The sequence below is a fragment of the Osmerus mordax genome, chromosome 25, assembly GCF_038355195.1.
Source record: "Osmerus mordax isolate fOsmMor3 chromosome 25, fOsmMor3.pri, whole genome shotgun sequence".
Lineage (NCBI taxonomy): Eukaryota > Metazoa > Chordata > Actinopteri > Osmeriformes > Osmeridae > Osmerus > Osmerus mordax.
In genome coordinates, this window is record NC_090074.1 from 6,651,181 (window position 1) to 6,723,269 (window position 72,089).

The 72,089-nt window shown below is 45.8% G+C and overlaps 2 long non-coding RNA genes across 2 annotated transcripts; both read right to left on the minus strand.

Annotated features, from left to right (window-relative positions):
* Positions 1–29,292: 29,292 nt before the first annotated feature.
* LOC136933774 (uncharacterized) lies at positions 29,293–30,353 on the minus strand. The gene is made up of 3 exons (XR_010874837.1): positions 29,958–30,353; positions 29,735–29,794; positions 29,293–29,654 (listed from the first exon to the last, which is right to left on the minus strand). It is a non-coding gene; the product is annotated as an uncharacterized lncRNA (long non-coding RNA).
* Positions 30,354–35,809: 5,456 nt separating this feature from the next.
* On the minus strand, positions 35,810–36,611 carry LOC136933802 (uncharacterized). Its single transcript, XR_010874840.1, has 3 exons — positions 36,475–36,611; positions 36,252–36,311; positions 35,810–36,171 (listed from the first exon to the last, which is right to left on the minus strand). It is a non-coding gene; the product is annotated as an uncharacterized lncRNA (long non-coding RNA).
* Between the last annotated feature and the right edge of the window lie 35,478 nt (positions 36,612–72,089).

The window sequence follows — 72,089 nt, forward strand, 5'->3', positions numbered from 1 at the left end:
TTTTCATGAACAGATTGACAACGTTTAGGCTGTGGCAATGAAGTTCAGGTTAGTAGTTAGATAGACTTTTGATTTAAGTAAGGGGAGTGCCGAACATTTTCTGTCGCCGTTTGACTTCCTAAACAGCTGTGTACTGTAGCTATATGTTTTTGTAGTGTGTCTCGCGTAAGCTACAGCGTTGCAGTGAGCTACACTGGTTTGAAACCACAGGTAATGGTAATTTCACCAACAAATCGTTTTCTAATGTCAGAATAAATCCTACAACGAAAATGTATATGTGAGGAATGTTTATTTTAACGATTGAAAACAGATAACGCTACATCATAGACCACTGTAGTATGTGTTGCCCGGGAAACACAGGCTAATGTCATGATGCTAATACTTCAGTGAAATAGTAGACTACTGTTTCCGAAAGTAGATGTACTTCCTTAATAATATCAGCTTATATTGTACATTACACATCACAATTGTGTGTCATATCACAAAGTAAAATGAGTAAATAGTTATCACCCTGGCCTCTTTTCTTGTGGCGTTTCTGCAGCTGCCTTGCAGTAAAGCTATAGTTAGCCTAGCTATCCCCCAAGTTAACAGATGTGAAACGAATGTTCTGGCAAAGGTAGTCACGCGTGTTTTCGTGACGTTAGTGACGCAGTGACGTTAGTAACGTCAGTGACTGTGGCTAGCAAATTAGCCACCGTTAGCTTCACTTTTCGCCACAAAAACTTAACTTAAGCTTAAACCATGCAACGGAACGTAAATTCCAATAGAAGCAACTCAATCGCTACCAAGACGAAACTTTTGACACCTACGTTGTCTATGTAGGCCAAGTATTTACTGAGTTTTAGGGGGGCAAAAATAAAAAATAAATAAAAAAATAACTAGAGAGGGTACAATTTCTGGGGAAATTGTAGGGTTTGCTTGCTTGCGTCGGTTGCACAGGGGTCCGTTTTTGAATGACATTTTTACAACTGATATTTCTGTATATGTTATATAAAAATGCATACTTATTATTTATAAAGATTACATAGATTTAAAAGCATATTTTTTTTGCTGCTCATTTACAACTGAAAATACGAGTGAAGTGTAGAATGAAATAGATGTCTTCTCATTTCCCCTGCAAGAGGCAGCCTCATCGTTGAATCAAAACGAATAAATTTGGCAGGTGTAAAAATTGACCTAATCTCTGACTTAAACGTCCTTTTAAGTTTTTCCCTTCTCGTGATATTTTCAAGCATTTAGCCTACTCATATTGCATTCATTCATGAATAAAGAACCCCCTTTGAAGATTATTCTAAGACGTTACCGGCAGTAGAAGATTGAATCGCGATTCAAACAGTACCATCTGCTAACTGAAAATATGCCCCCCAAAACGTAAATAAGCTTGACATTTATTTAGTGGAAAATCGCTCATTCATAAAAAGCTCACTGGTAGCGACCATTGTCAGTAACAACGCAAAATGCAATATAGCCCTGTGTGGAGAAGCTGCCCCGGTAAATTGTACTACTACGGTACAGTACTAGACTACTGCTGTGTTCGTCTTGGTAGCGATTGCGTTGGTTGAATTGGATTTAACGTTCCGTTGTACGGTTTAGGCTGAAATTAATTATTTTCATGAACAGATTGACATGGTTTAGGCTGTGGCAATGAAGTTCAGGTTAGTAGTTAGATAGACTTTTGATTTAAGTAAGGGGAGTGCCGAACATGTTCTGTCGCTGTTTGACTTCCTAAACAGCTGTGTAGTGTAGATGTTTTTGTAGTGTGTCTCGCGTAAGCTACAGCGTTGCAGTGAGCTACACTGGTTTGAAACGACAGGTAATGGTAATTTCACCAACAAATCGTTTACTAATGTCAGAATAAATCCTACAACGAAAATGTATTTGTGAGGAATGTTTATTTAACGATTGAAAACAGATGCATCATAGACCACTGTAGTATGTGTTGCCCGGGCAACACAGGCTAATGTCATGATGCTAATACTTCAGTGAAATAGTAGACTACTGTTTCCGAAAGTAGATGTACTTCCTTAATAATACCAGCTTATATTGCACATTACACATCACAATTGTGTGTCATATCACAAAGTAAAATGAGTAAATAGTTATCACCCTGGCCTCTTTTCTTGTGGCGTTTCTGCAGCTGCCTTGCAGTAAAGCTAGCCTAGCTATCCCCCAAGTTAACAGATGCGAAACGAATGTTCTGCCAAGCAAAGGTAGTCACGCGGGTTTTCGTGACGTTAGTGACGTAGTGACGTTAGTAACGTCAGTGACTGTGGCTAGCAAATTAGCCACCGTTAGCTTCACTTTTCGCCACAAAAACTTAACTTCAGCCTAAACCATGCAACGGAACGTAAATTCCAATAGAAGCAACTCAATCGCTACCAAGACGAAACTTTTGACACCTACTTTGTCTATGTAGGCCAAATATTGACTGAGTTTTAGGGGGGCAAAAAGAATAATAAAAATAATAATAATATATATGTGAGAGAACAAAGGTTGTGCCCTTGCCGAAGGCAAAGCACACCCAATAATATATATGTGAGAGAACAAAGGTTGTGCTCTCGCCGAAGGCTTGAGCACACCCAATAATAATATATATGTGAGAGAACAAAGGTTGTGCTCTCGCCGAAGGCTTGAGCACACCCAATAATATATATGTGAGAGAACAAAGGTTGTGCTCTCGCCGAAGGCTTGAGCACACCCAATAATATATATGTGAGAGAACAAAGGTTGTGCTCTCGCCGAAGGCTTGAGCACACCCAATAAATGTTACGCCACCGTCACTCATCCAGTCGTTTGTAGGCTGGGCTAGCGAGCTAGCAGTGGCACAGAACAGTCACGTAATGTGACGAGACTGAATTCAAAAGTATAAAAACACACTAGGGCCACTGACAACATCGGCAACCCTGCAACATGCGTTATTAGTTTAATGTAATCTTTAAATTCAGGCTCGTCACATTAGTAACTTTGTTCTGAACAGAACTGGGTGTGCAGACCCATACGAACAGTTTCTCCTCCATCTTGAAATTGTAAAACCTAGAAATGTTTACCATGAGCAACAGTTGTTACGTTACAAGAAAAAAAAAAAAAATCCGATTGGCCAACCCTAGTGTTTTCACGCTCCTCATTTACATAAAGTTGAGAAAATCCAACTTGCAACGCTCCGCTCCGCTCGCCTTCCCACAATGCCCTACGCGAGCGTCAACGCCTGGTTTCATTGAAAATGAATTGGAAGCCGACGCCCCGCGCCGCCCGCTCCGCTGCAGTGTGAACGCACCGTAACGATTGAGCCAGGAGGGCCAGAGGCAAAGACACGTGAAGACCGAAGAGACACGCCAACATAGATTTCTCAGTTTCCTTAGTACTGTTTTTGAAGGTACCAAAAGGTGCTATTAAAACCCTTCAGCTTACCTTCTCTCTCGCGAGTCTGTCTCAGTACTTCACACTCTCCCTGGGTCATAAACCCACACGTAGATGACCTGACAAATGTCCCCTCCTCTATCTGACCTCCTGTAGTCTCTCAGTCTCAGAGACAAGTTGCCTCTCTCCAGCTCCTGGGTGACCAGACTCACTCTGCCCTCATAGCTCCTCCTCCCTATCACCTGGCCATTCTTATACAGGTTAAGTACGGGTCTGACTTCTAACTGAACCCTGTAAAGGTGTCTGCCTGTCCTCCCTCCATCACATTCTCTCTGCCATCTCCAGACCAGACTACCTCTGTCCATATCAGGGCCTCAGCCTCTGCCTTACTGATAGACACCATCACCTCACCCCCCTCCTCCCTGAGGGCCTGCTTAGCCAGACAGTCTGCACTCTGGAACCCACATCAGTTTTACCCACACCCCCATCCTCCTCACACCATTGTGACCTCGGAGCACCTCATCCAGCAGGTCCTGTCTACTGTGGGATGTGAAGGACTGTACACTCATCAGAACTGCACTATAGTCTGAGCATATAACCACTCCAACCTCCTCCATCCACTGTAAGGCCAGTCAAATCACCAACAGCTCCACTGTAAATACAGCCAGGTGATCTTAGAAGCACTTTCAGACCATGACCTCTCTATCGGGTTTAACAAACGCTGCCCACTAGTGAATATTTGTAGCCATCCATTGTACACAGAAAGCACCCGACTACAGAACATCTCAGCCAAGTCGGCTCCCACCCTGTCCTCATACTGCCCCACTGCACAGTGTTAGGACCTGGGCTTGCACTGTGTCTAGCTTGGTCAGAGCAGAGCTGCTGCAACGTAGCTGCTGCACCCATAATATATTAGTGCTCTAACCAGAACCACATACATCTTCATGGAGGCCCTGGTGGGTCTTCTGTCCACACCTTCCTGGAAACACACATCACTGATCACCTTCTTACACGTGACAACCACTTAGACTCCAGGAACCTGAATGTCTACTCGTTTTCCAAACCATTCCCATACAACATCATGCAGACCTCCTCCCCTACCTTCCTCCTTGTGAAGAACACAGTCTTTACCTTTTCAACTGAGAACTCTGAACCTTGACTAACTAAAACTACGTGTTTGGGGGATATTTAAACAATGGCACCATGAAATATAAAAGAAAACATTAGCAGTGTCATCTTTGAAGTCTAAAACAAACATGATGTCATATGACATGAAACAAGGAAATGTACTCACCTTTCTGGTAAGCTGTGTTGAAGGATAGAGAATAAAAAGTTAAAACATCATCACAACAGAACACATCAGTAAACTATCAGTGTGTGTTGTTGTTAATCAATGATGATGAATAACATGATGATGTCAGTAACACGATGGACAGAGAGTAAGGATATAATGCTGCTCTATGTTAACAGTCATCACCATCAACATGTATCAGTGTTACGGTCTCCTCTCCCTGTCTGCTGTTTCTGTGTGTTTGTTTCAGTTGCAGGATGGCAGGCAGGGGGAGGAGCCATGATCAATGATGGGGAACATCTGTGCTGCACCTATATAAGCTGGACCTCTCCAGGAGATCTCTCTAATTCATCACAACATTGATCATTGTTTGTGGCAACCCTTAATCTTGGTTCACACCTTACACCAACCTACACATGCAAACATTCACAAATCCACTCCATACAGTAGTGATTCCCTTGATTACCACACTAAACATTAATGATTAAGTTCCTTTAGTTTAATAAATACTTTTGATGTCCTCATTCCCACAACTTGTCTGACTCTTTTTCACCTCCCACTAGCATGGTTGTGACATCAGTGTAAGCTATGGAGTGGCATGTTAGTTCAACATATTCTTCACTATTATGTATCACTGCTAAGTGGTGTGAGCCTGTCTGTTCAAACACTGTGGATTTAAACAAGCTGAGAGTATAGAGTGGTTAGAATAGGCAGCATAACGAGATTAGTGTAAAAAAAGAGACTGTGTCATCATAGTTAATGTAGAGATGTTCATGATTATGTTATTTACCTTCAGAACAATGACCCTCCCTGGACCATAAACCTACACATAGATGACCTGACAGATGTCCCCTCCTCTATCTGACCCCCTGTAGTCTCTCAGCCTCAGAGACAAGTTGCCTCTCTCCAGCTCCTGGGTGACCAGACTCACTCTGTCCTCATAGCTCCTCCCCTCTACTCCCCACTTCCTGTTCCCGGGCGTCGCCTCGCCCCCCTCCGTTCCCCTGCCTCCCTCCCTCCCTGCTCCTCTTGCACTGGCTTCGGCTCCTGCCCTCGCCGACCTGCCCTGTCCGCAGCGTTCATCGCCTCCATGGGCTCTCTGCCGGCTCTCTGCCCTGCGCCCGGCCCTGCCCCTGCTTGCTCTGGTCTGGCCCTGCCTCCTCCGGGCTGCGCCCCTCTAACCTTGCCCTGTGCCTTCCCTCATGCAGTTGTCTCTGCTCCGGACATAATGCCCGCCCCGGCTGCTGCCCTTCCCGTCGGGACCCTGCCCACCCCTGCCTCCACCTTCACGCTGGCAACGGCGCCTCCCCCTGCCCGCCCCGAGGCCCCCTCTGCCTCCAGACCTTCCCCCGTGTCTCCCTCCCTCTGGCCAGCCATCCTCCAGGGTGATTACGTGGACCTGGCCGACCTTCTCCTCCCGTCCCAGGTCTCTGCCCCCCCCACCATCGTCGGGTCCTGTGGCCCCGTCCTGCTCCGCCACCCTGAACCCGCCCGGCGACAGGAGCTCACGGCAGCAGAGTTCTCTTACGTGTTCTCCCTGTTCCGGGACGTCGTCTGTTCCTCCTTTCCCGGGCGCCGGGCAGAGCTGGACGACTATCTCTCCCTCATCTTGCAGCTCACCCTACGGTTTGGGGGCTCCGGGTTTTACACGTATCACGTCCGCTTCTCTTCCGAGGCCGCGGGGCGGCTCCAGCAATTCAATGAGGCCACCTACTGGGGCTCGCTGGACAATGAAATCTATTGTGGCGTTTTGGCTGCCCAGTCCGCCCTGCCCTGCTCCCTGTGTGGCGCTCCTTCCCACCCGTCCCTGGAGTGCATGGTCGCGGCCCGCCCGGCCCCTGAGTCTGGCCCCTGGCCCCCCGCCCGACCGCTTTCGCCTCCTCCCGCCCCCCTGCCCCTCCCCACCCCATCACCCCGCAGCCCCTCCTGTCCGGCCCTGCGGGCACCGACTGCCGGGGCCTCCCCATCCTGCTGCAGAAGGGGCGGATGATTCCCCCTCCTCTGGTTTCGGCTGCTACTACAACGGCTGCTGGTTCTTTTCCCCATGACCTTCCAAGTTCCCTTCCTGCCCTTCTCCCTCACTGACCCCCTCATCCGCACTTCACGAGGTCTACCCCATCATCATCATCGCCGCCCTCCTCTGGAGCCATGAATGGTCAAGCCAATCCATCTTCATCCACTCCGATAACACTGCCGTCGTCTCCTGGATCAATAAAGGCCGATCAGACTCCATCACCGCCATGCCCTTCATCCGCCGCCTCACTTGGCTTTCAGTCACACATCAGTTCATAATCAGAGCCGTTCACATCCCTGGTCACCACAACACCATTGCTGACTCCCTCTCCCGTCTCTCCCTCCACAAATTCAGACGCTTGGCCCCAGAGGCGGACCCCCTTCCCACTCCGGTCCCTCCGTTTTCTTGTACAACCTTCCCATGACGGCACCCCTCCACGACCTTCACCTCCACACCCAAGATGCCGTCCTCCAAGGTCTGTCCCCCCGTACACTCTCCACCTACTGGACAGCCTGGAAGTGCTTCAAGTCCTTCCACACTGCTCACCACCTTCCCCTCATTCGACCTCCTTTCCATCACCAGCTTCATCTCCTACGCTCACACGCACCTCTCCATCCGCACTTCCACCATCCACGTGTACCTCAGTTGCATCAACTTCTTTTGAAGTTGCTCGCCGGTTCCCCCTGCACAGCCATCTCCCACAGTCAGACCTCCCTCCTTATGAAAGGCCTTAAGCGCCTAGATACCCGCTCTCCTTCCGCACGGCTCCCCCTCACTGCCGACCTGCTAGCCGCCTGCATACACACACTGCGCACTGGCTACTCCTCCCCTTCCACCGATTCCACCCTAGAGGCCATGTTCCTCCTGGCCTTCAGCTTCCTTAGGTGCTCACAATTGACCTCCTGTAGTCTCTCAGCCTCAGAGACAAGTTGCCTCTCTCCAGCTCCTGGGTGACCAGACTCACTCTGCCCTCATAGCCCCTCCCCTCTATCACCTGGCCATTCTTATACAGGTTAATACACTCCGTTCATCAAACTACAGCTACATCAAAGTTCCCTCTAAACTGATCAGAACATGATTGTATGTGTTAAGGCATCGAAAGAGACCTGACATTCCCCACAAACTAATTAGCATCTGATTTGCTTTGGAATGTGGAGCACTTAAACAAGAAAGGATCTGAGTTATTTTACTGTGGACGGGACTGGCTATGGTGTGACAGTTGAGATCTTGTCAGCATAAGTAGCTATGCCATTTGCTGAAACGGTGTGCCCCAGGAACTTGACTTCTTTCTGTAAGAAATGTAACTTTGAGACCTGTCTCTTGTAGGCGTTCAAGCATTGTGTCCAACTGCTGTACGTGATATCCACCATGATATCATCCAAATACATTAACATTATCTAGACAATTAGATCACTCATGGTAGCTTGCATCAACCTTTAAAAGGTTGCAGGTCCATTACAGACACCCATTATCATCCACAGATGTTCATATAGCTCAAACAGAGTGGTGAATGCTGCTTTAAGCCGGTCCCACTTCTCTACTGCTGCCTGTATACCCGAGGTCTTCATCCTCAAGGGCAAAAACATTTGTATATTTTGCTAAGACTGCACTTAACTCCACCTGCTGATCTTTAGTACTAACAATGTCTAGCCGGTCTAAGATAAACTGAAAGTTATGTGGGTCCTGTACATCCTTTACATCAATGATAACTTGTTCAATACTCACAGAACTACGCTAAAAATTAACTTGACAGGACCGCTATGAATTCTGGTACTCCACTACAGACAAGACACCTAGTCAGGTTCTGGGATGGAGCCACATATCCTCCTGTGACAAATGTGCTACTTGTATGGAAAACCCATGACCCTTTTGCACCTTTGACATGCCACTGGGCCCTCACTGTTACCACGGACGCTGCAGGTATGTATACTTTCTCTTTACCAGATAATCTAATCTAATCTGGATACTCATTGCCCATTGTCTCGACCACTAACTCTAGACACCCCAGATAGGGTATGTCTAAACCGTTGGCTGCTGTTAACTTGAGCCAATCAGATGTAGAGAGCATATCTCCATCTTCCCTGCCCAAAAGAAGAACCATTCTGAAATAATACTTACTTGACTGCCTGTATCCAATAGACAAGACGTTACAACCCCCCCAATCTTGATCTCCACTACATGTTCCCACAGCACGCTCTAATAACTTGTCATGAGATGGGCTGACTTTAGATGAGTCTGAGGTGCACCCCCGAACTGCTCGACTCAACACAACCGGGGGTCTCGTTTCCCTGCACACCAGACACAGTGCTATCTTTTCCGGTTACATTTCCATTTTTGTGGGGCAATTCCTTGTGATATGTCCCTCTGACTGACACTGAAACATATGGGTTTGCCATCCTCTGTGAATTGTGGTTGTGTCTGCAGGTTACTGCTAGTCCTTCTACTAGTGCCTACCTCTGGAGTAACAAGATTCTTTACAGCCTGTGTTAACTCACTCATGGCTTTACCTTGCTCTGCAACGACCCTCAAAACATCCTCCAAAGTAACTGACTTCTGCTCCCAGCCTGTCCACAACATTCACCATCACTCCTCAACTCCTACCATCATCTACAAGAAACCTTCCTAGACCTCACCTCATCTCCCATGTATGTGTTGTGAACTCGGGTTCGCTCTGAACCTTTTGACAACACTAACATACTTTAGTGTACTGTTTACTATCTAACAGATAAAGGTTTTTTTTTAACTTTGTGTTGTAATAATGCAGAAGTTAGAAATTACTCACCCCATTGCTCTGTTTAAAAAATAAATGAAAAAGATCATTAAAACATCAATCATATTACAATATAGTACCAACATGTTATTTACAAATTTGTGAGTCAACAGAATTAACGTTAACGAGCCTATGCAATGAATACATCATTATTATCATAAGCAGATGAACTAAGAGCAACAATAAAATGCTGCTCTGTGATACCGCTGCTTTATGTCAGTCGTCCTACATCAACATACATCAGTGTAATCTATGGAGCTCCTGTGTTCTGTGTTCAGGCTCTTTCATGAAGAGGATGACTGTTCTTCATCTCCACATATAGACTACAGCATTTCATGTTTTACTGAGAGAATATAACATCTCAGAATAATCATCTTCAATCCAGTAAGATAATTAAATGTTGTCATGTGCATTGTTTGTTCAACATATTCTTCACTAATTTGCATCACTACTAAGTGATTTGAGCCTGTCTCTTCCAATACTGTACATCTCTAGAAGTTTAGAGTATAGAGGGGTTAGAATGGGCAGCATAACCAGATAAGTCAGAACACCTCTAAAGCTCTAACTTATACTTACATGTGAAAGTATAATTGTATCTGTACAGACAGAGAGACTGTGTTATCATAGTTCATGTAGAGATGTGCATAATCATGTTCTGTAGCTGTAGAACACTTACCCATGTCCCATAGATACACAGCTTCCTCCTCCTTCTGTCCTCCATAGGTGACCTGACAGATGTACACTCCATCATCTGACCCCTTGTAGTCTCTCAGCCTCAGAGACACGTTGCCTCTCTCCAGCTCCTGGGTGACCAGACCCACTCTGCCCTCGTAGCCCCTCCCCTCTATCACCTGGCCATTCTTATACAGGTAAATACACTCTGTCTCCTTAAACCACCTGATTGTCATGGCAGCAGCGCTGGTCTCAGGAGAGAGGTGACATGAGACGGTAACATCCTCTCCCCTATCAGCCACCACAGCTCTCTGTGGTACCCTGAGTTTAAACTCATCTGTTGGGGAGAAGAGAAACAGTACTGACATCTCTGCAGGTGCATGACAAGTATACAGTCTGCATCTATGAAGTAACAATCACACACAGACTCTATATGCTCTATACACACTCAACCTAGAGAGACATGTAGGAAGAATCTAAACTCACATCACTAGCAAACATGAAGGACAGCATGGATGATAATGTAACCAGTAAGGAGAGGTTATATACAACACAGCAGCATGGATGGTTGTAGAGAGGGTCACACACAACACAGCAGAATGATAGCATACAAACAAACATAATGTTGGTATACTGCATATGTTCATTTAGTATTGAACTTGTTCATTTAATGACTAGAGGGATGTCAGATTGTGAACATGTTTGTACATGTTTGTACATTTATACTTAATGTTTCAATGCAAACAAAGACTACTTGTGTCCACTTACTGTGTTGTCCGGCCTCTGCCATGTGTCCTTCCTGTATAGAGACAGTTACAACACTTGATCATGCTAAAACATTACAAAACATGACCGTTTCATTATTGTTCCATTTGACATGGCAAACCACAAGGACTTTATTCTTCTGACCTTTGAGTCACACAGAAACATGTTTTTGCTGCTGTTTCCTCAATACGGACATGAACACATCAAGATCTTTTCTTACCTTTTCTGAACTTGAATTCCAATACTTTATCAGACAGATGTTTAATATAAATCTCTAGCTGCCTTTAATTCATACCTTTCCATGGTTGTACATATGATCTAAACGTATTTTCTTAATTCGTCTGCTGTACTGTAGAAACACTTTCACTTTCACCTGGTTGAGGAAGAGTTGTGTTTAACCCCTCCTTCATCCCTAGAGGTCAGATGAGGAACTGCAGATGAAACACCAAAGTTACTCTTCAAACATGCAGACATTTCCCTTCTTCTGAGGCTGGCTGGAGGCAGCAGTCAGAAAGTCAGCCCCCTGCAGGAGAGGTTGAGGCCAGCAGAGAGCAGCTCTGTTCTACTGAGGAAGTTCTAGAAGGAGCAAACTCAGGAGGAACATTTACCTTATCATGTTATCAAGATCAGAGGTTATTGGTCAAAGGAAGTTTGAGACTATTATATATTTTACGTGTCAGGTTGTGTGTGCGTGTATGTTTACATAATGTGTATCTATGTGAGTGGATGTGCATGTATGTTTGTGTACATGTGTGTGTGTTGTGGCAACCTGTGGGCCTGCAGTGTTTGTGGGCAAGAAACAGGACAGGGTCTCGTTCTTTAGAACCTCACAGCATTTATAAAACGTAACACGTTTTATACAGACTGCTGTCTGTATAAAACGTCTGTTACTGAATCATGGTATTAATGAAGAAAGTGTTTTGTACGTCTCTTCATTAACGGAGTGACTCAGTTCAGTTGAGTTCTGGATTTTTGTAAGCATTTTCAATCTGCAGATTGGGAGATAAAACCAGACCTCTGACAATAAATGACAACACAACACCAGGCTGAGGTCTCAATCATGTCTCTCTCCGCTCTGAAGGCCGGAGGACCATCTTTTATAGGGCACAAGAAAGTAAACATAAGATAGTGACAATCAGGCAGTAATGGTGTTACAACAGTCACAGAGAAAGAGATTCCCAGCTCATGACCACTCTCAGGGCAGAGAGAGATCATAGGTGGAGCCCGTCGTCATCACAAGGGACGTTTACCCAGTACTTTCTCCTGACCCTGAACATCTATTTAACCTGACAAATAGACACAATCCACTCTCATCAATAGCAAACTCACATGAAAACATATTAAGTACTATTCAATGACTAGTTCTATTGATTAGTGAAGAACATAAGTACACTGGAAATCCAATGTTCCTCCACAGTATCAAGTTCAGAGAGGTGATTGGTCAACAGCAGAGCTGTGAAGTAGAAGCAGAAAGACACCAACATTTGGCTCAGTTGTGCCACACATGACAGAACATTAAATACTGTTGGTAATGGAGGCTGTGATCAAATAATGAACTCTGACAGCGTCCACTACAGTAAGTATACCAGCACCTCTTCTGGTGGTATGCCAACTCCTCTGCTCCATAACGCCTCTTCTCCCCTCTCTTCTATTCTTCTAATCTCCTTCCTCCACACACACACACACACACACACACACACACACACACACACACACACACACTTTCTCCAAGCAGGACGAGTGCTTGATCCCTGACCGAGGACCCATACAGACACGTATGAAATGTTGTGGAGACATCTCCCTTTTATTCTGTAACAACCTTCCCCTCCTGCCTGTCCTGTAGCCCTCTCCTCCTGGCCCTGCTCTTGAACCTGTGTCTCTTTGTCAAACATCTACATAGAGAAATGGACAGAGCGGTACTATTGGTTCATGAAGTCAAGCATGTGATGTTGTGAAGATAGTTTGATCTACATACACACAGGCCTTCCCAAATCGATCACCACGGCTTGAAAACGTGGCCAAGGATCAACAGGGTTAAAGTGGTGCATAACAGAATCCCATCTAAAAACAGGAGAGGAGGGGAGAGGACTAGAAGGGAGGTAAAGGAAAGGAGAGATGGAGAGGAGAGGAGGCATCCTCACAGTATTGAGTGAGCTGCTGCTGCAGAGATAAACCGTCACAGATGCAGTCCCCAAACACACCACCAGGGGGAACACTTCACTGCTGCTCACAGGAATGTAGACCAGCACTGTCCAGAGAGAGATGGGGGGAGATTAGATAGAGGGAGGGACGGATGGCAACAGAGCAAACTCACCCAACATCCCCCTGGCCTCCCCCCAACCTCACCCAACCTCCTCTTAACCTCACCCAGGCTCCCCAACCCCCTGCCTCCCCCCAACCTCATTTAGCCTCCCAGCCTCCCATCACCAGACAGCTGCTGTCTGGTGATGGGAGGCTCCTTGGCTTACCTCTCCTCTGCCAGTATCTCCAGCCTCTCTCATCATGGCCCTGGTCGAGTGACCCAGCTGGGGAGCTCGTTGGAGGCTGATTGGGGAAGGAGCTGGGAGTGCTTGTGCTGGAATGCAGCAGGGCTGCACTGTGAGGTGCCGCAGACTGGGCGCTGACAGCCTGACCGGCCCCGCCCGGCCACAACTCCCTCCCCCAAGCGCCAAGCTGCAGCCCGTAGGAGGCGTTGTGACATGGAGGGGAGCCCCCCAGAGGGAGAGCATCCTGGAGAGCCCATCCACATTACCGTGCTGAGGCCCGGACGGGTGACGGAGCTCAAAAGAGAAATCCTGGAGAGCGAGGAACCATCGAGTGACACGGGTCTTGCTGTCCTTGGCCTTCGCCACTGCAGAGGCGAGTGGTTGGTGACCAAAGTGAAGTGGGGGCCCAGTAATTAGTACCTGAGGTCCTGGACCGCCCACCTGACCTCCAGGGCTTCCCTCTCCACCACGGCGTAGCGACTCTCGGCAGGGGTCATCTTCTTTCTGATGAAGACCACTGGATGCTCCTCTCCCCACGACCTCCTGGGAGAGGACCTCCGAGGCCTGTCTGGAGGATGAAGGGTTGGGAGAAGTCAGGATTCAGCAAGACCGGCTCTCTGGTCAGGACTCTCTTCAGCTCTCAGGAGGCATGGTCGGCCTCAGGAGTCCACAGACCCCCCTCCTGCTAACTGGCGCTAGTATCCAGCCAAGCTGAGGAAGGCACATACCTGAGTCCTGGTGGTGGGTTGTGGGGAAGCCTGTACTGCCTCCACCTTCTACTTTTGGGGCTTTAGTCCGCCTCGTCCATTTTGGTAGCCCAGGTAACGGCTAGCACCCTCCGGAGTCTGCACTGGTGGTCCTCCCAGGTCTCAGTGTGGATGAGCACATCATCAAGGTAGGCAGCAGCATACTCACATCCATGAGGAGCAGCCTCAGAGACACGTTGCCTCTCTCCAGCTCCTGGGTGACCAGACTCACTCTGCCCTCTTAGCCCCTCCCCTCTATCACCTGGCCATTCTTATACAGGTAAATACACTCTGGGCCTCATGTACGCTTTTGCGCCCATTTCAGGCGTATTTGTTTCGCAATTTGCGCGTAAAAGCATGGCGAGGTATGTACAAACATGCCGCACTGAGGTAAAAGCGCAGACTGCCTGTCGCGGGAACTGAAAATGGCAAATTGCGCTTTTCCGTGTCATGCATATGCATTCACGGGAGGGTCAAGGGGAAAGTGGGAGTTTCCCATAAAGAGATGGGAGGGGATGCGTAAAGTGCGCCTAATTATGTATTCCGCGGTATGTACAAAAACCGCCTGTGAAAGCGCACCTCTATTTTGCGGTGAAAAAACGCCTGATAAAAGCAGGCGTAAACCAGGATGCGCATATGCCTCCTGTTGAAATGGCAACCATAACCCGAGCAAGACGAAGGAGACATTAAGTAGACATGAAGTATTTTTTGCCACAAGGATTACACTTTTTGAGTTGAGTGAACAAGAAATCATTACGCGTTACAGATTAAGCAGCCATGCAATATTACAGTTACTGGAAGAAATCAAAGATTACATCGAATCTCCGACTCAGCGTTCACATTCCATTCTAGCAGTTGTTTAACTCCTCACTCACTCCATTACAAATATTGGCATCGGGATAATTTCAAACAGTCATCGCTGTTTTGACTTTGGTGGCTGATCCATGATAGAAAGAGAGAAGAGGGCCCATTCAATTGCGCGTTTAAATGCTCGCAATGTACGGTATAGTGGGCGGAGAAAGGCGCTGATTACCCGATGACCTGCAGGTTTCGTAAATACGCCGTAAACTGAAGTATCACAGCGTGCGCAATCTGCGGGTTGGCCATGGCGCTAATAACGCTACGTTTGCGAATGTACGTACATGAGGCCCTCTGTCTGCTTAAACCACCTGATTGTCATGGTAACAGTGCTGGTCTCAGGAGAGAGGCGACATGAGAGGGTGATGTCCTCTCCCCCATTAGACCACACAGCCCGCTCTGGTACCCTGAGTTTAAACTCACCTGTTGAGGAGAAGAGAAACAGTATTGACCATTCCACCCTCTGTCGTGGCCCAGTTTGACTTCTAATGTTTTTCCCTGCCCAATGTTTGACTCTAAACTGACTCTACAGTCAAACTGTTTCTTACAGAGGCAATGATTACTAGACCCTGCAGTTTCATACAAATCAACAACAATCTCAAGTATATATGGACACCTATGGATGAATTGAGGGATAGTCATAACAGTAATCAGAAGGTGAAGACGTACTGTGAACTGCAGACTCAAGTCAAGAAACGTGTGGGCTGGGTGACACCACTGTCCCCACCTCTCATGCTAAAGACTGGAGTTACTGGACCGAGTCTCTTGATGGGTCTCACACCTCATTGTGTGACCTACTGTTGCATTGCTGATCATATGTTGATAAGTAAGAGTCAAAATGTGGCCTGATTTCTTCTTACATGCTCTAGTCTTCATGCCCACCACTCCTCAGAACTACTAATTACATGTTGTCTTGTTTCTTCAAAACCTCACATAATTTATAAAACAAACTCCAGTAACACTATAACAACTTGATGCAGAGGCAGAGCCACTTCCATGTTCTGGAGGAGTTCACCTGTATCTCTCCTTCAGACTCCCTCTCTCTCTCCACTCCTTTAAGGGCAGAGTTCACCTGTATCTCTCCTTCAGACTCCCTCTCTCTCTCTCCACTCCTTTAAGGGCAGAGTTCACCTGTATCTCTCCTTCAGACTCCCTCTCTCTCTCTCCACTCCTTTAAGGGCAGAGTTCACCTGTATCTCTCCTTCAGACTCCCTCTCTCTCTCTCCACTCCTTTAAGGGCATTAACATCATCAGAAGTAGTTACATATTAACTATGTTCTCCTTCTTCTGAGGCTGGCTGGAGGCAGCAGTCAGAAAGTCAACCCCTGCAGGAGAGGTTGAGGCCAGCATAGAGCAGCACAGTTCTACTGAGGAAGTTCTAGAAGGAGCAGAAGTTCTCATGAGACCAGTGACACTGGGAGGCAAACTCAGGAAGAACAGTCACTGCTGTCTGTTACTGAATCATGGTATCAAGATCAGTGATTGGTGATTGGTCAATAAAAGTGCATTCTCGTTCGCTATCCCTCCATTCCTCCTCCTACACCTCTCCTTTCTACCCAAACCCTCCATTTCTCAACCTCCTCACCTCCCCTATCCCCTCATTAACATAACACCTCCTCTGTCCACCCTCATCCCTCCATCTAATCTCATCATAATGGCAGAATCTCTGTCTGAGGGACTGTGGCACGATTATTTCGAGAATCAGGCACTTAGAAATAAATATAGGCTATTTATGTAGGCGTTTTAACAGAGTTGATGAACTCACTGTCTGGTGGTGCGTCCTTGCTGTCTCTCCTCCTGCCTGGGAAGCCTGCATGTATTTACTGGAGTTAACATGAGAGCATTTAGACACATCTTAAACTGTGACGCCTTCAAATACAATATATAACATATGTTTATAACAGTGATGACTAGACAGATGACATATCGGCTCTGTGCAGAGGAAAAGTGAGATCAGAATGCTCAACCGTTATATTCACTTCATTGATCCAGATGGAAATCTAAGTCTTCAATTAACAGAATGAGAGGCGAGGCGCATGTTCCTGAGGGGGCACCAAGCCGTCCTTGGCCTGTGAGGAGACGAGACACGTGAACAATGTCCGGGACGTCCCCTGCCACTTCCAAGACGGCCCTGTGCCCCGCCCCCTTTTTTATACTCCCTCATCGACAACGTAGCTGCAGAGTGGAGTTCCACAGGTGAGAGGGCTCTTCCCTGGGGAGAGCACAAACAGAAACACCAGATAGGGTCTGAAGAGGAGTCCCCATAAGGGGCCAGCCCGAGGTGACACACCCACTCCACCGCTCCACCAGCTGTGCTGAGGACAGAGTGACCAAAGGAGGAAGAGGACACATCCATCAGACAGTCTGGTATAAAGGGTGAGGGGGACCACCCAGACTCTGCCTCCCAGATCCCCTCCACTCCCACGCCACGGAGGATGGCCACTTCGGTAGGTGGAATGAGCCGGAATGCCAGGAGGAACGGGACATCCCATTGACTTAGACTGATACTGAAAGCGCCCAAGAGCCAGTGAGAGAGTCTTTGTGTAGACAAAGGCATCCCAGTTCCTCATCCACCATAGCTTCCCAACAACTGGGGGGGGAGAGCTGATAGATGCCGTTCATATCAAGTAGCATGAGAGAGAGCCTACTGGACATGAGCAATGCAAACGCTTTTCTTGGTCTCTGCTGTGGGGAGGGAGGAAGAAGGATCTCAGCTCACAGCTCTGTGCCCTGAACATCCCACTGGTGACCTTGGGCCCAAAAGCAGGGTTAGGGTGCAACGCCGCTCGTCTGGTCACCTGAGATGATCACACAATCCGCATGGGTGGACAAGGTGCACGAGTCACTCGCTCTCTTAGCTGAGTCAGAGTGAGGAGTGAGCTGGTCTTGAGAGAAACACAGCACAGGGGTTTGCTGTCAATGGGCTCAAACGGAGGCTTCCATAGAGTCTCCAGCCCCATGGACAGGTCCCACCTGGATGCTGATGCTCTCTGACGGGGTCTGAGTCTACATGTACCAGAGTCGTTCTATAGCAAAACCTTCATGACAAGCCCAGACGACTGCTCCATATACCTTACAGTATCAGTGCCGGTCTCTTGTCAAACTGTTTTTATAAACAAATATTTTAAAAATACGTTTCTACCCGGCACAAGACCGGGTCAATGTTTTGTCCTTCACACCACTGAAAGAAAGTTTGCCAGCGCATCGTGTATCTGTGTCCTTGTCCATATTGTGGTAACCAGGGGAACTCACTTGGGCTTTGACCTCGTATGACCCAAGAACAGCACAACCAGGGTCAGGTGCAGCCCAGGTTGGGCATTTATTCAGCAAAAAAAACACCAAACCACAGTTGAAACCAAACCAGATCCTGTCTTGGTGGAGGGAAAGGTCCACAGCCAGGCCCAGTCTGGCTGGTGTCTCTCTAGGCCTGATGAAAGAAGAGAAGGTGGGTTAGTCGTCCACTGCAGCTCTCGCCATGGTTACTCTCCCCCCTGCTCCCCTGTACCAGCATGTGAATCTGGGAACCTTCCCCTGGATCACCTGACCCCGAGTTCCAGGGTTGCCACGGTATCCATAGCTCTGGGAACCACGGGGATCCAGGGTGGTCAGGATCCATCAGAATCAATTACAGTCCCTCCTATCTCACCCGGGCCAGTAGTGGGTGGATGACAGTTAAAGAGGGCAGGCATGAAGCAGGACCCTCGGCCAAGGGTTATGCACAAACGCATCGACCCCCAACGGTGGTTTGTCCCGTGCACTCAGAGAAAACATCAATAGCACTGCGTGCTGTCCCAGGACGTAAACAGGTCCACCTCTGCCCTGCCGCATCAACCAGAGAGACGATGGAAAAATGTTGCCTATTGTGGTTATCAAACATATATCAAATAAAACTAGAGAGGGTACAATTTCTGGGGAAATTGTAGGGTGTGCTTGCTTGCTTCGGTTGCACAGGGGTCCGTTTTTGAATGACATTTTTACAACTGATATTTCTGTATATGTTATATAAAAATGCATACTTATTATTTATAAAGATTACATAGATTTAAAAGCATATGTTTTTTGCTGCTCGTTTACAACTGAAAATACGAGTGAAGTGTAGAATGAAATAGATGTCTTCTCATTTCCCCTGCAAGAGGCAGCCTCATCGTTGAATCAAAACAAATAAATTTGGCAGACCGGTGTAAAAATTGACCTAATCTCTATGACTTAAACGTCCTTTTAAGTTTTTCCCTTCTCGTGATATTTTCAAGCATTTAGACTACTCATATTGCATTCATTCATGAATAAAGAACCCCCTTTGAAGATTATTCTACGATGTTACCGGCAGTAGAAGATTGAATCGCGATTCAAACAGTACCATCTGCTAACTGAAAATATGCCCCCCAAAACGTAAATAAGCTTGACATTTATTTAGTGGAAAATCGCTCATTCATAAAAAGCTCACTGGTAGCGACCATTGTCAGTAACAACGCAAAATGCGATATAGCCCTGTGTGGAGAAGCTGCCCCGGTAAATTGTACTACTACGGTACAGTACTAGACTACAGTACTGCTGTGTTGGTCTTGGTAGCGATTGCGTTGGTTGAATTGGATTTAACGTTCCGTTGTACGGTTTAGGCTGAAATTAATTATTTTCATGTACAGATTGACATGGTTTAGGCTGTGGCAATGAAGTTCAGGTTAGTAGTTAGATAGACTTTTGATTTAAGGACAGTGCCGAACATGCTCTGTCGCTGTTTGACTTCCTAAACAGCTGTGTAGTGTAGATGTTTTTGTAGTGTGTCTCGCGTAAGCTACAGCGTTGCAGTGAGCTACACTGGTTTGAAACGACAGCTAATGGTAATTTCACCAACAAATCGTTTACTAATGGCAGAATAAATCCTACAACGAAAATGTATATGTGAGGAATGTTTATTTTAATGATTGAAAACAGATAACGCTACATCATAGACCACAGTAGTATGTGTTGCCCGGGCAACACAGGCTAATGTCATGATGCTAATACTTCAGTGAAATAGTAGACTACTGTTTCCGAAAGTAGATGTACTTCCTTAATAATACCAGCTTATATTGTACATTACACATCACAATTGTGTGTCATATCACAAAGTAAAATGAGTAAATAGTTATCACCCTGGCCTCTTTTCTTGTGGCGTTTCTGCAGCTGCCTTGCAGTAAAGCTATAGTTAGCCTAGCTATCCCCCAAGTTAACAGATGCGAAACGAATGTTCTGCCAAAGGTAGTCACGCGGGTTTTCGTGACGTAGTGACGTTAGTAACGTCAGTGACTGTGGCTAGCAAATTAGCCACCGTTAGCTTCACTTTTCGCCACAAAAACTTAACTTCAGCCTAAACCGTGCAACGTAAATTCCAATAGAAGCAACTCAATCGCTACCAAGACGAAACTTTTGACACCTACTTTGTCTATGTAGGCCAAATATTGACTGAGTTTTAGGGGGGCAAAAAGAATAATAAAAATAATAATAATATATATGTGAGAGAACAAAGGTTGTGCCCTTGCCGAAGGCAAAGCACACCCAATAAAACATATTCAGAAATAACCACTGTGCTAACAGCAATGGACCACTCAACGCACCAATAAGATGTTTGCTTGGATGTTGGTGTAGTCAAGGTTTGGGCATCCGATGACTCAAAGTTGATGTGGGTATATGTGTGTATAAGCGCATATGTTTGCGTGGTTGAAAAACTGTATGCTAGCTGCTCCCTTCAGAACTCCTACAAATTGAGCTGTCTAAAACAAATCACTATCTCACCTATGAGCGCTCTTCCGCTGGGCGGGGCTACAGTTATCGATCAAAGCCAAGCCAAATTATTTTCCATGGTCTGGGGTCAGCACCAAAAAGCTAAAGATATTGAAAACCTCTTCACCTCTATATTTTCAAATGATAACAGATACAACACAAACCCAACCCAGTGGACCCAGTAGAGTAACGTACAATATGGCTTCAACACCTTCCCTCGTCCTCTTATGGGCTGCCTCATGACATCAGGTCCGCTCTGTTGTTGAGCAGGGCTGGAATATGAAGGGCTCTCAGGGAGCGCAGGTGCATGAAGGCCCCAGTCCAAATCTCTGTCACTAAGCAGTGGAGGCTGATATGACACGTCTCTGATGGGTCCCACTCTCCTCCTATTGGACCCTCTTGGCATTCCCCTCCCCACCTGCTCTGGGACGCATCCGGGAAAACTGGGTATTGGGACCCCACTCTGCCCATGTCGACTCCGCACCCGATGCTCAAACTTCCCTCCAACGGGTGGGTCAGATCACACACTGCGGTATCGCCAGCGATTGCGACGGTGCCGTACAGGGTCTAGTCCCAGCCAGGCAAACCACCTCTGCAGCAAGCGCATGTGTGTAAAAGGCCTAGGGGCACTGCTTCATGGGCTGCAGCCATCATCTCCAGCAGGGACATCACTGAAGAGCGGTGACTGTGTGAGACTCTGAAAGCACAGAGTGCTGAGACTGGTGCCTCTCTCCGTGGTGCTGAAACACTGCTCCCATCTCTACACTGTTCACTCGTATGCCTCGGTAGACAAACTGCAGAGACGACCAGGGTGAGCTCTGAGAGGAGAGAGGAGAGGCGCATATTCCCGAGGGCACCAAGCCGTCCTTGGCCTGTTAGGAGACGAGGCACATGAACGATTTTGCGGACGTCCCCTGCCACTTCCAAGACGGCACTTGCACTTAGCTCTGAAATCAGCTGTCAGTAGGAGGGGCAGGGGATATCTGTTCTTAGGGGAATAAGAAGCATCCTCCTCAGCTGAGACGTCTCTATTGGAGACCTCAGAAGGACACCACTTCTCACAAGTGTTTCATTGTTTATAGTTACAATGAGTACGGGCATTAAGCAACAACTGCATGCTGTGCATTCTCAGATTCCCCCTTCCAGCAAGAAAAATACATCCTAAAGACCTTCACCCTACATCCACCTACACTAAGAACTGCACTGGGAACTTCACAACAGAGGATGTCAGAAGCATGCAGGCCTTCTATAACGCCATGTGTGTTGAAACAAATGCCATGCTAGGTTTTGATTTTAATTTAATTGAAAAATCAAAATTCACTGTAATTCTTTGTGATGGTAATAATTGACTTGATGGTACCTAGTAGAGTTTACAGGTACTGACCATTACAGACACCAAATCCTTGCCTCCTGTCTCTGTTGGGCCCAGGTCAGGTGATGTCAGCCCTTCGGGACTCAGGACTGCAGGACGGCACTGTGCTGATGGTCACAGCCGACCATGGGGACCTGGTCATGGAGCACCGGCAGTTCTACAAGATGTCCATGCTGGAGGGCAGCTCCCATGTTCCTCTGCTGCTCATGGGTCCAGGGGTGAGGTCTGGCCAGCAGCTCAGCTTGCCTGGATCTCTGGTTGACCTGTATCCCACCCTGTTAGGTGAGGACTGGGGAGCTGGACTCCATAGCCCAGAATGTGGTTTGGGGAAAATGTGGTGGACTGGAACTCAGTTGCACGTTCAGTTTTCAACGGAAAGGCCTTGAGTAAGACTTCTACGACAGTTAACATCCACTTAATTAAACACGTGATAGTGTGAATAAATTCTCATGATAAGAGATGCTCATCAGATTCTTATCAGAAAAACATTTGAATGAAATGTTTGAATTCCGTGCTGTGTTTATTTGTCTGAGATAGCTAGCATCCCTGCTCCAGGTAGTCTGAGTGGCCACTCCCTCGTTCCCCTGGTGACTAGGTCAGGTGGCCGGCCTGGCCCTAGCCCTCCAGGCTGGGTACTGACTGAGTACCACGGCTGCAATGCCAACGCCTCCACCTCCATGCTGAAGTTAGGCTGTTGGAAATACATGGCCTACGCTGACGGCCTGAGTGTCCCTCCACAGCTGTTTGGTGACTTCCTGCATGCTAGTGAAATAAGAGGCCTTTTTGCTTGTGTGAAAGAATTTTAGGACATAGACAGATACATTACATGTTACATGTATGTGTTTTATAAGTGGTTATCTGTAAGCTCCTCTGTTCATTGATAATGGACAGACAGTGACTAGTTTAAGTAAGGTCAATATGGGTGTAGAATCTTATATCTTGTAGGAAATAAAGTCTGATTGTCCTAAGATATCTTATGATCTTAGAGTTCTGGTCACCTGGGGGGAGAAGTTCTGGAAGGGTCAATTGAAGCAGCTGCTCTGAACTTTTGGCTATAGAGATTGTGTCCTGTTTCATTGTTTGTGTTTAATTAATTCTTGTTTGAAGATGACCATATGTTATCTTTATTATCTCCTGTACTGGAGATAGATGCAACATCAAAGAACTTTGGGACACTAGGCCCTGAGGCTTTATTGTTTCAACTGTCACTGATTAGTGTTAGCCAATCACAGAGACAGCTACATTGATTGATTGACCATACAGAATGACCATTTGTTATACGTTTATATAAGGCAGTGTGTATGTGATGTTCTTTACCACCCTTCCAAACGACTTGTAGTATACATGTCCTTCGTTATGACGGGTCCAGAGTACTCTGTTTGGTAATGTGAAGGAGCTTTTACGACCCCAGGACCGGAGATCCTGTTGTTGTGTTTCAATCTGGGTGGATGTCGTAAAAACGCATGCACACATGCGCGCCAGGTCTATGCAAGGGAGCAAATGAGGAAGAGCCATGGGACATTTGCATGCCTTTGTTTTAACCAATGACTGTCAAGAGTGGTTCTGTTTAAATAGGTAGCTAGCAAAAAATGCTAGCAGACAAACTTTGTAGCACAATGGCGTGTGATGTTTTGTCTCCTTGTGGGCCGGCCGCAAGCAATAAAGCTTTCTTAAACTTGTTCACCGACTGACTGTGCAATGCGTGATAGATTAATATTCCTGACAGAGGCGGACACCAATTGAAGCACAAAAAAAAACTCTCCGAAAGAACAGTTATGATAGTACGTATCCACTTTTACTGAAATCAGCATATGGAGAACTGATTCAGTTTCCTTACTGACTTGGGAAAAGCCACTCGCTTTAAGTTCAATTCAAGTTACAATGGATAATAGATTGATGGGGTGGGGGTGTGCCTAACAATTGTATTACTCTTGTGTGTCTTTGTCCTTTCTATCACATGACGATAAAAGAGACTTTGGCCTCAACTGAACTTGCAGTATTGACAGCGGGTAAATAAAAACTGCCATCAGATTTTCTTTCAATAATTACAAATGCATTACAAATTACAAACTCAAGCAGCACGCCTTCCCCTGCTGACGACCCCCTGATCGGCTCTGCCCGTCTAACCCTATCCTCCTGATTCCCTGTGTTCTGTGCTTTTGTCTTCTTCTGTGTCTTGTTCATTGGTGTGTCATTTTCTGTTTGCTCATTAGTTGTGGTTTGGTTCACCTGTGTGTAGTTTGGTCTTGTGTGTATTTATGGTTCCTCCCCTGATCAGTTCTTGTCGGTTCTGTGTCATGTTGTGAGTGTTCATGTGAGTACCCTAGCTGTTCCCAATTTTTGTTACAAAAAATACATTGTTTAAAAAAAATTGTCTGCCTTTCTCCCTGTGTTTGGCTCCTCCCTCCTGCCCACATACCGTGACACCTTTATCTAGTGTGCAGTTAAAACACTTTCACGTTCATCTGGGTTGGCAACAGATATATCTAACATCTCCCTTCTCATTTCTGCCCTCTAGAGACCAGTGCAGAACTACAGATTATACAACTTAGTTACTCTTCACACTTGCAGACAATTCTCTTCTGCTGTCTTTTACTGAATCCTGGTATCAAGATCAGGGATGTGATTGGTCAACAGCAGAGCTTTTCTAAAACTAGAAAGACATCATCAACATATGAGACATGACGTATCAACAGAGGCTTCAGTGTTAGGTGTTTTGATAAAGAAACACAAAAACAGATATCACACGACAGAACATCATAGACACTTTTTCTTTTTTACTTTATTTATCCCCATAGGAGTTAGTCAAATACTTGATCTAGGTCTGCTGTACAACGGCATCTCAATCAACAATAAAGTATCACAAGGTCAGGAAGTCAGGAAATTTCAGGGCTTGTTATGTTTCAGCTACTGGTCTACTTTGTAAATGTACTGTATGACACCTTGGTAGTGGATGCTGTGATCAAACAGTAAATACTGCTAGTTTCCACTTCAGTAAGTATACCAGCACCTCTCGAACTCCTCTCTCCTGTATCTCCTCACCCTTTCTAATCTTCTCCTCTTCCCTTCTCTTGTTCACTTCCAATCTCCTGTCCCCTACTCTTCTAATCTCCATTGCTTTCCTCTCTGCAGTTCAAAACTCACTCAGGGCTGCTAACAGACCAGGGTCTGCAGTACGTCTGAGGTTGTGAAGAAGCCAACCTGAAGAGTTTCTCCTGAGCCAAGACAACACTCCTACCAGAACCTTCTGATCTCTCCTGCCTCTGACTTGTCTCTCCTCCAGTAAGATGTGTGCTTCCCTGAGCTCTCTAACGTACTGTCTGAGTCTCTCCATCTCTCTATCCTTCACCTCTAGCTCTCTATCCTTCTCCTGCATCTGTCTGCTGAAGTCTCTCTGCATCTTAGTGTGTGAGATCATGATGCTCCTCTGTAGCTTAGGTAGGACCACCTTCATCAGGTTTCTCTCTGCTTCAACTCTGGCCTCTCCTTCATAGTTCTCCCTGAACTCCTCCATCTCCTGCCTGTGTCTCTCCTCCCTCTCCCTCCTCTCATTCTCTCCCTCCTCTCTAAATCTCTTCAGCTTTCTCTCCATCTCCTCTCTCCGGTCAGTCTCTCTCTTCAGCTCCCTCTCCAGCTCTCTCTTCTTCTCCTCATCCCTCTCTTCCTTCACCTGTCTCTCCAGTTCAGATGTTCGATGGCTGAGTGTTCTGATGTCTCCCTCGTGCTCCTGGATCACTCCCTCTATCTTCTTCAGAGAGTTCTGCAGCTCTGTCTCAAACTTCTCTTTCCTCTCTGTCTCCTCCCTCTGCATCTTCTCCTCTCTCTCCCTCTGAATCTTTCCCTCCATCTCTCTGACCTGGGCCTCTGCCCCCTGGTAGGTCTGACTGCTGTAGAAGCTCTCTCTGTTTCCTGCCACCATCTCCTCTACCTGGTGCAGCAGCTCTGGGACCTGAGTGCCATGGGCCCTGTCCTTCATGTTGAGGACGTGGTACCTGTTCCCACATTTCTCGACAAGCTGCTGGAGGTCCTGACTTCCTGTTTGGAGAAACTCCTCCATGCTCTGCTCTCTCAGACTGTCATCATGGGTGAACAGAATGACAGTGTGTCCCCAACAACCCTCTCCAAACATGTCCTCCATTCTCTCCATGGCTCCTCTCTCCTCCCCCTCAGAGGGCTCCACTGGTACGACCAGGAGGAAGGCGTGGGGTCCCGGGGCGGACAGACGGACACACAGCCCCACGTCCTGTCTCATCTCCTCCAGAGACAGTCCAGGGCAGAGCCAGTCTGGAGTGTCAACCAGCACCAGCCATCTCCCACACACGTCCCCCTTTCTCCTCCTACTCCTCTGGGTGACTGCAGAGGGGCTGTCCTGGGCCCCAAACTCCTCTCTGCCCAGGATGGTGTTTCCTGCTGCCCTCCTCCCAGCCCCAGTCCTCCCCAGCAGCACCAGTCTCAGCTCAGACACACTGGGAGACACTGGAGGGTCTGGACTGCTGCTCTCTCCCCCCACTGCAACACAACACAGGGACATGGTCACACCACTGGTCTAGTTAGAGAGGAAAGTGCATCGGCACATCAAGGCTGATATTAACTACTCAGTTAGCTGTGTTTTAAAACTGTAATTGATATCTGACAAATACAGACAACATAGAATAACATGAATTAAACTGTAATTGATATCTGAAAAATACATAGAATAAAATGAATTCAAATATGTAATAATGAACATCTCTATCCGAATAAATCATAATAAAAGTTCCTCACTTCAGAGCAGTATCAGCATGTTTGAGATTATAAACCTGAACTCTATAATCACCATGAGACACACAGTAGGATAGAAGATGTAAGGACAGTAGAGGATGGGTTAGATGTTCAGGTGTTTGTAGGTGTCTGTAACAGAGTTGATGACTCACTGTTTGGAGGTGGATCCCTGCTGCGTCTCCTCCTGACTACAGGGACCACAGTAGAACCTTCATCCTGTGGTAGTGGTGGGTCTGTATCTGGGGTCTCTCCTCCCACTGCAACACAACACAGGACACAGGTCAAACTACTGACGTGAGGGTCACCCTGGACATTCATACCAGATGTTCACCTCAACAGAGTCATCTGACTATGATACTGAACCCAGCGTTAGACAGGTTCCTGTAGGTGCATGGCCAGTGTATAGAGAATGGACTGGGTCAGATATTCAGGTGTTTTAACAGAGTTGAAGACTCACTCTTTGGAGGTGGATCCCTGCTGCGTCTCCTCCTGATTGGTAGTTTGGGTTCTGCTTCTGAGATCTCTCCTCTCTCTAACACACAAGAAGAAACAACCATTCAGTGGGGATAACATTTAGAGTGAAATGTTCAAACTAAAACTTCACATTATAACACTCACCAGTGGTTTTAACTGATAACTCATTTCTCTGTCTCTGTACCTCAGTGTTCAGGTCACATATCTGCTGTGCTGAAATAATAGAAAATAAAACCATAAACATACCATATACAAACACAAAACACTTCAAATGTATCACAGAAATGATATGAAATTCAAGTTACGCCATGAAATCTTACCAAGTTTAATGTTTTCATTTTTGACATCTTCAACATGTCTGTCTCTCTCCTTCAGCAGTTCACATCTCTCTGCCATTTGAATGTCCTTCTCTTCCAGTCTCTTCTGTTTCTCTTTACCTTCACTCTCTAGTCTCTCCAGTCGTTGGTCTCTCTCTTCTAATTCTCCCTCCTTGTCTCTCAGTCTCTGTTTCCTCTCCTCCACTTCCGAGTCTTTCTCCTGCAGTTGGACTGTGAGCTTCTCTACTTGGTTGTTCTTGTCCTGCAGGTCTTTTCTAAGCTCCTCCTGTTGTCTCTCCTTCTCTCTCACCTGCTGGGTCATGTCATCCAGTTGTGTCTCTTTCTCCTGAAGGTGTTGGTTCTTCTCCTTCAGTTGTGTTGTGGTTTCCTCCAGTCTGCTCTCTGTGTCCTCTAGTTGTTTATTCCTCTCCTCCAGGAGTGAATCCTTCTCTTCTATCCTCTTTTCACTCTCCCTCAGTGTCTTGTTCACCTCCTCCAGGTGTCGGTCCTTTTCCTCCAGCTTCTGGTTCCTGTCCTCTAGAAGTTCATCTTTCTCTCCTAGTTGTTTGTCCTTCCCTTTCAAACTCTTCTCTCTCTCTTTACATTCACTCTCTAGTCTCTCCAGTCGTTGGTCTCTCTCTCCTAGTTGTTTGTTTTTCTCTCCCAGTTCCTCCTGCCTCCTCTTTAGTTTATCATCTTTCTCCTTCAGCTGCTTGTCTTTCTCATCACACACTTTATCTCTCTCCTTCAGCAGTTCATCTCTCTCTCCTAGTTGTTTGTCCTTCTCTTCCAGACTCTTCTCTCTCTCTTTACCTTCACCATCTAGTCTCTCCAGTCGTTGGTCTCTCTCTTCTAATTCTCCCTCCTTCTCTCTCAGTCTCTGGTTCCTCTCCTCCAGTTCAGAGTCTTTCTCCTGCAGTTGGACTGTGAGCTTCTCTACTTGGTTGTTCTTGTCCTGCAGGTCTTTTCTAAGCTCCTCCTGTTGTCTCTCCTTCTCTCTCACCTGCTGGGTCATGTCATCCAGTTGTGTCTCTTTCTCCTGAAGGTGTTGGTTCTTCTCCTTCAGTTGTGTTGTGGTTTCCTCCAGTCTGCTCTCTGTGTCCTCTAGTTGTTTATTCCTCTCCTCCAGGAGTGAATCCTTCTCTTCTATCCTCTTTTCACTCTCCCTCAGTGTCTTGTTCACCTCCTCCAGGTGTCGGTCCTTTTCCTCCAGCTTCTGGTTCCTGTCCTCTAGAAGTTCATCTCTTTCTCTTAGTTGTTTGTCCTTCCCTTCCAGACTCTTCTCTAACTCTTTACCTTCACTCTCTAGTCTCTCCAGTCGATGTTCTCTCTCTTCTAGTTGTTTGTTTTTCTCTCCCAGTTCCTCCTGCCTCCTCTTTAGTTCATCATCTTTCTCCTTCAGCTGCTTGTCTTTCTTTTTTAGTTGTTTTTCATTCTCTTCCAGACTCTTCTCTCTCTCTTTACCTTCACTCTCTAGTCTCTCCAGTCGTCGATTTCTTTCTTCTAGTAGTCTCTTGTCTATCTGTATGTAACCTACACCCTACTGGCTCTTCACCAAGAGCCAGCGGTAAGCTAGAACAGTAGTTATCACGAAGGTGTGTTCAATTAAATGAAAAGGGGAGGAGGCGGCGTACAAAAATAATGCACTTTATTTACGGTACAGTTGGTGTTCCCTCGAGCCGCTAGCACAACAAGCTGCACCAAGGCTGCGATCTTATTACGTTGCCTGTTACATAAAGTCAAATCAAACTAATATAATTAAATCAATCCAAACACAAGGGGGGGGCACTCTCACTGCAAAGAAACGAAAGGACAGAATAACGCCCGTCAAACAAAATAAATGACACACAAAACTTGGAGGTGGTTTACATAACAAAGGCACTCAACGGCAAACTGCAAGCCCTGAACTGCTGTCCTGTAATAGGCTATTAGGCTGGGGAACAGCGAATGTTTTAACTAATTTGTGTTAGTGAAATTCTACGGTGGGAAAAACAGTGGCTACTAATGATCCCTGAAAATAGCAGACATTATTTTAGTCACTTGTGTATCAAAACACTGATTTTACATAATATTACTCTGGTCAATTAATACCTTTACGTCTGTGCTGAGGTCAGATTTCAGATGGGAACCATGCGTTTCTAGCACAGGACACTACAACAACAATAAATGCATAATCAATACAAAGCAGTATAAACATTACTCATTTACTCCCACAATTTACTCTGTTTAATTCACCTCACATTTACCGTCTTAAAATCTCAATTAAAACACAAACATTTGTAAACATGGGTTACGTGGTGACGCTTGTCCTTACCCGCTTCCAATTTATCACCGCCGGCCAGCTCTGATTAAAAACAACACTAACTGTGGTATGCCATCTACCTGCATTTAATTGAAATTACGGTGGTCATGTGACAGAACCAGGTGAACCAAATGGCTCCCTGGTTTATCCCCCTCCCACCTGTCACATATTTCCCCCACTTTAAAAGGTCACCGTCCCGGTGCCGTTGATCTATTCTTTCTAATGCCATGGCCTAAAATAGTAGCTGGGGGTAAGGTTTACTGACCGAATGGCGTTTTGTTGGGCTTCTAGGTGTTGGGTAACTGACTGTGGCAACCGGAAGGGGTTGGAGTGTTGGCCTGCTCGTGCCCGTCTTGGGCGTCTCACTGGGTCTTCTCCCAACGGCATCATTTCTTGGGGTGCGTCTGACTCCACCTCTGGAGAGGAGCTACCTGTGCCAACTACTGTTGTCATTGGGGTTGCCTGGTCAACTTGTGGCGGGCAGTTGTTGTCCAGTTGTGGTCCAGTCACTGTCCCATCTTGTCCAACTTCGCAGCCTGGCCTTGCATCTGGCAGATTAGGTAGAGCTTGAAACCACACCTCATCCTCATCCTCTTCATTAATTTTTTGTCTCTCATTTTCTGGTGTGCCACATAGCATGTCCCAAGGAGCATCCACCGGTGGTTTATCCTGGCTTGGCAGAGCTTGCAACTCGGAGCGGTGGACATTCATGTCTGGACCCAACCCATCTTCAGGTGTAAGATGGTACACAAGACCCTTGTCGTCCCGGCATTTCACCACTCGGTATATTCTTGGGTCCCAAGAATCTTGGATTTTGTGCCGGCCGAGTGGATGGCTTCTACGATACACCCTGGTATTCACTGGGAGAAGGGGTGGGGGGTGACTGTAACGTTCTCTAGTGGCCGCTGCTGCCTCCAGACGGCTCTTGGCGTCAGCGTAAATTTCAGCAAGGTGTTCTTGGTGGGTAGTGACCCAATCGGCTGGGGGTGTATCATCTGGATCTGCTGCTCCCAGCCCCAGCAAGAAATCCACCGGAAGTTGGGGCTTCTGCCCAAACATGAGTTCGTATGGGGAATGACCCGTGGACTGATGCACAGATGTGTTGTATGCAAACAGCAAGTGTGGGAGGGCTTGGGGCCACCTTTTCTTCTTCTCAGGAGGCAGGGTCCGCAAAAGGTCATGGAGTGTGCGATTAAAACGTTCACATTGCCCGTTTCCCTGCGGATGATAGGGAGTGGTTCTGCTTTTGTTGATCCCATACAACTTGCACAAACGCTTCAGCAATTCTCCCTCAAAGGACCGGCCTTGGTCTGAGTGGATTCTTTTTGGCACCCCAAAGGAGTAGAACCACTTTTCCGTAAGGACCTTGGCCACAGTCTCTGCCTGCTGATTAGCAGTTGGATAAGCTTGGGTGAATTTGGAAAACACATCTGTAACAATTAGAACATTTTCATAGCCATTACTTGCTTTTTCCATGGTTGAGAAGTCAATAGCGACAACTTCCAGTGGTTTGGTGGCCAACAGGTGGCCTGCATAGGTGCGTGCAGTAGGAACCACTCCCTTGGCTAGGGAACACCGCTCACATTCTTTGCACCACTGCTCAATGTCCCGACGCATCCTAGGCCAGTAACACCTCTGACGGACTAGTTCAGTAGTTCTTTCCACCCCTTGGTGGCCATGATTGTCATGCAAGCTGGTTAATACCTCCTTGAGCAGAACTTTTGGTAGTAGTAGCTGTAGTTTAAGGTTCCGCGCTGGGGGTCGTTGAATCTCACGATACAAGATGCCATCCTGCTCTCGGATTCTGCGCCACTGACGAGCTAGCTCCAGTACCATCGTGGCTTCCTGTGGTCTCTCCTGTCTATTTGGCGGCCGGGCCCTCCTCCAATACGCCAAAAAGGCCCCAATCACTACGTCTTTTGCCTGGAGTGCTCGTAGGTCTGCTGGCAAGCGGATGGGAGCTGCATCGATGGTGGCGATCACTGCTTGTCGTGCCGGGTGTTCCGTTAGTACCTCGGGCACCCTCAACTCCATTGGGACCGTGATGCCAGAGACGACTGCTGTGACAAGCTGTGGAGACAAATCACGATTTTGACGTGACAGGGCGTCGGCATTCTGGTTTGCTGTACCAGGGCGATATTTCAGCTGAAAGTCAAAACTTGCCAACTGGGAGGCCCACCTCTGTTCAACTGCAGCTAACTTGGCAGTCTGCAGGTGGCTTAAGGGATTGTTGTCTGTATAGACAATAAATTTGGCCCCGAGCAAATATTCCCTGAACCTCTCCGTCACCGCCCATTTCAATGCCAGAAACTCTAGCTTCATCGAACTGTAGTTCGACATGTTTCTTTCAGATGGTCGCAAGGTTCTACTGGCAAAGGCAATGGGACGTCTCTTTCCGTCCACTTCCTGAGACAGGACCCCACCCAGGCCCTGGTGACTGGCATCAATCTCAAGGATAAATGGCTTTGAGAAGTCTGCATACTTGAGAACTGGGGCACTTACAAGTTTCTGTTTCAGTGTTTCGAATGCTTGTTCACAGTGGTCATTCCAGAGATTCCCCAGCATAGTGTTAGATCCACCCCTTTTCTTTCCTTTCCCTTGGACTGCTGCAACGAGCTTGTGTAAAGGCCCTGCATGCCTGGCAAAGCCTGCCACGAACCTGCGGTAATAAGAGGCAAACCCCAAAAATGAACGCAGGTCAGTCAGGGTGGAAGGGCGTTTCCACTGCAGGACAGTCCGGATCTTATCTGGGTCAGTTGCCACTCCACGAGCTGATATTACATGTCCTAAATATTGTACTTCCTCTTGGAAAAAATGGCATTTGCTCAATTTAAGTTTTAAGTTGTGTTCCTTGAGTCTACCCAATACCACTTGTAATCGTTGTAAATGCTGTTGAAACGAGGATGAAAAAATCACGATATCATCCAAGTACAACAACAATGAGTGGAAACTTTGGTCGCCAAAGATTCTTTCCATCAGGCGCTGGAATGTACTCGGGGCATTACATAGGCCAAAGGGCATGCGATTAAATTCAAATAACCCAAAGGGTGTACAGAAGGCAGTCTTATCTTTATCCTTTTCAGCCATGGGAACTTGATGGTATCCAGAGGCCAGGTCTAGAGTCGAAAACAGTGTGGCCCCCGTTAGTGCATCCAAGGATTCCTCTATTCTTGGAAGAGGGTATGCGTCCTTTCTTGTTTTGGCATTAAGTTGTCTATAGTCCACACAAAGGCGGATTGTACCATCTTTCTTTTGGACCACTACGATAGGTGAAGCGTATGGACTACAACTAGGTTGAACTATCCCCTTCCCTACCAGTTCATGTACATGAGCCTTGACTTGTGCAAACTGAGATGGAGGCAGACGCCGGTAACGTTGCCGTACTGGGGTCGTTTCCACTAAGTGTATCTCATGTTGGACTAGTGCTGTACAACCCAAGTCCCCGTCGTGTTCACTGAATACCCTTCGGTACTGCTCTAGAAGGGCCCTAGCTTCCTGCTGTTGTGAACATGAAAGGTTTGGCCAAGGTACCCCCCCGAAATCTACCGGGGCTATGGTGCTAGCCCCTGCTGCTTGAACAAGAGCTACCTGCTCGTTACCTGTACCATCACCAGAGGTGGAGTCTACTATGTGAAGGGTTCCCAGTATACTGCGGGGTTGGAGCCACTGGTCTTCTATCCCTACGTTAACCACTGGTACATTCACTTTGCCCTGAGTAATGGGCAATAAGGCAGACGAGATAAGGAGATGCACAGGCAACTGCCCTTCTCCATAGGGTAGGGGCTCGAGGAAGCATGACACAATAGAGCCTGGGACAAGCGAGCAAGTGGCCTGCACAAACTTAAGGCACCCAGCCGGTATACGAAGAGTGGGACCTGGCTGTACTACTGCCTTCCCAATGCACCCAGAGCCAGAGATGCGCTCCAAGCTTTGACATTCGGATAACGCTTGTTTCCATCCATTCTCCGCGGCCTGTACTGGCGGGCAATGGAAGAGATCCTGCCCATGTTCCTTGAACAGTTCTTGGTAGCAGGGACTAATAGCGTTCATTCCCAGCAAGCCTGGCACAGCCATCTTCTGTTGCCGCGTGGTGGGGTCCAATGCATCTCTAACCACCAACACTCCTATTTTTGGGAGGGCTTTGCCCAGCACCTCTAAGTCAAGCTCAAGATAACCCAGGTAGGGAATGGCCATCCCATTAGCTGCTTTAAGCTGTAGCCAATCACATGGCTGCATCGCTTCAGTGGTCTGAGGTTGTACATGCTGCCGAAAAAAACTCTCAGTCACCGTTGTTACCATGGAGCCAGTATCGAGGAGGCAGCGTGTAAGTACACCCCCAAGACGAATGTCAATGACTGGACAACTTCCGATAAGACGGGTGTTAGTAGATGAAGTCTTCTGTTTTGAGCCCATCAAACCCCCCCCCGGTGTCAAGCTCCCAACACCAGAGGGTGCTAGTTTTCCGGCTGCATCACACTGTTGGTGGTTACCGTAGTCTGCACCCCGCCAGGGTAGTCACTCCGTGTTGCTACCCCCTGACCTCCTGGAATGAAAACCCTGCACATTCTAGCTATATGGCCAGCTTGGTTACAACGTAAGCATATGGGCTTCCCATCTGCCTGGAACTTGTAGGGCCTAGGCTGAGCTGCTGCCGGTCTGTGAGTGGAACTGGTAAGACTGCGTGACTGTCCTAGTTGGGCTAAAATTACATCAAGCTGAGACTGTTGTTTGCGAAGGCACTCCTTCAGTTCTGTAAACTCAGAGGAGGGACTGGCTGTAACGGCATTAGTGTCTGCCTCATAGGAATTGCAGGAATATGCACGGGCTCGGGGGGTGGTTTGTGTACGCCTATTAAGCCAATCGAGGGCTTCATTTCGTATATCCCTAAAAAGTAACCGCTGGTTAGCTGAGATTTTATCCAGCAAGTCACCCTGCAGTTTATCATTACGGAGACCTTCGACAAACTGGTCACGGAGGACGCGATCCGAATGCTCTAAATCATCATCCCTCTCCTTAATCTGTTCCATTAACTCCATTAAAACATGGGAATATTCCCTCACAGATTCACTTTCAAACTGCCGGCGGTGATAAAACTGGCGGTGTAAAGCATTAAGAGATTTGGAGCAACGAAAGTTATTTTTCAAAACGGCAAAAATTCTCTGTGGGTCATTGCGATCAGCTGCTGGACTAAACTTAATCTCCCGCTTAGCCTCTCCATCCAATAAATCATACAGAAACAAAGCCTGCTCAAATCCAGGCATAGGGCGGACCGCCAATGACCGCTTTGCCTCCTCAATCCAGTCTTCTACAGACATATTGTCAACAGACATTTTACCAGAAAACCTTGAACATTTTCTTTCTCTAGGTAGACATAACAGACGCTCAACAGAGGTTCGCCTAGTAGGATTGTTGAGAGAATCCTGGTCAGAGTCTGATATATTTGAAGGACCTGCCTGTCCTCTAAGTTGCTGGTTATCAGCTTGAAGCTGTTTAACCAGCTCTGTCAAAGCCCTAACCTGTTCCTCCAAGGTATCAGACATGTTGATGATGAGAAGCCAACCTTGAGAGCGAAGTGTGATGAATCTTCCTCGTGGTAACCACTGTTTTCCCCACCAATCTAATGCCTTTTAAAATAACCACCTCCACAAAGAAAATACATATATGTATCTAACAAACAACAAAATATACACAAGTAGCCAGGCAAAATTTCACACCACCTCCAACCCTACTCGCAGCGCCAAATGTAACCTACACCCTACTGGCTCTTCACCAAGAGCCAGCGGTAAGCTAGAACAGTAGTTATCACGAAGGTGTGTTCAATTAAATGAAAAGGGGAGGAGGCGGCGTACAAAAATAATGCACTTTATTTACGGTACAGTTGGTGTTCCCTCGAGCCGCTAGCACAACAAGCTGCACCAAGGCTGCGATCTTATTACGTTGCCTGTTACATAAAGTCAAATCAAACTAATATAATTAAATCAATCCAAACACAAGGGGGGGGCACTCTCACTGCAAAGAAACGAAAGGACAGAATAACGCCCGTCAAACAAAATAAATGACACACAAAACTTGGAGGTGGTTTACATAACAAAGGCACTCAACGGCAAACTGCAAGCCCTGAACTGCTGTCCTGTAATAGGCTATTAGGCTGGGGAACAGCGAATGTTTTAACTAATTTGTGTTAGTGAAATTCTACGGTGGGAAAAACAGTGGCTACTAATGATCCCTGAAAATAGCAGACATTATTTTAGTCACTTGTGTATCAAAACACTGATTTTACATAATATTACACTGGTCAATTAATACCTTTACGTCTGTGCTGAGGTCAGATTTCAGATGGGAACCATGCGTTTCTAGCACAGGACACTACAACAACAATAAATGCATAATCAATACAAAGCAGTATAAACATTACTCATTTACTCCCACAATTTACTCTGTTTAATTCACCTCACATTTACCGTCTTAAAATCTCAATTAAAACACAAACATTTGTAAACATGGGTTACGTGGTGACGCTTGTCCTTACCCGCTTCCAATTTATCACCGCCGGCCAGCTCTGATTAAAAACAACACTAACTGTGGTATGCCATCTACCTGCATTTAATTGAAATTACGGTGGTCATGTGACAGAACCAGGTGAACCAAATGGCTCCCTGGTTTATCCCCCTCCCACCTGTCACATGTATCTCTGGAAGTGAATAATAACAGTCTGGTGTTAGACTAATAGACCAATAGTATTAGACATTACTGAGACAGCAGGCTGGTCATTTGCAGGTATTTTAAATGCAGCAATAAGTTTGGCTGCCTGACACAATGAACAGACAGTTTACAAAAACGGCCTCTGTGTTGGAAATGTTTCAATCAATTATTTAAATATAATATATATTACTGTAAGAACGTAAATAGACTTGAGAATGTACCTTCACTGTAGAAATGGAAATCAGTTGTTTTATTTTATCTGTAGTATTTGACTTTTATACTCACCAAGAAAACAAGCAGATTCCTCTCTTCTCCTCTTGTCCTCTGGGCTCTCACTTTGTAAATACTGTTCAGCTGAATGAATGATGGAGAACTGACATGTTAGATATATTACAGTGCAGTTATACAATCTCTGTCAAGTTACTTGGAAAATATACATTTCAACTTCTAATACCAGCAGCACAGCAAATTGTGTTGAAATACTTTTATTAAAAAATCATTGTATGAATTATAAATGATTTAATGTTCCATTTCTAAACTAAATACAACAAACATGTATTGAATGTATATTCCTGACAGTTTATCCTGTGTTGATGTTTTACAACAAGAATGTTTCTTCTGTTTCACAGGTAAGGCAGTGAAGTGCATTATTTCAGACATGTTGTAGTTTGAACAACATATTCTTCTTAAGTTTTAAGCAGATTTTTGTTGTAGGTCTACTAGCACCACCTACTGTACTGGAGTGTGGTCCAGAGACAGACCTCTAAATCCTCCCTATTGGTCTGGTTTCTCTTAGAAAAGGACCAGTGAAGATCTCTCTCTGCTTGTACAATCCCACAACAAGGCCTCCACTGTCAGTCTTCTAATGCCCTGAGCCCTCAGACTCACCTTTAACCTCTCCCTTTCCCTCTGTCCATATCAGGGCCTCAGCCTCTGCCTTACTGATAGACACCATCACCTCACCCCCCTCCTCCCTGAGGGCCTGCTTAGTCAGACTGTCTGCACTCTGGAACCCACATCAGTTTTACCCACACCCCCATCCTCCTCACACCATTGTGACCTCGGAGCACCTCATCCAGCAGGTCCTGTCTACTGTGGGATGTGAAGGACTGTACACTCATCAGAACTGCACTAGAGTCTGAGCTTATAACCACTCCAACCTCCTCCATCCACTGTAAGGCCAGTCAAATCACCAACAGCTCCACTGTAAATACAGCCAGGTGATCTTAGAAGCACTTTCAGACCAGGACCTCCTTATCAGGTACAACAAAAGCTGCCCTGTTCAACCAGACTGTGGATCCTTTGACCCAGCTTTGAATATTTGTTGCCATCCATTGTACACAGAAAGCACCCGACTACAGAACATCTCAGCCAAGTCAGCTCCCACCCTGTCCTCATACTGCCCCACTGCACAGTGTTAGGACCTGGGCTTGCACTAGTTTGGTCAGAGCAGAGCTGCTGCAACATAGCTGCTGCACCCATAATATATTACTGCTCTAACCAGAACCACATACATCTTCATGGAGGCCCTGGTGGGTCCTCTGTCCACACCTTCCTGGAAACACACATCACTGATCACCTTCTTGCACGTGACAACCACTTAGACTCCAGGAACCTGAATGTCTACTCGTTTTCCAAACCATTCCCATACAACATCATGCAGACCTCCTCCCCTACCTTCCTCCTTGTGAAGAACACAGTCTTTACCTTTTCAACTGAGAACTCTGAACCTTGACTAACTAAAACTACGTGTTTGGGGGATATTTAAACAATGGCACCATGAAATATAAAAGAAAACATTAGCAGTGTCATCTTTGAAGTCTAAAACAAACATGATGTCATATGACATGAAACAAGGAAAATTACTCACCTTCATGTTGAGCTGTGTTGAAGGATAGAGAATAAAAAGTTAAAACATCATCGCAACAGAACACATCAGTAAACTATCAGTGTGTGTTGTTAATCAATGATGATGAATAACATGATGATGTCAGTAACCAGATGGACAGAGAGTAAGGATATAATGCTGCTCTATGATATGCAAATGCTCTATGTTAACAGTCATCAGCATCAACATGTATCCGTGTTACGGTCTCCTCTCCCTGTCTGCTGTTTCTGTGTGTTTGTTTCAGTTGCAGGATGGCAGGCAGGGAGAGGAGCCATGATCACTGATGGGGAACATCTGTGCTGCACCTATATAAGCTGGACCTCTCCAGGAGATCTCTCTCCTTCATCACAACATTGATCATTGTTTGTGGCAACCCTTGATCTTGGTTCAGACCTTACACCACCCTACACATGCAAACATTCACAAATCCACTCCATACAGTACTGATTCCCTTAATTACCACAATAAACATTGCTTTTTAAGTTCCTTTAGTTTAATAAATAATTTTGACGCCCTCATTCCCACAACTTGTCTGACTCTTTGTCACCTCCCACTGGCATGGTTGTGACATCAGTGTAAGCTATGGAGTGGCATGTTATTTTAACATATTCTTCACTAAATGTTAAAGAATAATTGTATCTGTGCAGACAGCGAGACTGTTGTCATAATTGTTGTCATAATTAATGTAGAGATGTTAATAATGAAGTTCTGTAGATGCAGAACAATGACCTTCCCTGGATCATAAACTCACACGTAGATGACCTGACAGATGTCCCCTCCTCTATCTGACCTCTTGTAGTCTCTCAGCCTCAGAAACAAGTTGCCTCTCTCCAGCTCCTGGGTGAACAGACTCACTCTGCCCTCATAGCCCCTCCCCTCTATCACCTGGCCATTCTTATACAGGTTAATACTCTGTCCATAAAACTACAGCTAGATAAATGTTCCCTCTAAACTGATCAGAAATTATAGTATGTTTTGATACATGTTAGAGGTCAACCTAAATGCATACTTTCTTTGCCAAATATCTTAAATTTGAGAGTATATACGTAACACGTTATTCATCCTCTCCTTATTAGAGTCCTTCTCTATGTGGTGTTGAACTTGGGCGCAGGTTCAAGTGCAGTTTAGGAGAAAAGCTTATACTGTGAGTGTATCTCTGCTCACAGGTTTGACCATGAAGGGAGAGTTTTCAGATATTGAAATAATGGTACCATGAAACTTAAAATAAAACAATAGCAGTTTCATCTTTGAAGTCTGAAATATATTGGTACATTCTTAACCCATGATGTTGTATGTCATGAAACAGATGTATGAAATTACTCACCTAGTCCTGAAGTTGTGTAGAAGGATATGAAGGATATAGAAAGTTAAAACATAATTAAAACAGAACACATCAGTATACTGTGCGAGTTAATCTTAAACATTGATGATGATTAACATGTGAGTGTCAGTAACCAGATTTGTTGAAAACAAGGATGCTCTATGAGATGCAGCTGCTGTATGTTAATGGTCCTACATCAACATACATCCGTGTAATCTATGGCGATATGAGTTGCATGTTTTTTCAACATGTTCTTCACTATGCACCACTGCTAAGTGATGTGAGTCTGTCTTATCAAACACTGTAGATATATACAAGCTTAGAGTATGGAGTGGTTAGAATGGGCAGCATAACCAGCTAACCACCACTAATGCTCCAACTCCTACTTACATTTGAAAGTATAATTGTACTTGTACATGCAGAGAGACTGTGTCGTCATAGTTAATGTAAAGATGTTCATAATTATGTTCTTTACCTATAGAACAATGACCCTCCCTGGACCACAAACCCACACTACGATGACCTGACAGATGTCCACTCCTCTATCTGACCTCCTGTAATCTCTCAGCCTCAGAGACAAGTTGCCTCTCTCCAGCTCCTGGGTGACCAGACTCACTCTGCCCTCATAGCCCCTGCCCTCATAGCCCCTCCCCTCTATCACCTGGCCATTCTTATACAGGTTAAAACATTCTGTCCATCAAACTACAGCTATATTAAAGTTCCCTCTAAACTGATCAGAACATGATAGTATGTTTTTATGAAATTAGATTAACTGAAGTTCGGGAGGAATATAGCGCACCAAGACTCCTCCTTCAGTCCAATCAACTGATACGCATCAGCCCAGTTAAAGCGCGGAGGAATGCGACCAAACACAACTCCCTGTTTTCAATTACAAGTTCTGCATGAAGTCTTCTCCGTTCCTCTGGTCCTTGTGCTAGCATGTTATTGTTTGGCGTGCGTACATCTCGTTGCCTCACTGTCTTCGCTGCTGCGTGTTTGCGTGTCTGCTGCTCCCGTTGCTGTTTCAAGACGAGACTGCCGGGGCCTCCCCATCCTGCTGCAGAAGGGGCGGATGATTCCCCTTCCTCTGGTTTCGGCTGCTACTACAACGGCTGCTGGTTCTTTTCCCCATGACCTTCCAAGTTCCCTTCCTGCCCTTCTCCCTCACTGACCCCCTCATCCGCACTTCACGAGGTCTACCCCATCATCATCATCGCCGCCCTCCTCTGGAGCCATGAATGGTCAAGCCAATCCATCCTCATCCACTCCGATAACACTGCCGTCGTCTCCTGGATCAATAAAGGCCGATCAGACTCCATCACCGCCATGCCCTTCATCCGCCGCCTCACTTGGCTTTCAGTCACACATCAGTTCATAATCAGAGCCGCTCACATCCCTGGTCACCACAACACCATTGCTGACTCCCTCTCCCGTCTCTCCCTCCACAAATTCAGACGCTTGGCCCCAGAGGCGGACCCCCTCCCAACTCCGGTCCCTCCGTTTTCTTGTACAACCTTCCCATGACGGCACCCCTCCACGACCTTCACCTCCACACCCAAGATGCCATCCTCCAAGGTCTGTCCCCCCCGTACACTCTCCACCTACTGGACAGCCTGGAAGTGCTTCAAGTCCTTCCACACTGCTCACCCCCTTCCCCTCATTCGACCTCCTTTCCATCACAAGCTTCATCTCCTACGCTCACACGCACCTCTCCATCCGCACTTCCACCATCCACGTGTACCTCAGTTGCATCAACTTCTTTTGAAGTTGCTTGCCGGTTCCCCCTGCACAGCCATCTCCCACAGTCAGACCTCCCTCCTTATGAAAGGCCTTAAGCGCCTAGATACCCGCTCTCCTTCCGCACGGCTCCCCCTCACTGCCGACCTGCTAGCCGCCTGCATACACACACTGCGCACTGGCTACTCCTCCCCTTCCACCGATTCCACCCTAGAGGCCATGTTCCTCCTGGCCTTCAGCTTCCTTAGGTGCTCACAATTTACTTCCACCTCCTCCACCTTTGACCCCTCTGCTCACCCATGCATCTCCGACATCACGCTACACTCCCCAGACACGCTCATCTTCACCCTGAAACGCAGCAAAACAAATCAAAGTGGGACAGACGTTCCCATCTTCCTCTTCCTCGTCAAATCTCCCCTCAGCCCCTATGAGTCTCTGCATAACCTGCTTCTTTCCAAAGCAGGAAGTCATGCCCTCCCCTCCAGCCCACTATTCACCACAGAATCAGGTCGCCTCCCGTTTCTGGTTCCACCATCATCTCCGCCTCCTCCTCGCCAAATCAGGTATCGACCCTTCGCTTTACTCAGCACATTCTTTCAGGATCAGTGCGGCCCCCTCTGCTACCGGCCTCCACCAACCGCTCCAGGCTCGACAGTGTTCGGACCTGGGCTTGCACTGTGTCTAGCTTGGTCAGAGCAGAGCTGCTGCAACATAGCTGCTGTACCCATAATATATTACTGCTCTAACCAGAACCACATACATCTTCATGGAGGCCCTGGTGGGTCCTCTGTCCACACCTTCCTGGAAACACACATCACTGATCACCTTCTTGCACGTGACAACCACTTAGACTCCAGAAACCTGAATGTCTGCTCCTTTTCCAAACCATTCCCATACAACATCAGGCAGACCTCCTCCCCTACCTTCCTCCTTGTGAAGAACACAGTCTTTACCTTTTCAACTGAGAACTCTGAACCTTGACTAACTAAAACTACGTGTTTGGGGGATATTTAAACAATGGCACCGTGAAATATAAAAGAAAACAGTAGCAGTGTCAACTTTGAAGTTTAAAACAAACATGATGTTATATGACATGAAACAAGGACAATTACTCACTTGTAAGATGAGCTGTGTTGAAGGATAGAGAATACAAAGTTAAAACATCATCGCAACAGAAAATATCAGTAAACTATCAGTGTGTGTGTTGTTAATCAATGATGATGAATAACATGATTGTCAGTAACCAGATGGACAGAGAGTAAGGATATAATGCTGCTCTATGATATGCAAATGCTCTATGTTAACAGTCATCAGCATCAACATGTATCAGTGTTACGGTCTCCTCTCCCTGTCTGCTGTTTCTGTGTGTTTGTTTCAGTTGCAGGATGGCAGGCAGGGGGAGGAGCCATGATCACTGATGGGGAACATCTGTGCTGCACCTGGACCTCTCCAGGAGATCTCGCTCCTTGATCACAACATTGATCATTGTTTGTGGCAACCCTTAATCCTGGTTTACACCTTACACCACCCTACACATGGAAACATCCACAAATCCACTCCATACAGTACTGATTCCCTTGATAACCACAATAAACATTAATGATTAAGTTCCTTTAGTTTAATAAATACTTTTGATGCCCTCATTCCCACAACTTGTCTGACTCTTTGTCACCTCCCACTAGCATGGTTGTGACATCAGTGTAAGCTATGGAGTGGCATGTTATTTCAACATATTCTTCACTATTATGTATCACTGCTAAGTGGTGTGAGCCTGTCTGTTCAAACACTGTGGATTTAAACAAGCTGAGAGTATAGAGTGGTTAGAATAGGCAGCATAACGAGATAAGAGTCAAAAAACATTGAATGCTCTAACTCCTACTAAATGTTAAAGTATAATTGTATCTGTGCAGACAGCGAGACTGTTGTCATAATTAATGTAGAGATGTTCATAATCAAGTTCTGTAGATGCAGAACAATGACCCTTGTGACAAGGGGGCTTTGTCAGCCATGGGCCTGGCAAAGCTGGCCTCGTTACCGACGCAAAGCCTCAACGAGGCACACCTGTTGCTCATCTAGCCCACTCCTGGTGAGTACAGAGGGGGACAAAAAGGGCTGATATGTTGGTTGATGTGGACATGTGCTCTGCTACACAGACTCGCCGTAAGGAGAGAAGGACCCTAACGGTGCGTTCACACTGCAGCGTTGTTTAACGTTCTGCACCGCTTGCCTTCCCACAGTGCACCATGCTCGGGGGCGTGTCAGACAGATTAATGCGAGCTGGAGTTCTCTTAAGTCACTGTTGTAGTTCGTATAATGTCATGGCCAAGCGTGCAGACTTATGTACTCACAATATCGATCAAAATACCACTTTTACACAACATTTGTGTAAAACTACCGAATTTTTACTAGTGCAAGATTACAGTAGAACTAGAGAGGATACACTTTCTGGGGAAATTGTAGGGTGTGCTTGCTTGCGTCGGTTGCACAGGGGTCTGTATATTTTATATAAAAATGCATCGGGCCTACTTATTATTTATAAAGATTACATAGATTTAAAGCATCTTTTTTTTGCTGCTCATTTACAACTCAAAATACGAGTGAAGTGTCGAATGAAATATGATGTCTTCTCATTTCCCCTTCAAGAGGCAGGTGACAGGCTGAATCAAAACGAATACATTTGGCAGACCGGTGTAAAAATTGACCTAATCTCTACGACTTAAACGTCCTTTTAAATTGTCCCTTCTCGTGATATTTTCAGGCATTTAGCCTACTCATATTGCATTCATTCATTAAGAAAGAACCCCCTTTGAAGATTATTCGACGACTTTACCGGCAGAAGATAGAATCGCGATTCAAACAGTACCATCTGCTAACTGAAAATATGCCCCCAAAAACGTAAATAAGCTTGACATTTATTTAGTGGAAAATCGCTCATTCATAAAAAGCTCACTGGTAGCGATCATTGTCAGTAACAACGCAAAATGCGATATAGCCCTGTGTGGAGAAGCTGCCCCGGTAAATTCTACTACTACAGTACAGTACTAGACTACTGCTGTGTTCGTCTTGGTAGCGATTGCGTTGGTTGAATTCGATTTAACGTTCCGTTGTACGGTTTAGGCTGAAATTAATTATTTTCATGAACAGATTGACAAAGTTTAGGCTGTGGCAATGAAGTTCAGGTTAGTAGTCAGATTGTTTCAACTATTGAAAGACTTTTGAGTAAGGGGAGTGCCGAACATGTTCTGTCACCGTTTGACTTGAACAGCTGAGGAGTTTTTGTTAGCTACTCACACTAGTGTCTCGGGTAGGCTACAGCGTTGCAGTGAGCTACACTGGTTTGACACCACAGGTAATTTCACCAACAAATCGTTTACTAATGTCAGAATAAATCATATAACGAAAATGTATATGTGAGGAATGTTTATTTTAACGATTGAAAACAGATACATCATAGACCACTGTAGTATGTGTTGCCCGGGCAACACAGGCTAATGTCATGATGCTAATACTTCAGTGAAATAGTAGACTACTGTTTCCGAAAGTAGATGTACTTCCTTAATAATATCAGCTTATTTTGTACATTACACATCACAATTGTGTGTCATATCACAAAGTAAAATGAGAAAATATTTATCACCCTGGCCTCTTTGCTTGTGGCGTTTCTGCAGCTGCCTTGCAGTAAAGCTATAGTTAGCCTAGCTATCCCCCAAGTTAACAGATGCGAAACGAATGTTCTGCCAAAGGTAGTCACGCGTGTTTTCGTGACATTATTGCAGACCGGTGTAAAAATTGACCTAATCTCTATGATTTAAACGTCATTTTAAGTTTTTCTCTTCTCATGATATTTTCAGGCATTTAGCCTACTCATATTGCATTCATTCATGAATAAACAACCCCTTTGAAGATTATTCTACAACGTTACCCGGCAGTAGAAGATGGAATCGCAATTCAAACGGTACCATCTGCTAACTGAAAATATGCCCCCCAAAACGTAAATAAGCTTGACATTTATTTAGTGGAAAATTGCTCATTCATAAAAAGCTCACTGGTAGCGATCATTGTCAGTAACAACGCAAAATGCGATATAGCCCTGTGTTGAGAAGCTGCCCCGGTAAATTGTACTACTACGGTACAGTACTAGACTACTGCTGTGTTCGTCTTGGTAGCGATTGCGTTGGTTGAATTGGATTTAACGTTCCGTTGTACGGTTTAGGCTGAAATTAATTATTTTCATGAACAGATTGACAACGTTTAGGCTGTGGCAATGAAGTTCAGGTTAGTAGTTAGATAGACTTTTGATTTAAGTAAGGGGAGTGCCGAACATTTTCTGTCGCCGTTTGACTTCCTAAACAGCTGTGTACTGTAGCTAGATGTTTTTGTAGTGTGTCTCGCGTAAGCTACAGCGTTGCAGTGAGCTACACTGGTTTGAAACCACAGGTAATGGTAATTTCACCAACAAATCGTTTTCTAATGTCAGAATAAATCCTACAACGAAAATGTATATGTGAGGAATGTTTATTTTAACGATTGAAAACAGATAACGCTACATCATAGACCACTGTAGTATGTGTTGCCCGGGAAACACAGGCTAATGTCATGATGCTAATACTTCAGTGAAATAGTAGACTACTGTTTCCGAAAGTAGATGTACTTCCTTAATAATATCAGCTTATATTGTACATTACACATCACAATTGTGTGTCATATCACAAAGTAAAATGAGTAAATAGTTATCACCCTGGCCTCTTTTCTTGTGGCGTTTCTGCAGCTGCCTTGCAGTAAAGCTATAGTTAGCCTAGCTATCCCCCAAGTTAACAGATGTGAAACGAATGTTCTGGCAAAGGTAGTCACGCGTGTTTTCGTGACGTTAGTGACGCAGTGACGTTAGTAACGTCAGTGACTGTGGCTAGCAAATTAGCCACCGTTAGCTTCACTTTTCGCCACAAAAACTTAACTTACGCTTAAACCATGCAACGGAACGTAAATTCCAATAGAAGCAACTCAATCGCTACCAAGACGAAACTTTTGACACCTACGTTGTCTATGTAGGCCAAGTATTTACTGAGTTTTAGGGGGGCAAAAAGAAATTAAAAAAAAAATAATAATAATATATATGTGAGAGAACAAAGGTTGTGCTCTCGCCGAAGGCTTGAGCACACCCAACTAGAGAGGGTACAATTTCTGGGGAAATTGTAGGGTGTGCTTGCTTGCGTCGGTTGCACAGGGGTCCGTTTTTGAATGACATTTTTACAACTGATATTTCTGTATATGTTATATAAAAATGCATACTTATTATTTATAAAGATTACATAGATTTAAAAGCATATTTTTTTTGCTGCTCATTTACAACTGAAAATACGAGTGAAGTGTAGAATGAAATAGATGTCTTCTCATTTCCCCTGCAAGAGGCAGCCTCATCGTTGAATCAAAACGAATAAATTTGGCAGACCGGTGTAAAAATTGACCTAATCTCTATGACTTAAACGTCCTTTTAAGTTTTTCCCTTCTCGTGATATTTTCAAGCATTTAGCCTACTCATATTGCATTCATTCATGAATAAAGAACCCCCTTTGAAGATTATTCTAAGACGTTACCGGCAGTAGAAGATTGAATCGCGATTCAAACAGTACCATCTGCTAACTGAAAATATGCCCCCCAAAACGTAAATAAGCTTGACATTTATTTAGTGGAAAATCGCTCATTCATAAAAAGCTCACTGGTAGCGACCATTGTCAGTAACAACGCAAAATGCGATATAGCCCTGTGTGGAGAAGCTGCCCCGGTAAATTGTACTACTACGGTACAGTACTAGACTACTGCTGTGTTCGTCTTGGTAGCGATTGCGTTGGTTGAATTGGATTTAACGTTCCGTTGTACGGTTTAGGCTGAAACTAATTATTTTCATGAACAGATTGACATGGTTTAGGCTGTGGCAATGAAGTTCAGGTTAGTAGTTAGATAGACTTTTGATTTAAGTAAGGGGAGTGCCGAACATGTTCTGTCGCCGTTTGACTTCCTAAACAGCTGTGTAGTGTAGATGTTTTTGTAGTGTGTCTCGCGTAAGCTACAGCGTTGCAGTGAGCTACACTGGTTTGAAACGACAGGTAATGGTAATTTCACCAACAAATCGTTTACTAATGTCAGAATAAATCCTACAACGAAAATGTATTTGTGAGGAATGTTTATTTAACGATTGAAAACAGATGCATCATAGACCACTGTAGTATGTGTTGCCCGGGCAACACAGGCTAATGTCATGATGCTAATATGTCAGTGAAATAGTAGACTACTGTTTCCGAAAGTAGATGTACTTCCTTAATAATATCAGCTTATATTGTACATTACACATCACAATTGTGTGTCATATCACAAAGTAAAATGAGTAAATATTTATCACCCTGGCCTCTTTGTTTGTGGCGTTTCTGCAGCTGCCTTGCAGTAAAGCTATAGTTAGCCTAGCTATCCCCCAAGTTAACAGATGCCAAACGAATGTTCTGCCAAAGGTAGTCACGCGTGTTTTCGTGACATTATTGCAGACCGGTGTAAAAATTGACCTAATCTCTATGATTTAAACGTCATTTTAAGTTTTTCTCTTCTCATGATATTTTCAGGCATTTAGCCTACTCATATTGCATTCATTTATGAATAAACAACCCCTTTGAAGATTATTCTACGACGTTACCCGGCAGTAGAAGATGGAATCGCAATTCAAACGGTACCATCTGCTAACTGAAAATATGCCCCCCAAAACGTAAATAAGCTTGACATTTATTTAGTGGAAAATTGCTCATTCATAAAAAGCTCACTGGTAGCGATCATTGTCAGTAACAACGCAAAATGCGATATAGCCCTGTGTTGAGAAGCTGCCCCGGTAAATTGTACTACTACGGTACAGTACTAGACTACTGCTGTGTTCGTCTTGGTAGCGATTGCGTTGGTTGAATTGGATTTAACGTTCCGTTGTACGGTTTAGGCTGAAATTAATTATTTTCATGAACAGATTGACAACGTTTAGGCTGTGGCAATGAAGTTCAGGTTAGTAGTTAGATAGACTTTTGATTTAAGTAAGGGGAGTGCCGAACATTTTCTGTCGCCGTTTGACTTCCTAAACAGCTGTGTACTGTAGCTAGATGTTTTTGTAGTGTGTCTCGCGTAAGCTACAGCGTTGCAGTGAGCTACACTGGTTTGAAACCACAGGTAATGGTAATTTCACCAACAAATCGTTTTCTAATGTCAGAATAAATCCTACAACGAAAATGTATATGTGAGGAATGTTTATTTTAACGATTGAAAACAGATAACGCTACATCATAGACCACTGTAGTATGTGTTGCCCGGGAAACACAGGCTAATGTCATGATGCTAATACTTCAGTGAAATAGTAGACTACTGTTTCCGAAAGTAGATGTACTTCCTTAATAATATCAGCTTATATTGTACATTACACATCACAATTGTGTGTCATATCACAAAGTAAAATGAGTAAATAGTTATCACCCTGGCCTCTTTTCTTGTGGCGTTTCTGCAGCTGCCTTGCAGTAAAGCTATAGTTAGCCTAGCTATCCCCCAAGTTAACAGATGTGAAACGAATGTTCTGGCAAAGGTAGTCACGCGTGTTTTCGTGACGTTAGTGACGCAGTGACGTTAGTAACGTCAGTGACTGTGGCTAGCAAATTAGCCACCGTTAGCTTCACTTTTCGCCACAAAAACTTAACTTACGCTTAAACCATGCAACGGAACGTAAATTCCAATAGAAGCAACTCAATCGCTACCAAGACGAAACTTTTGACACCTACGTTGTCTATGTAGGCCAAGTATTTACTGAGTTTTAGGGGGGCAAAAAGAAATTAAAAAAAATAAAATAATAATATATATGTGAGAGAACAAAGGTTGTGCTCTCGCCGAAGGCTTGAGCACACCCAACTAGAGAGGGTACAATTTCTGGGGAAATTGTAGGGTGTGCTTGCTTGCGTCGGTTGCACAGGGGTCCGTTTTTGAATGACATTTTTACAACTGATATTTCTGTATATGTTATATAAAAATGCATACTTATTATTTATAAAGATTACATAGATTTAAAAGCATATTTTTTTTGCTGCTCATTTACAACTGAAAATACGAGTGAAGTGTAGAATGAAATATGATGTCTTCTCATTTCCCCTGCAAGAGGCAGCCTCATCGTTGAATCAAAACGAATAAATTTGGCAGACCGGTGTAAAAATTGACCTAATCTCTATGACTTAAACGTCCTTTTAAGTTTTTCCCTTCTCGTGATATTTTCAAGCATTTAGCCTACTCATATTGCATTCATTCATGAATAAAGAACCCCCTTTGAAGATTATTCTAAGACGTTACCGGCAGTAGAAGATTGAATCGCGATTCAAACAGTACCATCTGCTAACTGAAAATATGCCCCCCAAAACGTAAATAAGCTTGACATTTATTTAGTGGAAAATCGCTCATTCATAAAAAGCTCACTGGTAGCGACCATTGTCAGTAACAACGCAAAATGCGATATAGCCCTGTGTGGAGAAGCTGCCCCGGTAAATTGTACTACTACGGTACAGTACTAGACTACTGCTGTGTTCGTCTTGGTAGCGATTGCGTTGGTTGAATTGGATTTAACGTTCCGTTGTACGGTTTAGGCTGAAACTAATTATTTTCATGAACAGATTGACATGGTTTAGGCTGTGGCAATGAAGTTCAGGTTAGTAGTTAGATAGACTTTTGATTTAAGTAAGGGGAGTGCCGAACATGTTCTGTCGCCGTTTGACTTCCTAAACAGCTGTGTAGTGTAGATGTTTTTGTAGTGTGTCTCGCGTAAGCTACAGCGTTGCAGTGAGCTACACTGGTTTGAAACGACAGGTAATGGTAATTTCACCAACAAATCGTTTACTAATGTCAGAATAAATCCTACAACGAAAATGTATTTGTGAGGAATGTTTATTTAACGATTGAAAACAGATGCATCATAGACCACTGTAGTATGTGTTGCCCGGGCAACACAGGCTAATGTCATGATGCTAATACTTCAGTGAAATAGTAGACTACTGTTTCCGAAAGTAGATGTACTTCCTTAATAATACCAGCTTATATTGCACATTACACATCACAATTGTGTGTCATATCACAAAGTAAAATGAGTAAATAGTTATCACCCTGGCCTCTTTTCTTGTGGCGTTTCTGCAGCTGCCTTGCAGTAAAGCTAGCCTAGCTGTCCCCCAAGTTAACAGATGCGAAATGAATGTTCTGCCAAGCAAAGGTAGTCACGCGGGTTTTCGTGACGTTAGTGACGTAGTGACGTTAGTAACGTCAGTGACTGTGGCTAGCCAATTAGCCACCGTTAGCTTCACTTTTCGCCACAAAAACTTAACTTCAGCCTAAACCATGCAACGGAACGTAAATTCCAATAGAAGCAACTCAATCGCTACCAAGACGAAACTTTTGACACCTACTTTGTCTATGTAGGCCAAATATTGACTGAGTTTTAGGGGGGCAAAAAGAATAATAAAAATAATAATAATATATATGTGAGAGAACAAAGGTTGTGCCCTTGCCGAAGGCAAAGCACACCCAATAATATATATGTGAGAGAACAAAGGTTGTGCTCTCGCCGAAGGCTTGAGCACACCCAATAATAATATATATGTGAGAGAACAAAGGTTGTGCTCTCGCCGAAGGCTTGAGCACACCCAATAATATATATGTGAGAGAACAAAGGTTGTGCTCTCGCCGAAGGCTTGAGCACACCCAATAATATATATGTGAGAGAACAAAGGTTGTGCTCTCGCCGAAGGCTTGAGCACACCCAATAAATGTTACGCCACCGTCACTCATCCAGTCGTTTGTAGGCTGGGCTAGCGAGCTAGCAGTGGCACAGAACAGTCACGTAATGTGACGGGACTGAATTCAAAAGTATAAAAACACACTAGGGACACTGACAACATCGGCAACCCTGCAACATGCGTTATTAGTTTAATGTAATCTTTAAATTCAGGCTCGTCACATTAGTAACTTTGTTCTGAACAGAACTGGGTGTGCAGACCCATACGAACAGTTTCTCCTCCATCTTGAAATTGTAAAACCTAGAAATGTTTACCATGAGCAACAGTTGTTACGTTACAAGAAAAAAAAAAAAATCCGATTGGCCAACGCTAGTGTTTTCACGCTCCTCATTTACATAAAGTTGAGAAAATCCAACTTGCAACGCTCCGCTCCGCTCGCCTTCCCACAATGCCCTACGCGAGCGTCAACGCCTGGTTTCATTGAAAATGAATTGGAAGCCGACGCCCCGCGCCGCCCGCTCCGCTGCAGTGTGAACGCACCGTAACGATTGAGCCAGGAGGGCCAGAGGCAAAGACACGTGAAGACCGAAGAGACACGCCAACATAGATTTCTCAGTTTCCTTAGTACTGTTTTTGAAGGTACCAAAAGGTGCTATTAAAACCCTTCAGCTTACCTTCTCTCTCGCGAGTCTGTCTCAGTACTTCACACTCTCCCTGGGTCATAAACCCACACGTAGATGACCTGACAAATGTCCCCTCCTCTATCTGACCTCCTGTAGTCTCTCAGTCTCAGAGACAAGTTGCCTCTCTCCAGCTCCTGGGTGACCAGACTCACTCTGCCCTCATAGCTCCTCCCCCCTATCACCTGGCCATTCTTATACAGGTTAAGTACGGGTCTGACTTCTAACTGAACCCTGTAAAGGTGTCTGCCTGTCCTCCCTCCATCACATTCTCTCTGCCATCTCCAGACCAGACTACCTCTGTCCATATCAGGGCCTCAGCCTCTGCCTTACTGATAGACACCATCACCTCACCCCCTCCTCCCTGAGGGCCTGCTTAGCCAGACTGTCTGCACTCTGGAACCCACATCAGTTTTACCCACACCCCCATCCTCCTCACACCATTGTGACCTCGGAGCACCTCGTCCAGCAGGTCCTGTCTACTGTGGGATGTGAAGGACTGTACACTCATCAGAACTGCACTATAGTCTGAGCATATAACCACTCCAACCTCCTCCATCCACTGTAAGGCCAGTCAAATCACCAACAGCTCCACTGTAAATACAGCCAGGTGATCTTAGAAGCACTTTCAGACCATGACCTCTCTATCGGGTTTAACAAACGCTGCCCACTTGTGAATATTTGTAGCCATCCATTGTACACAGAAAGCACCCGACTACAGAACATCTCAGCCAAGTCGGCTCCCACCCTGTCCTCATACTGCCCCACTGCACAGTGTTAGGACCTGGGCTTGCACTGTGTCTAGCTTGGTCAGAGCAGAGCTGCTGCAACGTAGCTGCTGCACCCATAATATATTAGTGCTCTAACCAGAACCACATACATCTTCATGGAGGCCCTGGTGGGTCTTCTGTCCACACCTTCCTGGAAACACACATCACTGATCACCTTCTTGCACGTGACAACCACATAGACTCCAGGAACCTGAATGTCTACTCGTTTTCCAAACCATTCCCATACAACATCATGCAGACCTCCTCCCCTACCTTCCTCCTTGTGAAGAACACAGTCTTTACCTTTTCAACTGAGAACTCTGAACCTTGACTAACTAAAACTACGTGTTTGGGGGATATTTAAACAATGGCACCATGAAATATAAAAGAAAACATTAGCAGTGTCATCTTTGAAGTCTAAAACAAACATGATGTCATATGACATGAAACAAGGAAATGTACTCACCTTTCTGGTAAGCTGTGTTGAAGGATAGAGAATAAAAAGTTAAAACATCATCACAACAGAACACATCAGTAAACTATCAGTGTGTGTTGTTGTTAATCAATGATGATGAATAACATGATGATGTCAGTAACACGATGGACAGAGAGTAAGGATATAATGCTGCTCTGTTAACAGTCATCACCATCAACATGTATCAGTGTTACGGTCTCCTCTCCCTGTCTGCTGTTTCTGTGTGTTTGTTTCAGTTGCAGGATGGCAGGCAGGGGGAGGAGCCATGATCAATGATGGGGAACATCTGTGCTGCACCTATATAAGCTGGACCTCTCCAGGAGATCTCTCTAATTCATCACAACATTGATCATTGTTTGTGGCAACCCTTAATCTTGGTTCACACCTTACACCAACCTACACATGCAAACATTCACAAATCCACTCCATACAGTAGTGATTCCCTTGATTACCACACTAAACATCAATGATTAAGTTCCTTTAGTTTAATAAATACTTTTGATGTCCTCATTCCCACAACTTGTCTGACTCTTTTTCACCTCCCACTAGCATGGTTGTGACATCAGTGTAAGCTATGGAGTGGCATGTTAGTTCAACATATTCTTCACTATTATGTATCACTGCTAAGTGGTGTGAGCCTGTCTGTTCAAACACTGTGGATTTAAACAAGCTGAGAGTATAGAGTGGTTAGAATAGGCAGCATAACGAGATTAGTGTAAAAAAAGAGACTGTGTCATCATAGTTAATGTAGAGATGTTCATGATTATGTTATTTACCTTCAGAACAATGACCCTCCCTGGACCATAAACCTACACATAGATGACCTGACAGATGTCCCCTCCTCTATCTGACCCCCTGTAGTCTCTCAGCCTCAGAGACAAGTTGCCTCTCTCCAGCTCCTGGGTGACCAGACTCACTCTGTCCTCATAGCTCCTCCCCTCTACTCCCCACTTCCTGTTCCCGGGCGTCGCCTCGCCCCCCTCCGTTCCCCTGCCTCCCTCCCTCCCTGCTCCTCTTGCACTGGCTTCGGCTCCTGCCCTCGCCGACCTGCCCTGTCCGCAGCGTTCATCGCCTCCATGGGCTCTCTGCCGGCTCTCTGCCCTGCGCCCGGCCCTGCCCCTGCTTGCTCTGGTCTGGCCCTGCCTCCTCCGGGCTGCGCCCCTCTAACCTTGCCCTGTGCCTTCCCTCATGCAGTTGTCTCTGCTCCGGACATAATGCCCACCCCGGCTGCTGCCCTTCCCGTCGGGACCCTGCCCACCCCTGCCTCCACCTTCACGCTGGCAACGGCGCCTCCCCCTGCCCGCCCCGAGGCCCCCTCTGCCTCCAGACCTTCCCCCGTGTCTCCCTCCCTCTGGCCAGCCATCCTCCAGGGTGATTACGTGGACCTGGCCGACCTTCTCCTCCCGTCCCAGGTCTCTGCCCCCCCCACCATCGTCGGGTCCTGTGGCCCCGTCCTGCTCCGCCACCCTGAACCCGCCCGGCGACAGGAGCTCACGGCAGCAGAGTTCTCTTACGTGTTCTCCCTGTTCCGGGACGTCGTCTGTTCCTCCTTTCCCGGGCGCCGGGCAGAGCTGGACGACTATCTCTCCCTCATCTTGCAGCTCACCCTACGGTTTGGGGGCTCCGGGTTTTACACGTATCACGTCCGCTTCTCTTCCGAGGCCGTGGGGCGGCTCCAGCAATTCAATGAGGCCACCTACTGGGGCTCGCTGGACAATGAAATCTATTGTGGCGTTTTGGCTGCCCAGTCCGCCCTGCCCTGCTCCCTGTGTGGCGCTCCTTCCCACCCGTCCCTGGAGTGCATGGTCGCGGCCCGCCCGGCCCCTGAGTCTGGCCCCTGGCCCCCCGCCCGACCGCTTTCGCCTCCTCCCGCCCCCCTGCCCCTCCCCACCCCATCACCAGCAGCCCCTCCTGTCCGACCCTGCGGGCACCGACTGCCGGGGCCTCCCCATCCTGCTGCAGAAGGGGCGGATGATTCCCCCTCCTCTGGTTTCGGCTGCTACTACAACGGCTGCTGGTTCTTTTCCCCATGACCTTCCAAGTTCCCTTCCTGCCCTTCTCCCTCACTGACCCCCTCATCCGCACTTCACGAGGTCTACCCCATCATCATCATCGCCGCCCTCCTCTGGAGCCATGAATGGTCAAGCCAATCCATCCTCATCCACTCCGACAACACTGCCGTCGTCTCCTGGATCAATAAAGGCCGATCAGACTCCATCACCGCCATGCCCTTCATCCGCCGCCTCACTTGGCTTTCAGTCACACATCAGTTCATCATCAGAGCCGCTCACATCCCCGGTCACCACAACACCATTGCTGACTCCCTCTCCCGTCTCTCCCTCCACAAATTCAGACGCTTGGCCCCAGAGGCGGACCCCCTTCCCACTCCGGTCCCTCCGTTTTCTTGTACAACCTTCCCATGACGGCACCCCTCCACGACCTTCACCTCCACACCCAAGATGCCGTCCTCCAAGGTCTGTCCCCCCGTACACTCTCCACCTACTGGACAGCCTGGAAGTGCTTCAAGTCCTTCCACACTGCTCACCACCTTCCCCTCATTCGACCTCCTTTCCATCACCAGCTTCATCTCCTACGCTCACACGCACCTCTCCATCCGCACTTCCACCATCCACGTGTACCTCAGTTGCATCAACTTCTTTTGAAGTTGCTCGCCGGTTCCCCCTGCACAGCCATCTCCCACAGTCAGACCTCCCTCCTTATGAAAGGCCTTAAGCGCCTAGATACCCGCTCTCCTTCCGCACGGCTCCCCCTCACTGCCGACCTGCTAGCCGCCTGCATACACACACTGCGCACTGGCTACTCCTCCCCTTCCACCGATTCCACCCTAGAGGCCATGTTCCTCCTGGCCTTCAGCTTCCTTAGGTGCTCACAATTGACCTCCTGTAGTCTCTCAGCCTCAGAGACAAGTTGCCTCTCTCCAGCTCCTGGGTGACCAGACTCACTCTGCCCTCATAGCCCCTCCCCTCTATCACCTGGCCATTCTTATACAGGTTAATACACTCCGTTCATCAAACTACAGCTACATCAAAGTTCCCTCTAAACTGATCAGAACATGATTGTATGTGTTAAGGCATCGAAAGAGACCTGACATTCCCCACAAACTACTTAGCATCTGATTTGCTTTGGAATGTGGAGCACTTAAACAAGAAAGGATCTGAGTTATTTTACTGTGGACGGGACTGGCTATGGTGTGACAGTTGAGATCTTGTCAGCATCAGTAGCTATGCCATTTGCTGAAACGGTGTGCCCCAGGAACTTGACTTCTTTCTGTAAGAAATGTAACTTTGAGACCTGTCTCTTGTAGGCGTTCAAGCATTGTGTCCAACTGCTGTACGTGATATCCACCATGATATCATCCAAATACATTAACATTATCTAGACAATTAGATCACTCATGGTAGCTTGCATCAACCTTTAAAAGGTTGCAGGTCCATTACAGACACCCATTATCATCCACAGATGTTCATATAGCTCAAACAGAGTGGTGAATGCTGCTTTAAGCCGGTCCCACTTCTCTACTGCTGCCTGTATACCCGAGGTCTTCATCCTCAAGGGCAAAAACATTTGTATATTTTGCTAAGACTGCACTTAACTCCACCTGCTGATCTTTAGTACTAACAATGTCTAGCCGGTCTAAGATAAACTGAAAGTTATGTGGGTCCTGTACATCCTTTACATCAATGATAACTTGTTCAATACTCACAGAACTACGCTAAAAATTAACTTGACAGGACCGCTATGAATTCTGGTACTCCACTACAGACAAGACACCTAGTCAGGTTCTGGGATGGAGCCACATATCCTCCTGTGACAAATGTGCTACTTGTATGGAAAACCCATGACCCTTTTGCACCTTTGACATGCCACTGGGCCCTCACTGTTACCACGGACGCTGCAGGTATGTATACTTTCTCTTTACCAGATAATCTAATCTAATCTGGATACTCATTGCCCATTGTCTCGACCACTAACTCTAGACACCCCAGATAGGGTATGTCTAAACCGTTGGCTGCTGTTAACTTGAGCCAATCAGATGTAGAGAGCATATCTCCATCTTCCCTGCCCAAAAGAAGAACCATTCTGAAATAATACTTACTTGACTGCCTGTATCCAATAGACAAGACGTTACAACCCCCCCAATCTTGATCTCCACTACATGTTCCCACAGCACGCTCTAATAACTTGTCATGAGATGGGCTGACTTTAGATGAGTCTGAGGTGCACCCCCGAACTGCTCGACTCAACACAACCGGGGGTCTCGTTTCCCTGCACACCAGACACAGTGCTATCTTTTCCGGTTACATTTCCATTTTTGTGGGGCAATTCCTAGTGATATGTCCCTCTGACTGACACTGAAACATATGGGTTTGCCATCCTCTGTGAATTGTGGTTGTGTCTGCAGGTTACTGCTAGTCCTTCTACTAGTGCCTACCTCTGGAGTAACAAGATTCTTTACAGCCTGTGTTAACTCACTCATGGCTTTACCTTGCTCTGCAACGACCCTCAAAACATCCTCCAAAGTAACTGACTTCTGCTCCCAGCCTGTCCACAACATTCACCATCACTCCTCAACTCCTACCATCATCTACAAGAAACCTTCCTAGACCTCACCTCATCTCCCATGTATGTGTTGTGAACTCGGGTTCACTCTGAACTTTTGACAACACTAACATACTTTAGTGTACTGTTTACTATCTAACAGATAAAGTTTTTTTTTTAACTTTGTGTTGTAATAATGCAGAAGTTAGAAATTACTCACCCCATTGCTCTGTTTAAAAAATAAATGAAAAAGATCATTAAAACATCAATCATATTACAATATAGTACCAACATGTTATTTACAAATTTGTGAGTCAACAGAATTAACGTTAACGAGCCTATGAAATGAATACATCATTATTATCATAAGCAGATGAACTAAGAGCAACAATAAAATGCTGCTCTGTGATACCGCTGCTTTATGTCAGTCGTCCTACATCAACATACATCAGTGTAATCTATGGAGCTCCTGTGTTCTGTGTTCAGGCTCTTTCATGAAGAGGATGACTGTTCTTCATCTCCACATATAGACTACAGCATTTCATGTTTTACTGAGAGAATATAACATCTCAGAATAATCATCTTCAATCCAGTAAGATAATTAAATGTTGTCATGTGCATTGTTTGTTCAACATATTCTTCACTAATTTGCATCACTACTAAGTGATTTGAGCCTGTCTCTTCCAATACTGTACATCTCTACAAGTTTAGAGTATAGAGGGGTTAGAATGGGCAGCATAACCAGATAAGTCAGAACACCTCTAAAGCTCTAACTTATACTTACATGTGAAAGTATAATTGTATCTGTACAGACAGAGAGACTGTGTTGTCATAGTTCATGTAGAGATGTGCATAATCATGTTCTGTAGCTGTAGAACACTTACCCCTGTCCCATAGATACACAGCTTCCTCCTTCTTCTGTCCTCCATAGATGACCTGACAGATGTGCACTCCATCATCTGACTCCTTGAAGTCTCTCAGCCTCAGAGACATGTTGCCTCTCTCCAGCTCCTGGGTGACCAGACTCACTCTGCCCTCATAGCCCCTCCCCTCTCTCACCTGGCCATTCTTATACAGGTAAATACACTCTGTCTTCTTAAACCACATGATTGTCATGGCAGCAGCGCTGGTCTCAGGAGAGAGGTGACATGAGAGGGTAACATCCTTTCCCCTATCAGCCTCCACAACCCTCCCTGGTACCCTGAGTTTAAACTCATCTGTTGGGGAGAAGAGAAACAATACTGACATCTCTGCAGGTGCATGACAAGTATACAGTCTGCATCTATGAAGTAACAATCACACACAGACTCTATATGCTCTATACACACTCAACCTAGAGAGACATGTAGGAAGAATCTAAACTCACATCACTAGCAAACATGAAGGACAGCATGGATGATAATGTAACCAGTAAGGAGAGGTTATATACAACACAGCAGCATGGATGGTTGTAGAGAGGGTCACACACAACACAACAGAATGATAGCATACAAACAAACATAATGTTGGTATACTGCATATGTTCATTTAGTATTGAATTTGTTCATTTAATGACTAGAGGGATGCAGACATCCCAACCTGCAGAGACTCATTTCCCCCCCAAAACTCCCCCCCCCCCCCGGGACGCAATCCGGACGCATGATGTATCCCCTCAACCTGCACATACCCCCCCCCCCATCCCCTCCCCAGACGCAATCCGGACGCATGATGTACCCCCTCAACCTGCACATACCCCCCCCCCCCCCCCCCATCCCCTCCCCAGACGCAATCACGACGCGCAATATGCTGCTCCTATCTCTACAAGAAATACCCATTAGACAGTCTCTCGCTCGCTCGAAATACAAAATCCCTGATTTCCGGGAGATTGTACAGCATTTGCGGGCGTCAGGGAGACGCTATTGAAATGCGGGAGACTCCCAGACCTTCCGGGAGACTTGGGATGTCTGGGGATGTCATATTCTGAACATGTTTGTACATTTATACTTAATGTTTCAATGCAAACAAAGACTACTTGTGTCCACTTACTGTGTTGTCCGGCCTCTGCCATGTGTCCTTCCTGTATAGAGACAGTTACAACACTTGATCATGCTAAAACATTACAAAACATGACAGTTTCATTATTGTTCCATTTGACATGGCAAACCACAAGGACTTTATTCTTCTGACCTTTGAGTCACACAGAAACATGTTTTTGCTGCTGTTTCCTCAATACGGACATGAACACATCAAGATCTTTTCTTACCTTTTATGAACTTGAATTCCAATACTTTATCAGATAGATGTTTAATATAAATCTCTAGCTGCCTGTAATTCATACCTTTCCATGGTTGTACATATGATCTAAACGTATTTTCTTAATTCGTCTGCTGTACTAGAAACACTTGTACTTTAACCTGGGTGGGGAACAGGTGTGTATAACCCCTCCTCCATCCCTAGAGGTCAGATGAGGAACTGCAGATGAAACACCAAAGTTACTCTTCACACATGCAGACATTTCCCTTCTTCTGAGGCTGGCTGGAGGCAGCAGTCAGAAAGTCAGCCCCCTGCAGGAGAGGTTGAGGCCATCAGAGAGCAGCACAGTTCTACTGAGGAAGTTCAGAAAGGTGATTGGTCAACAGCAGAGCTGTGAGTAGAAGCAGAAAGACACCATCAACATTTGGCTCAGTTGTGCCACACATGACAGAACATTAAAGAATCAGAAAATATGTTTTCATCCCCAGAGGAGGCAAACACATTCAGCAGACAAACAGCAGGTAGGTCTGCTGCAAGACAGCGTCTCAAGTATAAAGGAAGTATCACAAGTCAGGAAGTTCAGGGCTTGTTAAGTTTGAGCGACTGGTCTACTTTGTAAATGTACCGTGTGACACGTTATACTGTTGGTAATGGAAGCTGTGATCAAATAATGAACTCTGACAGCGTCCACTACAGTAAGTATACCAGCACCTCTTCTGGTGGTATGCCAACTCCTCTGCTCCATAACGCCTCTTCTCCCCTCTCTTCTATTCTTCCAATCTACTTCCTCCACAAACACACACGCACACAGACACACACACACACACGCACGCACACAGACACACAGACACACACACACACAGACTTTCTCCAAGCAGGACGAGTGCTTGATCCCTGACCGAGCACCCATACAGACCCGTATGAAATGTTGTGGAGACATCTCCCTTTTATTCTGTAACAACCTTCCCCTCCTGCCTGTCCTGTAGCCCTCTCCTCCTGGCCCTGCTCTTGAACCTGTGTCTCTTTGTCAAACATCTACATAGAGAAATGGACAGAGCGGTACTATTGGTTCATGAAGTCAAGCATGTGATGTTGTGGAGATAGTTTTATCTACATACACACAGGCCTTCCCAAATCGATCACCACGGCTTGAAATCGTGGCCAAGGATCAACAGGGTTAAAGTGGTGCATAACAGAATCCCATCTAAAAACAGGAGAGGAGGGGAGAGCACTAGAAGGGAGGTAAAGGAAAGGAGAGATGGAGAGGAGAGGAGGCATCCTCACAGTATTGAGTGAGCTGCTGCTGCAGAGATAAACCGTCACAGATGCAGTCCCCAAACACACCACCAGGGAGAACACTCTTCACTGCTGCTCACAGGAATGTAGACCAGCACTGTCCAGAGAGAGATTAGATAGAGGGAGGGACGGATGGCAACAGAGGAAACTCAACCAACATCCCCCTGGCCTCCCCCCAACCTCACCCAACCTCCTCTTAACCTCACCCAGGCTCCCCAACCCCCTGCCTCCCCCCAACCTCATTTAGCCTCCCACCTCCCTCTCCCACCTGCCTCCCCCTGCCTCCTCCTGCCTCCACCTGCCTCCAGGGTAGAATGGGGAGACAGCAGCTGTCTGGTGATGGAGGATCTGGATGAAATATTGAAACACACAGTTCTGTTTGCTCATCTATACTACCCCTCATTCCTCTCTCTTTCTCTGTGTCTCTTCCCCCATCCTTTTCTTTCTGCCCTGCCCTCTCTCTTTCTCCATACTTCTATGAGTATAGCAGATGACTGTTCACTGGGAGCAGTAGCAGTGTGGACAATACATGAAGGAGACCCCAGACTCATACACAGCTGATGATGTCTCTGGCTTGGTTAAGGCCAGCAGGCGCTCCAAGAAATCCAGAAACACCGCAGTGTGTGAGAAGAAGTCTAATGACGGCTCTGACTTGACTAAGGCCAGCAAGCACTCAACAGATTCTTACAAAAGCACACTGCTTGAAGGAGTCTGTGAGTCTGACAACTCTGGCTCGGTTACCCCTGGCCTATTCCTTTAAATATAGTAATAGTATTGTTTTGAATAGTTTTGATTGTTAGGCCCATATTAAACCCCCCTACAATGACATCAAAGATTGAATCAGTATATCATCTTTTCCCCCCCAAATGAAACACTCCCTTGTTTCAGGTAGTTTCAAAATGAGTTATTTGAACAGATAATCTTACTCTCTCACTGTAAAGTGTCCTGGCTAACTGTGTTAGGTACAGTAGATATGCACAGATATCTTCTTACATGCTCTAGTCTTCATGCACAACACTCCACACAACTACTATTGACATTTCTTATTGTTTCTTTAAAATCTCACATCATTTATAAAACAAACTCCAGTAACACTATAACAACTTGATGCAGAGGCAGAGCCACTTCCATGTTCTGGAGGAGTTCACCTGTATCTCTCCTTCAGACTCCCTCTCTCTCTCCACTCCTTTAAGGGCAGAGTTCACCTGTATCTCTCCTTCAGACTCCCTCTCTCTCTCTCCACTCCTTTAAGGGCAGAGTTCACCTGTATCTCTCCTTCAGACTCCCTCTCTCTCTCCACTCCTTTAAGGGCAGAGTTCACCTGTATCTCTCCTTCAGACTCCCTCTCTCTCTCCACTCCTTTAAGGGCAGAGTTCACCTGTATCTCTCCTTCAGACTCCCTCTCTCTCTCCACTCCTTTAAGGGCAGAGTTCACTCATCCCTCCATCTAATCTCATCATAATGGCAGAATCTCTGTCTGAGGGACTGTGGCACGATTATTTCGAGAATCAGGCACTTGGAAATAAATATAGGCTATTTATCTTAACGTGTTTGCTGCCATTTTGAGCTGCACTAAGCGATTGAGCCATGGATTTTTCGAGCCACCAATGGGCACTGCACTGGTTCCCTGAACTCGTGACACCTCTCTTCCCCTACCACTCCATAAAACCTTTCCTCTCCTCCACTATATCATCATTTCTGTTTTCAATTTCAGGACATTGTTTACCAAGGAAAAACATCAGGGTGTATGGATGAATAAAAACGTTTATTTGCAGTATCTACATGACCAAAAACACTTTGCTGTGGGCACTAATGACTATTTTTCCAGAAATGTATCGTTGCAGAATGAGGTTGAATGAGGAAATGGTTCATGGTCAAAGGTTTCATGTAACATACATATACATGAGTAGTCCATTTACAGGCAGCAGGGTGCCCTATCAATAGAATATATATTATAGATGATATTCAAAATGTTATTTCTGTCTGTATGACAATCAACATAAGATAACAGTTGATTCATCCTTGTGCAGGGACATGTAGAGTTTTCAGCAGGAAAAAGACAGTGGTAATACAGTAATAAATAAAAAGAAAATACAATGTACCGATAAGACACGTTAGCTAAAAGCAAAATGAACTAATAAACAACGTATAGTTTAAACACAGGTAGCGACAGTAACAGTTAGCAACAATGGTGACCAACAACAGTAGGACTACATATTAGCTAGGGAAATATCGTTCAAATTCTTCTGTCCCCTAAGTGTGCGGGTTTTGGGATTGTAGGCTTGAGTGATGAGTAGGTGTGAAAAATACATTTTAAGAACTTGTGGTCTTCTGAGCGGATATCACAAATATAAATGCTCTCAGAAACAATACAGAGTAACAGAGGTAAATATGTAATAACATAATGTACCGGTAGCTATGTAATGCTAGCTGGTTTCACGTGCAGCTAACAAAACGTTTTAAAGAACATGAAATATTTATGTTAATATAATATATAATCCAATGCTGATATGATGAGAATAGTAATTGTATCATCTACTGAGTTACGGCACAGAGTTAAGGTTTGCCACGATCAAATGGAGTAGGATGAACAAGAGACAAACTAAGATGCACCAGGGGGAATACAAGGATCCTTTGTTGTCCTCTGGGGGAATATGAGTCAGGGTCTTCTATCAGATCCCAAAGAAGAAAAAGGAAATGTTCTCCAGGCGAGGTCAGCCTCAGAGGGCTTGGTGTGGAAGATGTGGTCAGAGGGGACAGGAGTGGCACGCTGGTTGGTGTTGATGTCAGGGACCACCTGTAGATGCCACCGTCAGCTGTAGGAGGCAGACTCTGGTGGAGTGTGTTCCATCCGGAGCCTTGTGCTGCCCAGCTGAGGGCCAGGAGAACAGAGTGCAGGCGTGGAAGGGATGTGGCCGTGGGTGGAGTGGAGCAATCGTTGTCGACGGAGGCAACAGCACTACTGGCACTGTGAACATGAAGTCACCAGCAGAGAGAAATTGGAGAAGACCGAGGAAGTCAGAGTGAATAAGGGAATTGAAATGCTCAGGACACAGGAAGCAGGCTTGTAGAGACCGGCTTGAGGTCCAACATTGTATGTTTAACAGAAAGTTTGTTGGCTCTGGGAGTCTTATGTCAGTCATTTATGACAGTACATGTTCACTGATATGGGAACACTGATATCAAGCTACAGACGCCATTTTTACAAGCCATGTCACAAGGCCTTCACAACTTGTAGACCAGGCCAGGACCACAGGTTCAGACAACCTTCTGAAGAGATTGAATGAAAGTATAGATGATCAGTGAGTTAAGTTAATATAGTGTATTGCCTTGAGTTCTGCATTGGCGTGGTGGAAGATGGGAGTTACTGTAACTCCATACAGAGCCTCCATACCTCTCCCCACCATGCTGTGTCTTCTTCTTAGTGGCGAACATGTATTTGTCTATCACCTCCCACTGCAACACAGATGATGTTCAAACTAAATTGGTACAATTACTGAAGGAGCATTGAATGGACTGGGTCAGAGATGTGCCAACGCCTCCACCTCCATGCTGAGGTTAGGCCGTTGGAAATACATGGCCTACGCTGACGGCCTGAGTGTCCCTCCACAGCTGTTTGGTGACTTCCTGCATGCTAGTGAAATAAGAGGCCTTTTTGCTTGGCAGATGTGTGGATTGTTGATCCTGAGTGAACCAAGGGTGGGGCACAATCATGAGTGGGGAGGTCTTTAGAACGGTACATTGATAACATTTCCCATTCAGACTTGATGAATGTACCTATAATACCTACAATGTCCCAAAAAGACGACATTCCACACCAGAAACACCTTAGAGTGTATTACATATATTGCCCACAACAATACATGTAACTTTTGCTCCTTTCACAAGGAGAAAGAGGCGAACACCAACTGAAGCACAATAAACCACCATCATATCTCAGAAAGAACAGTCATGATAGTATGTATCCACTTTTCCTGAAATCAGCAATTGGAGAACTGATTCACAGTTTCCTTACTGACTTGAACTGACATTCAAGATACAATGGATATTAGATTTATGGGGTGGGGGTGTGTCTAACAATTGTATTACTCTCGTGTGTCTTTATCCGTTCTATCACATGACGTACTAAGACACTTTGGTCTCAACTGAACTTGCAGTATTTACAGTGGGTAAATAAAAACCGTAAAAAAGATTGATGATTGGTCAAAGAAAGTTTGAGAGAATGATATAGTTAACATGTCAGGCATGTGTGTCAGTGTATCTCTGTGTGTTTGCATATGTGTGTGTATGTGAATGGGGGTCTGTTTGTGTTTATGTGTGTGTACACGTGTGTGTTTCTGTGTTTGTGTGTACATGTGTGTGTATGATGGTCCTGTGTCTGTCGAAGGCCAGAATGTGACTCTGCCGTGCAGATACGATGCCTCGTATCACAGAGTTCTGCACATGTTCTGGGGGAGAAGAGCGCTGTTGCTGCATTACTGCAGCTGGGTCATAGTGATGATGGCTCTCAAACAAACTATAAAAATGTAATTAATACAAATCTATTGTTACGACCCTCTCTGAACCTGCACGTTTAAGGTCGATGTCTATGGGGTAATGAGGGCCTAACGGAACAGGGGTTAGCTTAGGTGTCGCAGCCACAACGAACACAAACCAGACAGAGTGTAAATAACCAAGGGTTTTATTTCTTAACAAAAAGTCGTCACAGGAGGACAAGGGAACCATGAACGGTGCCAAAGAAAAGAAAACAACCAAAATGCTAACCCCTCAGGGGCTGCCGAGACGTCTATAGAGAGGTTGGATGGTACGACAGAAGAGCATTTGTGGGACGCTTTAAACCCAGTAAGAAGCACAAATCTGAGTTATGTTCCCGCATGAAGTTCACCAACGTCTTTATGAAGAACTCTGGACAGGATGTGGATGAGCAGAAGCAGACGGGGGTGTTCTGCATTGATGGAGAGATCACCAGCGTCTGTGTCATGAAGGAGGAGAATGGCAAGTCCCGGCTTCCTAAACTTTGAGAGGCACGATGACGCGCAAGAAGCTTTGGATGACATGTAAGGAATAGAAATGAGCAGCAAGCTGATCTGTGTTGGTCGTGTCCAGAAGAGGTTAGAGCGTCAGTCCAAGCTGATCTGTGTCGGTCGTGTCCAGAAGAGGTTAGAGCGTCAGTCCAAGCGGATCTGTGTCGGTCGTGCCCAGAAGAGGTTAGAGCGTCAGTCCAAGCTGATCTGTGTTGGTCGTGCCCAGAAGAGGTTACGGCGTCAGTCCAAGCTGATCTGTGTTGGTCGTGTCCAGAAGAGGTTAGAGCGTCAGTCCAAGCTGATCTGTGTTGGTCGTGTCCAGAAGAGGTTAGGGCATCAGTCCAAGCTGATCTGTGTTGGTCGTGTCCAGAAGAGGTTAGAGCGTCAGTCCAAGCTGATCTGTGTCGGTCGTGTCCAGAAGAGGTTAGAGCGTCAGTCCAAGCTGATCTGTGTCGGTCGTGTCCAGAAGAGGTTAGAGCGTCAGTCCAAGCTGATCTGTGTCGGTCGTGTCCAGAAGAGGTTAGAGCGTCAGTCCAAGCTAATCTGTGTTGGTCGTGTCCAGAAGAGGTTAGGGCGTCAGTCCAAGCTGATCTGTGTTGGTCGTGTCCAGAAGAGGTTAGGGCGTCAGTCCAAGCTCAAGCGTGGGTTCCAGCAGAAGCAGCTCCATGACCTAACCCTTCTAAGCAGCAGGTGAGCAGACTTCAGTCGCTCAGTAAAAAGAGAGTGCTGTCTCTAGTGCGCTCTCTTTCTATGTTTAGACAATATTCAAAAATGAACTGTACATGAGTGCCCAGATCCAGGCCAAGGACCAGACTCAGCCTCAGGCCCAGGTCCAGTCTAAGATTCAGGTCTTGACCCAGGCTAATGCTCTGATCCAGACCCAGCCTCAGGTCCTAACCCAGCCTCAGGTCCAGACCCAGGCAATGCTCTGATCCAGACACAGCCTCAGGTCCAGACCCAGGCCCACATCCTTGCCTTTGTGTCTACGCAGAAGGTATATACAGTATGTGAACGGCAAGTGATTTGACTACGTCACCTAAGTTTTAAGGTACACAGGAACTCTAAGCTCCAAGAAAGGTTTGTATTGGGAGGGAGGAGCAGTGTGTGGGATACCCAGACAAAACAGACTTAAAACAATTGAGCAGTAAAATACAGTTTTAATGAAAGTATTAGTTCCAAGAGAGGCGGGCATGGATCCGGTCTTTGTGGAGTGCCGTCCTCTGCCCGCGCTCCTCGGTCCTGCTGGTCGCTGCAGTCCTTCTCCTCTTTAGTGTCTTGCAGCAGTAAACAGAGAAACACTGGCCAGTAGCGCGTCCAGCACAGACAGTGATTCACCCTGCCCTTCCGCTGGACTATCCAGCTGACCCTAACCCGCTCCACAACCCACCAGAGACCCACCGCACCCAATACTTCTACTCTCAGTACACCCACAGCAACACGCAACCCTAAGTGAGGAAACCTAAGGGTGAACAGTTGTCCTGGGAGTAAGCAGTGGCTTACCTCCCAGGTGTGTGTTGAGCAGCCTTGTGGGTGTGCGTTCATGCTACTCTCTAGTGTCCCCTGTGGCGTTTAGATGTCATGGTCAGCGTCTACATGGCGGCTTCCCTGTCTTCCTCCTCTCCCAGCGTGTTTCTCTGCAGCTGCTCGCTCCTTGTTGTCTCTTGTTGTCTCTTGCTCTCCTGTACAGAGTCGTCACCTATTTTGGTGAGTGGTGTCCTACCCCCACCCCACTCCCATAGGCCCAGCGGGCAGACACTCACATATTCTTTTGACCGCTTGCCCTGTCGGTCAATCTTCATTAGTTATGTTTAGAGGGCATAAGTCTACAGTCATCAAAGAGACACTAACATTTGATGAAAAATAATAATACACAACTACACAGAGGAAAAATAACAATAACTGCAAACCAAGTTATAAATCACTGCAAACCAAGTAAACACAGTGTAAAAAGAATGTCCAGCCTGTGACATATACCGTACAGACATTTATAACTTGAATGTGTCATACACAAGGTGGCAGCAATAGCCTTGTGTGTCTAGTGTATCTATCTAACTGTGTGTATTTAACTATGATATGTGCCCTGCCTCTCTCCAGCCTGCTGTCTACACATGGGGCAAGGAGCCTCTGACAGCCTCCACGCTGGCCTCCACTCCTCCGCACTACCAGAAACTGATGCTGGGAGAGTGTCTCATCACCCTCATCCACAAGGTGCAACCACGCCTGGCTCACAGCTCACCGGAATGTTCCTGGAGATGGACAACGATGAGCTGATCCACCTGCTGGAGTCTCCACAGGCTCTGCTCTCTAAGATCCATCAGGCAGTGGCTGTCCTCCGTGCCTCCCAGATGAATGTGTCCACCACTGCTGGTGTGTGTGGAGTTCCTGGATGTTGCAGCACCCAGCAGCACATCAGTGCCCAGCCCTAGGTGGCTACGATGCAGGAATGTACAAGCACATTCAAACCCACTTTCCCCTCTGTTACTGTCGTGTTCCACACAGCCTACCTAACTGTCACCCTGTCCTCCACAAGGACTTTGATGATAATAAAAACCCATGATTTATTTTATGAAAAAAATAAAAATGGTAATCCACTTATGGAAAAAGTCTTACAAGGAGAGGTAACCTTTGTTTTTAAAGGAATACAATTATGAACATACCAGTCTGGAATTTTAGTCCTTTTAATTGAATGAAATGCACATAAATTTTTTTTGCTTACAGTAAATAAAACTGATTATAATGGTGTGTTATTGTGTAACACTGTGAATCACTTCCACCATCATAGTTTCAGAGCTGACTGTAACACCTACACGTCCCTATGTACTTTCACCTGTTCACCACCAGAGGGCATCATCTCCTGAATTCTAGCCAGACCCCTTGTTCACTTCTGACACACCTATTTTGATTTCCAATCCCCACCTGTAAGTAGATCCCCTCTCGCCACAGTCACTTTGCAAAGTCTTGTCTAGTGTTGCTACCTGTGTATACCCTGCCACCCTGACAGAGCCTGTTAGGATGTACCCTGACCCAGTCTCTGGGATCAACCTTCTGCTCTCATTTGCTCCTGTCTGACCCATCCCCAGCCCCAGACCCAGACACTGACACTGACTATCGTCCTGTGGATTTGCTCACTACACCAGGTTTTCTTGTAGTGATACTTGCTCGTTTGGATTACTCCTTTGGACCCTGCTTATTAAAGTTCTGCATTTGGATCCCCTTCCCACGTTACAATGACAGATATTAATGGTGTGTGCTGGAAAAAGCTGGTGGATCTGAGTGAGGGTTTCTGTGGTCATGTCAAGGTCCTTAGAATATCACTAGTCACATAGTATCTCCAATTAATACATAAAAATCAAATTTTTGTAACGTTGTACACACCATTAATTGTGGTACAAAGTTTGTGAATTGTATTCAAAAACCTTATGTGTAGTGTTAAATTCAGATAGACACATACATTTACCAGTAATTGGGCTCACTATTTCTGAAAGACTAGCCAGACCAGTCAGACTTCTCAAAGGCTGTGGAGAATGTTGAGAGCCAAGCAGAACACACACAGGACACACACACAGGACACACACACAGGACACACACACAGGACACACACAGGACACACACAGGACACACACACAGGACACACACACAGGACACACACACAGGACACACACAGGACACACAGGACACACACACAGGACACACACACAGGACACACACACAGGACACACACAGGACACACACACAGGACACACACACAGGACACACACACAGGACACACACAGGACACACAGGACACACACAGGACACACACAGGACACACACACAGGACACACAGGACACACACACAGGACACACACACAGGACACACAGGACACACAGGACACACACAGGACACACACACAGGACACACACACAGGACACACCGGACACACACACAGGACACACACAGGACACACACACAGGACACACAGGACACACACACAGGACACACACACAGGACACACAGGACACACACAGGACACACACACAGGACACACACAGGACACACACACAGGACACACACAGTACACACACACAGGACACACACACAGGACACACACACACAGGACACACACACACAGGACACACACACACAGGACACACACACAGGACACACACACAGGGACCAGCTGGTATGAGGAAACAGGGATGTCAGGTGCTCTCAAACAAGGTTAGAAGCCTGGACTGTCAACACTAGTATCATTAAACAACATTCCAACTCTTAAATGATGTGAAGTTGTATCTTTTTGGTCTATTTGACCCAGACATACACACATAAGTTATGGAGTTACACAAACTGTTCCTTGGCATCTACTACAGTAAAACTGTTACAACCAGGCACTTCTGGTCCTTGATTATCTGAAGCACTTTATAACTGCACTTTTGTGTCTCTATGTTGCTTTGGAGTGTGCTAAAGTAAATGGTAATACCACTTTTTAATTCTAAAACACTTTAACAAACACACATTCTAACATTTTACCAAGGAAATACCACAGCTAGTTGTTAAGTTGCTCATTATTGGACACGCTTGTTGAATTATGATCTATTCCTCTTGAGTGTTCAGAAGAGAGAATTGCAGGACAAATGCTTTTTTTTAACCACCTTGTTCTCCCGATAGAACATTAACCACCAGGTCCTCCCCCAGGAGATCAACCACCTGGTTCTTCTCTCAGAACACCTACCACCTCGTTCTCCCCCAAGAACACTAACCACCTGCTTCTAGTCTCAAAACATTAAACATCTTGTTCTCCTGTGAGAAAACTGTTCAAGCGAAATAACCAGATAGAGTCTGTGCATCTTCTATATTATTTATTCAGAAAATATAAATGCTTCAGAATCTTTACAAGGTGGTTGATGTTTTGCAGAATTCACCAATGACCATTTCTCCAGGACCTTAACAAGTTAGGGTTAACAGCAGAGATACACAGAGTAGAAATATATTTACAGAAACCATCTGTATGAATCAAGGTCAGAGGTCTCTGGTTATGTCTCTAATTCCATCTCTCCTCTATAGAGAGGTTGTGTAAGTAGCCTCCTCTTCCAGATCCTCCTCTGGTCCTAGGACTTGTCCAAAGCACTGACTTCATTGACTATTTTAAAAACTCAGTACTGAGATCTATTACTTTGTGCTGAATTCTATCCATCTTTCTATCCTTTTCCTGCATCTCCCTAACCATCTCCTCCACCTGTCTCCTGAGCTGCATCTCTCTCTCTGATATCAAGACACTAACATGTTTCTGTAATGCAGGAAGGACAATCTTCATCAGTTTTCTCTCTGCTTCAACTCTGGCCTCTTCTTCAAACTTCACCCTCATCTTCTCCATGTCTTTCTGGTGTTTCTCTTCCAGCTCTCTCCTCTCTTCCTCTGACTTTTCTCTGACACTCTCCAAATGTTTCTCTAACTCCTCTCTTTGATGCATCTCTCTCTTTAGCTCACTCTCTAGCTCTCTTATCTTCTGGTCATCCCTCTCTTCCTCCAGCTGTTTCTTTAGATCTGTTATTTTCTCATTGAGTGTTCTGATGTCTAAGCTCAACTTCTGGATCTCTCTCTCCTTTCTTTCCAGACAGTGTTGAATCTCTTCATCAACCCTCTCTTTCATTTCTTTTTCTTCTCTCTGTCTCTTCTCTTCTATACCTTTCTGAA